General features: G+C 44.9%; 1 protein-coding gene across 7 annotated transcripts; it reads right to left on the bottom strand.

Moving 5' to 3' along the window:
- Positions 1 to 33317: 33317 nt before the first annotated feature.
- On the bottom strand, positions 33318 to 65882 carry KDM5C (lysine demethylase 5C). Of its 7 annotated transcripts, XM_013050348.2 has the most exons (27): positions 65235 to 65881; positions 61149 to 61226; positions 58818 to 58940; positions 58347 to 58517; positions 57684 to 57818; positions 56837 to 56960; positions 56545 to 56726; positions 55355 to 55513; positions 53414 to 53533; positions 53124 to 53282; positions 52328 to 52509; positions 52072 to 52234; positions 45628 to 45747; positions 45324 to 45518; positions 40893 to 41074; positions 40680 to 40804; positions 40404 to 40551; positions 39698 to 39803; positions 38693 to 39051; positions 37944 to 38082; positions 37304 to 37483; positions 37021 to 37158; positions 36236 to 36835; positions 35882 to 35960; positions 35558 to 35757; positions 35328 to 35453; positions 33318 to 34198 (listed from the first exon to the last, which is right to left on the bottom strand). In XM_013050348.2, exons 1-27 carry the CDS (start codon positions 65382 to 65384, stop codon positions 34061 to 34063), a joined length of 4581 nt encoding a protein of 1526 aa, XP_012905802.1. In that variant the 5' UTR covers positions 65385 to 65881; the 3' UTR covers positions 33318 to 34060. The 7 variants fall into 7 exon arrangements, with proteins under 7 accessions (XP_012905802.1, XP_004781269.1, XP_004781268.1 ...); XM_004781212.3 differs by lacking the exon at positions 33318 to 34198 and having other exon boundaries at positions 34229 to 35453; positions 57684 to 57815; positions 65235 to 65882; XM_004781211.3 differs by lacking the exon at positions 33318 to 34198 and having other exon boundaries at positions 34229 to 35453.
- Between the last annotated feature and the right edge of the window lie 433 nt (positions 65883 to 66315).

Here is a 66315-nt window from a genome sequence, read left to right as displayed (position 1 = left end):
ATTGTAGCATTATTTACAATAGTCAAGATACGGAAGCGACCAAAGTGTCCATTAATAGATGAGTGGATAAAGAAGTGGTATATATATACAACAGAATATTACTTACTCATATAAAAGAATAAGATCTTGCCATTTGTAATAACATAGATGGACCTAGAGGGTATAATACTAAGTGAAATAAGTTGGACAGAAATACAAATACTATATGATTTCACTCATATATGGAATTTAAGAAACAAACGACAAAGAAAACAGAAACAATGAAACAGGCTTAAATTCAGAGAACAGGTGGTTATCAGAGGGGAGGTGTGTAAGGGGATGGGTGAAATGGGTGAAGGGGATTAAGAAGTACAGACTTCTACTTACTAAAGAAATAAGTTACAGAGATGATCAAAGTACAGCATAGGGAATAGAGTCAACAAGATTGTGAAGATGTTGTTTGGTGACAGATGATGACTACACTTATCATGGTGAGCACTGAGCAATATAAAGAACCATTGAATCATTATGTTGTACATATGAAACTAACATAACCCTGTATGTTAATTGTATGTAATTTAAAAAGTAGAGAATTCAGGGGAGCCTGGGTGGGTCAGTCAGTTAAGCGTCTGACTCTTGGTTTCAGCTCCAGTCATGATCTCAGTGTCTGGAGATAGAGCCCCACCACCCACGCACATTGGGCTCTGCACTCAGCGGGGGCAAGGGAGGGGTCTGCTTCCCCTCTCCCTCTGCCTGTCCTCTTAGTAGCATACTCCCTCCCCTCTCTCTAACATAAGTAAATTGATCTTGAAAAAAAAGCAGAGAATTCAGAGGGGCCTACTCCCCAACAAACCATATCTTTACCAGACAACTAATTTCTGGTTCACACAACAACCCCCTGGTGCCCTAACTGGTGACTATGGGTCTGTTTCCCCAGACTCACTCATAATCTTACCCACTGACTTTCCCAGAAGTGTATTTTATAAACTTTTGTAAAGCTGAAGACAGACTATGGGCAGGTTATGTATGCCTGGGCATCTTCACCTAATAATAACCTCAGTGACCAGCTAGCTGTGTGCTAGCCACTCACGTTTTCAAAACAAAAGGTGCATTGCTAGGCAACACATACATGGGAAGTAAAATTTTCAAGAAAAGCTAGAGAATGATCATGTAAGGCTCAGGATAATGGTTTCGTCTGGGACAGAGGAAGGAGATACATGAAGGAATGCACAGGAGGCTTCTAAAATACTCTAATGTTCTAGCTCTTAACCTTGTTGGTGGATATATAAGTGGTTTATTAGTTTTCATTAAACTGTAAAAATAAGTTTCAGAAACTTTTCCATATGTTGAATGCAATTAAAATTTTAAAAGAAACACAGTTTTCAAACTTAGTAACACTTAGCCCTGAAGGAACACATAGAATCAAAGAGAATCAATAAATGCGTTAGAATGTCTTCCTAGGAGAGAGTGATTGGAAATGGGAGTGGAGAAGGAAGAAAAAATGGAATGCTTGAATCAAGAAAAAAAGATATGCATTCTACTGATCAAAGATAACAATGTGATACAACCATCGGAGTACAGTTTTCTCTACCTTCTGCACCTCAATATTGAATGTGATCAAAGCTGGGCCTTATTAAATCTGGTCTAGGGGCGCCTGGGTGGCTCAGTTGGTTAAGCGTCTGCCTTCCACCCAGGTCCTGATCCCGGGGCCCTGGGATCGAGTTCTGCATCAGGCTCCCTTCTCAGCTGGCAGTCCGCTTCTCCCTCTGCCTCTCCCCCTACTCATGCTCTCTCTCTCTCTCTCAGATAAATAAATAAAATCTTTTTTAAAAAATATCTGGTCCAAGACCAATAGGTACAACGTCAAATCACATGAATATCCAAAAGATTATTATAACCAAGCAGGTGGTGGCTACAGAAAGGTTTTCAAGACGGAGGATTTTGAAGTCCCCTCTGAGTGGTCATTTCTCCAAAGTTTCATCTGGGAACTACTGCCCAGTGTTCCTGAAGAAATCCAAAAGCAGCCCTTGGCTCATCAGCCTGTTTTACAGTAAAACTCAAAAGCCAGCAGAGAAAGCAGACTCTGAGAAAATAAACTCCTGTCCCTACAAGAGGAAATGACCATATACCCTCATATGTTAGAAGTACAGTCCCATGTTGGACCATGTCTTGGAAATTGCCTCTGTAGTTTATTTTTTTTTAGAGATGTTTGTTTGTTTGTTTGTTTGTTTATAGAGTGCATGCAAGCAGGAGTAGGGGCAGAGGGAGACACAGAGAGATCTCAAGAAGACTCCATGGTGAGTGCAGAGCCCCACATGGGGATTGATCTCATGACCCTGAGATCTCAACTTGAGCCGAAATCAGGAGTCAGTCACTCAACCGACTAAGCCACCCAGGGGCCCCGGAAATTGCCTCTGTAGTTTAAAGACAAGAAACAAAAACCTGGCTTTTGAACAAACGAATGCTGGAGTAAACCTCAGCCATCCTCAGCCTGGAAAAAAATCACCGGTGTTCTGATATGAGGAAGTGGTGATACAACATGGGGGGTTAAGGGGGTAGGAGAAGAATAAATGAAACAAGATGGGATTGGGAGGGAGACAAACGATAAGTGACTCTTAATCTCACAAAACAAACTGAGGGTTGCTGGGGGGAGGGGGTTTGGGAGAAGGTGGTGGGGTTATGGACATTGGGGAGGGTATGTGCTTTGGTGAGTGCTGTGAAGTGTGTAAACCTGGCGATTCACAGACCTGTACCCCAGGGGATAAAAATATATTATATGTTTATAAAAAATTTAAAATTTAAAATTAAAAAAAAAATCACGGGTGTTACCATCACTCTACTCAGATCACCTGTAACCACACTATGCCTCCTTTTGTATCCCAGTCTTAGAGTCCCTGTCTCCTTTGATGGACAAATGAACATTTTCCCCTCTGTATTAAAGTCACATATTTTGTGTTGTCACTCTGCGTTCAGTTTGCCTTGTCAGATCTATTTGCTGCAGTTGAAATCAAGATCAAGGCAAGTATTCCTTATGTGATGAAATGACTCCCTCTTACCATGGGATGCCTCACTGAGGTATGTGCCTTCCTGGCTAACCCCTGTGTGCATGTCTACTAACATATCTGGTAGAACTATTTCTTGCAAATTAAACAGAGTAATGAGCTGTAGGCAAGTCGAATGGTAACCAGACCTCCCCCTGCCATCTGTAACAATTTGATCTGACCCACAATAGCTGACTTTCTGGGTTGGGCACTTGCAGAAGTCCGAGTCAGCTGGTGGACAGCTGGCCTTAACAAGGGATGGCAGCTGCTTAGGACACACCCGTTTAAGTCAAAATTACACAGCACCTGTTGCCACCTCTCTGTCCCAGGGCCCACTTTCAAAACTGACAGAAGAGGGAAGAGATCCTGTTATCAATGTCCTCCTCAAATGGGGCATCTTAATGCCAACTCAGAATCTATGCAATAGCCCTATTCTGGTAAGAAAGTCAGGCGGATGTGCTTTTTTTTTTTTTAATTTTTAAAAACTTTACTTATTTATTCATGAGAGAGAGAGAGGTAGAGGCAGAAGGAGAAGCAGATTTCCTGCAGAGCAGGGAGCCCAATACGGGTCTCCATCTCAGGACTCTGGGATCATGACCTGATCCAAAGGCAGACGCTTAGCTGACTGAGCCAACCAGGACCCCCTGGGCAGATGTATTCCTTTTTTTTAAAGATTTTATTTATTCATTTGACAGAGAGAGATACAGTGAGAGAGGGAACACAAACATGGGCAGAGGGAGAAGAAGAAGCAGGTTCCCCATTGAACAGGGAACCTGATGCAGGGCTCCATCCCAGAATCCTGGGATCATGACCTGAGCTGAAGGCAGACGCCCAATGACTGAGCCACCTAGGAGCCTTAGCAGATGTGTTTCTAAGAGTAGACAGGTCTGCTACCATGATCAGGACCCATACCGTATCAGTGAGTATGTCACCCCTTTATGCTGGAGTTCTAAAGCCGCTGTCATCCTCTCCATGAATCCAGTTCAGGCTTCTTTGAGGTTGATCTGACCAACACTTTGTTTTTCTGTCTCAGGACACTCCAATTCCCCCAAATTCTGCCTTCACCCACCATCAGCAACAGGCAGCTTGGACTGTCCCTTTCTAGGCCCCACTAACTTGACAGTGTTATGTTGGTCCTCAGTATGCCTCAGCATCACCTGAGAGCAGTAAGTCTCCACACATAAGACTCCAGGTACATTTTACTATCCTGAAATGGAATTCAGTAGTAATGAAACCCACCTCCACACCTACTTCTTAAAAATAAAGCTAAGGCACTCACTTCAACATAAAAAAGGAATATCTCAAAGGCTTGCTCTGCATCAGTTGAGCATGACTTTTATCCTTTAGACCATTTATATGGTGACTTTTAATGTTGAGCCATAACATCTTTATATTTCTGAGGTAAACTCTATCTGGTCATCAGCTTTTGAATATACTGTTAATATCTGTGGGCTAACATTTTATTTGGGATTTTTGTTTCATAAATGTAATAACCTAGGATTTTCTTTTCTTGGGTTCTCCTTATCTGGTTTTACAATCTAGGTTACAGTAGGCTCAAAAAGTGAAATGGATAGGTTTCACTCTTTTGTCATGCATACAATCAGAAACCCACAAGTCTGCTACAGCTCACCTACAAAACCAACTAGGCTTTTGAAGAAGGAGAGTTCTTTGACTACCATTTCTATTTCTCGAATACTCATTGGACTGCTAAAGACCTCTCTTTTTTTGTGCCAATTTTAACATGTTCTGGTTTTCTAAGAATGTATCCTTTTCATCTAGGTTTTCAAATTCACTGGCATATCATTCATGCTTCTTTTTGGAAAAATCTATTTTGTCATAGTTACTGCCCCCTTTTTATTCTGCATCTGAGTTTTTAATTTTCTCATTTTTTTCTTGATCACTCTTGTCAGAGATGTGTTCTCCTTTTTTTTTAAGACTTTTTAAAATTTATTTGACAGAGAGAGAAAGAGAAACAAGCAGGGGGAGCGGGAGAAGGAGAAGCAGGCTCCCCGCTGAGCAGGGAGCCAGACCCGAGGATCCTAGGATCATGACCTGAGCCAAAGGCAGGCACTTAACCCACCAAACCACCCAGGTGTCCCTGTTCTCCTTTGTTAGTCTTTTCAGAGACCAGATTTGGTTGGGCCAATTTTTACTATTGTCTTTTGTTCTCAATTTCATTTATTTCTGCCTTATCATAATGATTTTTTTTCTTGCTTCTTTGAATTTAATAATATACACTGTGTAGCTTTGGCACAAAAACAGAAAAGTAGACCAATAGAACAACATAGACGGAGACCTGTGTGTATAAAGAAACCTAGCATATGAGAAATCAATGGAGAAAGGACAATTATTTAGTTGATGGTTTTGAAAACTCTGGCTCGTGAGTGACATGGAGAAAAATAAAACCATATCCCCACCTCCAACCACATACAAAACTGCACTCTGGATAGAGGACCTAAATGTGGAAGATAAAACTCTAATGTTAATAGAAGAAATTGTAGGAGGATATCTTTGTGACCAAAAGGCTTGGAATAATTTCTGAGATGAAACTTCAAGACTGTAACTTATATAGTAAAGAGTTGATTAATTTGATTGCATCAAGGTTAAGGATTCATGCTTGATGAGAGACATTATGGACAATGGCAAGACATCTATAAATTGGAAGAGGATATTTGTAATGTCAAAACCAACAAAGGGGGACACCTAGGTGGCTCAGCCTGTTGAGCATCTGCCTTCAGCTCAGGTCATGATGCCAGGGTCCTGGGATCGAGATCCTCATCAGGCTCCCTGCTCAGTGGAGAGCCTGCTTCTTCTTCTCCCTCTGCTGTTCCCACTGCTTGTGCTCTCTGTCTCTCTGTCAAATGAATAAATAAAAATATTTTTTTAAAAAAGAAACCAACAAGGGATTTAATACCCAGTATACATTAACACCTTGCATCAATCAACAAGAACACCACCACCAATATAAAATTGAACAAAGTGTAGAATAAGCAGTTTGAAGATGAAAAATTTCAAAAGCCAACAGCATAAGATGAGGTATTCAAGATCACTGAAAATCTGGGATGTTAATATAACAGTGAGATATGACTTCGTATCTATGAGATTGACAAAATTAGAAAGCAGGATGATGAAAAGTGATGGTGGGGATGTGAGGACCTAAAAACGCACCTGTGTGGCTGGGGGGTGGGGAGTTGGGCAGCCATTCTGAAGGGCTGCCTGACAGTATATTGTCAAGTGAAATATGCATGTTGTGTATAACCCAGCAGTTCTGCTCATGGGGATAGTAAGTCCCAGGGAAATACACAGAGACATAAGGGGACATATGTGAGGGTGTTCATCACAACATTAAACCCAAAAAGAAAAGGCAAAACACTAAGCCTCCAAGGGCAAAAATACAAGCCCTCAGTCATTAAAGTGAAGTTTTCCAACCCATGTGCTCAGGTATCTTACAGTGCTGCAAAGCGTTTCTGGAGTAGGGAGTAGTTATTGATAGCTGTAATTTTTAAAATAATGCTAATTTTTAAAAAATATCTCTAACAAACATTTACAACTTTTTTTTAACCTGTTTTGAATTAGTTGGAAACTGGGGCACCTGGGTGGCTCAGTGGGTTAAGCCTCTGCCTTCCCCTTGGGTCATGATCCCAGGATCCTGGGATGGAGCCCCACATCGGGCTCCCTGCTCCTCAGGGAGCCTGCTTCTCCCTCTCCTTCTGCCCTGCTACTGCGCGCGCGCGCTCGCTCTCTCTCAAATAAATAAAATCTGTAAGAAAAAGAAGTAAAATAAATAAATAAAATCTGTAAGAGAATAAGTAAACTAGTTAGAAACCATGTTTGAACAGTACAGTATTTGGTGGTTCCCTCTGTGAACTTTTTTTATTTTTTTAAGATTTTATTTATTTATTTGACAGACAGAGATGACAAGTAGGCAGAGAGGCAGGCAGAGAGAGAGGAGGAAACAGGTTACCTGCGGAGCAGAAGAGCCTGATGTGGGGCTCGATTCCAAGATCCTGAGATCATGACCTGAGCTGAAGGCAGAGGCTTTAACACACTGAGCCACCCAGGTGCCCCCACTCTGTGAACTTCTTTAGATCCAGTGGTTATTACTCTGATACGAAAGGCTTAAATTTCGGAGAGAAGCTCTGTGCAGGCTGCACCATGTAGGACTCCTCTGACCTCTGGGAATTGTTTCACTTGATCTGATTTTCATTTTGCTTCTGTCTTGTGTGCGTATGTATGGCATTTAAAATTGTGGGGCGCCTGAGTGCCTCAGTCGTTAAGTGTCTGCCCTCGGCTCAGGTCATGATCCCAGGGTCCTGGGATAGAGCCCCATGTTGGGTTCCCTGCTTTGGCAGAAAGCCTGCTTTCCCTCTCCCACTTGCCCTGCTTGTGTTCCTGCTCTCACTGTCTCTCTCTCTCTGTCCAATAAATAAATAAAATCTTTTTAAAAATAAATAAAATAAAATTGCGGGGCGCCTGGGTAGCTCGGTCTTTAAGCGTCTGCCTTGGGCTCAGGTCATGATCCCCAAATCCTGGGATCAAGCCCCGTGGGGGTCTCCCTGCTCAATAGGAAGCCTGCCTCTCCCTCTCCCACACCCCCTGCTTGTCCCCCCACACACACCCCTGTCAAATAAATAAATAAAATCTTTAAAAAAAATTTTTTTAAATATTGTTAGATTCACTCTGTTCTTTTTACCATTTTTTATTTCATGTAACACAGAAGTTATGTAAGTTACATCTTTGTTATCAGAGTCATGAGCATCTACTGTTCAGTGCTACTAAAAGGAGCACAGGTGATTTTGCTTATTTTCTCAGTTGTTATTTCCCCCATTTTTTTTCTGCTTCCTCCCTCCCACCCTCCATTTCTCCTTCTCTCCCTCCCTTCTTGCCTGCCAGCCTCCCTGCCTTCCTTCCTTCAGAATCTTTTTTCTTCTCTCTCTACTTTCTCTTTGTAATTCTCTCTCCCCAATTTCTCTTTCTTCCCCGTCTTTCTGTATTACTGGATTTTGATGTTAGCAACTAGCCACATGCTGATTTTTGATAGAAATTCATTCTGAATTATTTCCTCTAAAAATATGAAAAGATAATATTGGAATTATTTAATTAGGTCAATTCATTAGAGTGTGCTGGCTATAACCCTTTGCAGCTTCAAAAAAAATCTGTTACTGAAAATATATTCATACATGAGTATAAGTAACCTTTATTTTGATATTTAGAATTTTTCGAGTTTTCAATTAGGAAATTAATCAACAATTAATATTTCATTTACCACATGTGGAGTTTTTAAATTTTCAATGAAATTTATTTTAAAACATTCTAAATGCATCCTGATATTAAAAATCATTTTTGAGAATCTAACATTGGCGCAGGCAAATCAGGTAGGCTGAGAACCCCCAGATCTGTGGAGTAAGCCAGCAAGAAGAACCAGGAGAACTGATGGTGTATTTCCAGCCCAAAGGCTGGCAGGCTCAAGACCCACAAAGAACTGCTACTTCATTTTGAATCCGGAAAGGATTCAAAAGGCAGGAATAAGGTGATGTCCCAGTTCAAAGGCAGTCAGGCAGAAAGAATCTTCCTTTACCCTGGGGAAGGTCTGTCTTTTTGTTCTATACAGGCCTTCAGTGGATTTGGATGAGTCCAACCCACATTAGGGAGAGCAACCAGCTTTACTCAGACTACTAATATAAATGTCAGTACCATCCCTAAGCACCCTAATGGAAACACTCAGAATAATGTTTGGCCAAATAACCAACAGTCTGTGGCCCAGTAAAGTTGACACATTGAATTAACCATTACAAGTTTACCCCCATTAACTTGACACTTATATACATCTCCTTAAACCAGATTTTAATCACCAAATGAAGACAATAATGAGGTCAAGCTTCCACCTAATATGATACAGTTATCTGGCATACAACCAAAAATGCACTATCCACTTCCCCAGAATGGAAGATAAAATCCGTGAGAGATGTTAACTTTTCTTTTTGATATTTCATAACTTAAATCCTCTGGGGTAACCATACTGAAATACCTTGATACAAAACCAATGCATCTTATGTTACATGATAAGGGGATAAAAGAGGGCAAAAGCAAAGATATAGATAGATAATAGATAGATGATAGATAGACGATAGATAGATAGATAGAGGCTATGGGATAAACAGTACACACCCACATATATTCATACAAAATAAGGAGAAAATAGTCACGACAATTATAGTCCTCCTTTCTGTAAATAGTAACATGGTCATAGTTATATTTATAGCCCCCTTTTTCCACTATCCACTCTATATTTCCTTTGCCTTTAACAAGCATCTCAGCTGGTTGTACTCCTTTACTGGTGGGGTAACTCAGACCTTCATTCCTGAAGGGTCTGGGCCATTAATAGTCCTGCCTGGATCAAATTGCTGTTTTCCACTGACCTTAATCCCAGGGCACAGTAACGCTAAGAGATGCCAGAAAGGGTCATCCATACGCGGACAGACTATTCCCTACTACCAATGTGGAGGAGCAGTCCAATTTCCCCTGGGTAGTCAGGATCGATCACACAGCCAGCACAGTAACTGTCTTCTTTGCCTGTTCAATCAGAGGCTTGGGCAGCCCAGAGTGTCGAAGTGGCAGACTCAGCTTCGGGTTCAATGGACTCATTGTTGTGTCTCCTGGTGGAAGCCTTCCTGCCTTTGGAACTAATGCCTCTAGGCCAGCGGAGAATAAGGTTGTTGGAATAGGAAGCAAACACTTTTGTGAATGGGTCACTGGGTGTCATAGTGAGAGGTGCCACTTTATTTCCAGCCCTTGATTCTTGGACCCATGGATTTTGGCCATGGGAGAAATAGTACCATGGGTTGATGCTGATTCAGAGCACATACAGCCTTCTGGAGAACCTTCCTCCAGCCCTGCAACTAGTCCCACTTACCTGGCCCCATAACTGAGCCTTCAAAAGGCCATTCCATTGTTCCATGAAGCCAGCTGCTTTCTGATGGTAGGGAATTCCGTGAGCATGGGCCCATTGTGGCATTTTTTTGAGTTCTTTGACGGACCCTATGCTGCGTAAAATAGTTTGATAGTGGGTAAGGCATGCTGTAAGTCCACAGATGGTGGTTTTGGCAGAAGAATTAACTACAGGGAAGGCAATACTGTATCCAGAGTAAGTGTCTTTTCCAGTAACAACAGAATCTTGCCCCTTTCATAATGGAAGGGAACCAATGTAATCAACCCTCCGCCAGGTTGCTGGCTGATCATGCTGGGGAATGGTGCCACACACGGGGGACTCAGTGTTGGTGTCTACTGCTTGCAGGTTGGGCACTCAGCAGTGGCCAGAGCCAGGTTGGCCTTGAGGAGGAGAAATTCATGCTGTGCACAACCTCCATCCTTGCTACAATGGCCATTTTGTTCCTGAGCCAATTGGGTGACAAGGTGAAGGAGTCGGAGAGCCATGGAACAGGTCATCTTATCCACTTGGCTATTAAAACTCCTCTGTCGAGGTCACCCTTTAGTGACCACTCACATGAAACACAAATATCTTCTACATGGTTTGCCCATTCAGAGAGGTCTGTTCACATATGTCTTCCCAAAATGTCCTTGTCACCAGTTCTCCAATCATGTTTCTTCTAAGTCTCTTGTCCATCCAGCCAAATGATGGGCCACAGTCTATGAACTGACAGATAAGCACACAGCTGGACGTTTCTCCTTCCCATCGAAGTGAATGATGAGGTGCACTACCTTAACTTCTCCCCACGGGGAAGATATCTTTTCACCACTGCCTTCAGGGATGTCCCAAGCTCTCGTGCGTGCTGCTGCCTGTTGTGGAGAACCATCTGTAAACCAGGACTGAGTCTTCTCTCCCTCTGTCAGCTGATCATAAGGAATCCCGCATGAGGCTCTAAGGGTGGGCTGGGAGAGCGAAGGCAGCGTAGCAGGAGTGAGGAGCACGGACACTGGGGCTACTTCTTCATGTAACTTACTTGTGCCCTCAGGGCTTGTCTGGGCCCCATCACACATACGTAAACACTGTTTCCATGGAATGTCGGAATGATGCTGTGTGCTGCCAACTTTATGGCATAGTGGGTCAGATAACACCCGGTCCATGATAGCCAGCTCACATCACATTGTGACTTGGTGGCCCATGGTTTTTTCGGTCTCTGCTGAGGTCCAGTAGCAGGCCAAGAGCTGTTTCTCCAAAGGAGAGTAGTTGCCCCCAGAGGATGGTGGGACTTTGTTCCAAAATCCTAAAGGCTCACACCGCACTTCATCTCTGGGAGCCTGCTGAAAGCTCCAGACGGCATCCTTGTCTGCCTCTGACACCCCAAGTCCCATTAGATCTGTAGGGTCATTTGGCCCAAGAGGCAGAGCAGATTGCATGGAAGCCTACATCAGTTGCAGAACCTTCTCTTGTTCTGAGCCCCACTCCAAACTAGCAACTTTTTTAAGGACGCTAGGGGAAGGAGGCAGGGTAACACACTGAAATAAGGAATATGCTGCCTCCAAAAGCGAAAGAGGCCCATGAAGCATTGTGCCCCATTTTTAGTTCTCTAAGAGGGGCCAGCTGCAACAACTTATCCTTCCCCTCGGAAGGGATATCTTAAGACACCCCCATACCACCAGATCCCCCCAAATTTCACTGAGGTAGAAAGTCCCTGAATTTTTGTTGGATTTATTACCCACTTTCTGATACCAGATGTCTTACCAATACATCTAGAGAAGGCTTGCTACTTCTCGCTCACTAGATCCAGTCAGCAAAACGTCATCAATGTAATGAAGCAGTGGGAGACCTCATGGAAGGGAAAGGTGACAAAGATACATGTGAACAAATTAGGACATTGGGCTGGAGAGATGATATACCCTTAAGGTTGGAAAGCGAAGATGTGTTGCTGGCTTTGTGAGCTGAAAGCAAACCACTTTGGGTGGCCCTTATTATCAGGTATGGGAGGGGGAAGAAGTTTGTTGATCAACAGTTGCATACCAGGTACCAGGGGAAACCAGGGGATGTGTTAATTTGCTCAAGCAATGAGTCTGCATCTGGTACAGCAGCTGCAACTGGAGTCACCATCTGGTTAAGCTTACTATAATCCACAGTCATTCTCCAAGACCCATCTGTCTTCTGTATAAGCCAAATAAAAGAATTGAGTGGGGATGTGGTGGGAAATCACCACCCTTGCATCTTTCCAGTCCTCGATGGTGGCATTAATCTCTGCCATCTTCTAGGGAGGCAGTACGGCTTTAGATTTACTATTTACTCTATTCTTCAGTAGGTGCAGCTCTAGTGGCATCCATTTGGCCTTTCCCACCATAACAGCCCTCACTGCACAGGTTAGGGCAACAATCTGAGTATGTGCATTCCAATTATGTCCTTAGTGGCTGAGTATATAGATTGCAATTATGAATTCCAGGCTAAGGAAATAACCACAAGATGGATTTGGGGACCCATCAGGGACATTGTGAGATGGAACTGAGCTAGAACTCCATGGATCACCTGACTTCCAGAAGACCCTGCTCAGACTGGAGGTCGACAGTGAGGTTCAGGTGATCGTGGTATGTGACCTGCCAGGTAAATATCACAGTGACATTTTGGATCTCCTGGAGTCAGGGTCAGTTCAGAGCTAGAGTCCAGGAGTTTCCCCAAAGATCTGATCATTTCCTTTTACCCAATGCAGTTATCCTGGGGAAAGGCTGGAGGTCCCTTTGGGGGAAGGTTAAGAGAAAGATTAGCATTGTAAATCTGTGTGTTCCTCAAGGAGACCTGGCCTCACCATTCCAACTCTCAGGATCATATTCCTTCCCCCATCAATGTTTTCACTTTAACGGTAGGCACCCTGTGAGTGGCGAGTTCAACTTGTGTTATAATTCAGCCAGCTGTAGAGTGAGATTCTGTGTTTGATTTTCAGCCATCTCGGCCATGTGGCTACAGAAGATAAGGGTCTCTAGGGCAGACATAGAAGCTTTTAAGTCATTTATATGGCTTTTGCACTGGGAATTCAAATCCTTGGGCTCATCTTCCGGTCCCTGCCCCCAGCTCCATCCCTGGCTAACTTTGTCCAGTAACATTAGGAGCAATCAGCCAATCTCTTTACGTTTGTTAATTTGTTCAAAAGTAAATATAAGATCACCCAGATCCTTTCTTCTTATAAGTGGTTGATTAGGAGTATTACGTGGTGGTATTTTTTGTATCTCCTTAAGTCCCTGCCATGGACTATCAGTTCTCTCTTTATTCTTGGAATAGAGTCATTAGTGTTTTTAAATGTAATCAGATTAGAGATCCAGTTCCAGAAATCCCAGAACCAATTCAGAAAATTAATCCTTAAAATTCTGTTCCTCTAGAACCACTTTCAACACCCAAATCTGTATTGGTCAGGGTTCTCCAGGGAAAGACAATCGATAGGATGCAAAAATAGAGATAATGAGATTTATTATAAAGAATTGGTTTATACGATTATAGAGGTGGACAAGCCCGAAGACCTGCAGGCTGACTTGGAAAGTGGGAGACCCAGGAGAATTGACGGTGTAGTTCTAGTACAAAGGCCATCATAACCAGGAAGAGTCGTTGTTTCATTTGAGTCTGAAGCCAGGAAAATGCTGATATCTCAGTTCAAAGAGAGTCAGGCAGAAAGAATTCTACTTTATTCTGGGTAAAGTCAGCTTTTTTCTTCTATTCAGGCCTTCAACTGACTGGCTGAGGCCCACGCACGTTCGGATCAATCTGCTTTCCCCGATCTACTGGTTTAAATGTTCATTTCAGCAAAGTGACCCCAAGAATAATATTTGACCAAATATCTGGGCAACCCATGGTCCAGCAAAGTTGACACATAAAATTAACCATCACAGTATCATAATGGACAACTTTTAGAGTAAAGCTGCAATGTCATCATATTTTCAAGACCAACTCCAGGTCCATGAATGATGAATCATGGGGATCATCACAAGTTTGGATTTGGGTGCCTAACAAGCCCTTATTTCTTAGCTTAAATGTCTGATTTTCATGGAGAATTATTGAAAGAAGCAACAATGCCAAGCAAATGATTCCAAGTTAAAATATCCAAGCAAATATTTCATGAATTATCTTTTTTTTAGATTTTATTTATTTATTTGACAGAGACAGAGACAGCAAGAGAGGGAACACAAGCAGGGGGAGTGGGAGAGGGAGAAGCAGCCTTTATGCTTCTGATCAGGCAGCCCAACACCGGACTCGATCCATCTGAGCCAAAAGCAGACACTTAATGACTGAGCCACCCAGGCGCCCCATGATTATCTTTTATTTTGGAACAGCACAAAGTTAAAGAGAAGTTGCAAGAACAGTATAGAGAACTTCTTTTCCTGAAACACTTGAAAGCAAGTTGCAGACCCATCTCTTCTGAATATTTTAGTGGGCTTTTCTACAAATAAGGACATTCTCTTACATAATCATGATACAACCATCAATGTTAATATATCACTACAAGATAATCCTCATATTTCATTCAAATTTCACCAATTTTCCTGATAATGTCCTATAATTTATAGCCAATGGACCCAATCCAAGATCATGCATTGCATTTTTATGAATATTTTGAAACAAAGAAATTTGCGTAGACACAGTGCTAAGAAGATATAAAGGCTTTGCATCTAGAGTTTGTTATGAAAATTCCGAGATTCTGGTAATACATTGCTTTATTTATTTTTTTATACAGACAAACCCTTATCTGTTGTAAGAGTTTGACTTTTGATCTAATTTCCATGGGAAATTTTGTACTGATGGTATGATGACTCTAATTAAAATATAAGGCACTAAGGTCCCACCTGTTTTCATCTTTGTTTTAAGACAAAAGATCAGAACATCCCTCTTTGCTGTTTCATAAGTGTGTAAGCTGATCCAAAGGAAGAGTATTTTTTGAAGTTTGTAAGCAAAAGCCAAATTGAGTTTTTTGCCATGAACCATTCTCACCTGGTAGATTTGTTGAAAAAAGATTAGCTGACTTCTTTGGGTCCTTGAATATATTTTATAGAAATTTGGAAGGACCATGTGAAAATAGATTAATGTGCACTGACAAAGATTAGAGGGTTCAAAGCAAAAATTCAACTTTGGAAAAGTGAGCTTTAAAAAAAATCATACCTTGGTAGTATAGCTATTATAATTCAAATCAAAAAGAAAAAAAATTAAAAGAAGTAGGGTAACATTCGTGGATAACTTGAAGAAAGGAACCATTATTTAAAAACTATTAAAAGGTTCAACTGGATTGAAATGATTTCAAGAATGAAATAGATGGGTGCCTGGTGGCTCAGTGGGTTAAGACTCTGCCTTCGGCTCAGGTCATGATCCCGGGGTCCTGGGATCAAGTTCCGCATTGGGCTCTCTGCTCAGCAGGGGACATGCTTCCCTCTCTCTCTCTCTGTTTGCCTCTCTGCTTACTTGTGATCTCTCTCTATGTCAAATAAATAAATAAATAAAATCTTTAAAAAAAATAAATAAAAACAGGCATCAATGTCTTTTTAAAAAAAAAAAAAGAATGAAATAGCAATTCTGGCTAATAGAGAAAGGCTGCTTTTCCATTTCCAAGTACCTGCACCTACTTGAGAGAAAAAAAAAAAAAAGCTTTTCTCATTAATAGCAACAATCAAGATTTAAAGGTCATTAGCAAAAAGCCTGATCAGGAATTGTGTACATATTAGAGCATAAAACCTTGTGTAAAATGCATATTCACAGAAGAGGCTAGATTATATCATTAAGAATCTGAAAATACGGGGCGCCTGGGTAGCTCAGTGGGTTAAGCCTCGGCCTTCGGCTCAGGTCATATAGTCTCAGGGTCCTGGGATCCAGCCCGGAGTCTGGCTCTCTCTGCTCAGTGGGGAGCCTGCTTCCCCCTCTCTCTCTTCCTGCCTCTCTGCCTACTCGTGATCTCTTTCTCTCTGTCAAATAAATAAATAAAATATTTTTAAAAAAAGAATGAAAATACTTAGATATTTGTATAAATTAAAGATTTACTATCTTCTCTAATACTGTGTATTTTCTTTTTTGTCATACGATATATATGTTTACTCATTTAAAGATTTATTTGTTCCTCTTTTTTAAAACTTACTTTATTTTAATTCAGTTAGTTAATATATAGTGTATGATCGGTTTCAGAGGTAGAGATCAGGGCCACCTGAGTGGCTTAGTCGGTTAAACATCTGCCTTCGGCTCAGGTCATGATCTCAGGTTCCTGGGATCGAGTCCCGCATTGGGCTCCCAGCTCAGCTTGGAGCTTGCTTCCCCCTCTGCCTGCTCCTCCCTCTGCCTGCTGCTCCCCGACTTATGTTCTATCTCTCTGACAAATAAGTAAATAAATATATTTTTTTAAAAAGTGTAGAGTTCAGTTATTCATGGTTGCATATAACACCCAGTGCTCATTCCAACAAGTGTCCTTCTTAATGCCCATCCCCCAGTTACCCCATCCCCCCACCAGTTACTCCATCCTCCCACCTCCAGCAACCCTTAGTTTGTTTCTTATAGTTAAGAGTTTCTTACTGTTTGTCTCCCTCTCTAATTTAATCTTATTTCATTTTTCCTTTTTCTTCCCTATGATCTTGTTTTGTTTCTTAAATTCTACATGTGAGCAAAACCATATGATAATTGTCTTTCTCTGACTGACTTATTTTGCTCAGCATAATACCCTCCAGTTTCATTCACATCGATGATGTAAATGGTAAGATTTTATTCTTTTTGCTGACTGAGTAACATTCCATTTGATATACATATATAAAAATTCTACTTTATCCATTCATCTGTCGATGAACATCCAGGCTCTTTCCATAGTTTGGCTATGGTGGACATTGCTGCTATGAACACTGGGGTGCAGGTGCCCCTTTGAATCATTATATTTATCTTTGGGGTAAATACCTAGTAGTATAATTGCTAGGTCATAGGCTAGCTCTATTTTTAACTTCTTGAGGAACCCCCATACTGTTTTCCAGAGTTGCAGCACCAGCTTGCCTTCTCACCAACAATGTAAAAGGGTTCCTCTTTCTCCACATCTCACCAACATCTGTCATTTCCTGACTGGTTAATTTTAGCCATTCTGACTGGTGTGAGGTGGTATCTCACTGTGGTTTTGATTTGTATTTCCCTGATGCAGAGTGATGTTGAGCACTTTTTCATGGGTCTGTTGGCCATTTAGATATCTTCTTTGGAGAAATATCTATTCATGTTTTCTACCCTTTTTGTTTGTTTGTTTGTGTTTTGGGGGGTGTTGAGTTTGATAGGTCCTTTATAGATTTTGGATACTAGCCCTATATATAATAAGACATTTGCAAATATCTTCTCCCATTCTGTAGGTTGCCTTTTGGTTTTGTTGACTGTTTCCTTTCCTGCACAAAAGCTTTTTATCTTGATGAAGTCCCAATAGCTCATTGTTGCTTTTCCTTCCCTTTCCTTTGGAGACGTATCTAGCAGGAAGTTGCTGTGGCTGTGGTCAAAGAGGTTGCTGCTTGTGTTCTCCTCTAGGATTTTGATGGATTCCTGTCTCACATTTAGGTCTTTCATCCATTTTGAGTTTATCTTTGTGTATGGTGTAAGAAAATGGTCCAGTTTCATACTTCTGCATGTGGTTGTCTAATTTTCCCAAGACCGTTTGTTGAAGAGACTATCTTTTTTCCATTGGACATTCTTCACTGCTTTGTTGAAGATTAGTTGACTATGAAGTTGAGGGTTCAATTCCAGGTTCTCTATTCTATTCCATTGATCTGTGTGTCTATTTTTGTGCTAGTACCATACAGTCTTGAGACAGAAGAAAGAGAAATTAAGGAACCAATCCCACTTACAATTGCACCAAAACCAATAAGATACCTAGGAATAAACATAACCAAAGAGGGAAGCTTTGAAACTCTGAAAACTATAGAACACTTATGAAAGAAATTGAGGAAGACACACACAAAAAATGGAAAAACATTCCATGCTCATGGATTCAAAGAACAAATACCGTTAAAATGTCTGTACTACCCAAAGCAATCTACACGTTGAAGGCAATCCCTATCAAAATACTAATAACTTTTTTTTTTACAGAAATGGAACAAATAACCCTAAAATTTATATGGAACAAGAAAAGACCCTAAAAGGCCAGAGGAATGTTGAAAAAGAAAACCGAAGCTGGTGGCATAATAATCCCTGACTTCAAGCTCTATTACAAAGCTGTAGTCATTTATTTATTTGAGAGAAAGAGAGCATGCGGCAGGGAGGGGTAGAAGGAGAGGAGAGAGAAACTTTAGCAGACTCAGAGCTGAATGACCCTGAGATCATGAACTGAGCCAATACCAAGAATCAGATGTTTAACCAACTGCGCCACCCAGGTGCCCCTTGTCACAACTATATAAAATAAATACAAAGGAGTACATGTTTTCATCAAGCCCACTCCCCATCCCTTTCTTAGTACCCCCTACCTCCTCTGAAGTAGAGCCATAGCCACAGCCAGGGTGATGTCTCGCTGCAGCTATGAGAGCCCAAGGACCAGGACTGTGGAAGAACATCAGATAATAATAATGACAGCTAACATTTACTGGGGACTTGATTTATGCCAGACACTAAATACATAGTCTCATTTCCTTCTCACAATAACCTTCTGTGATAGGTACTATTATTCTACTATTCCTCTTCATATAAATGTGGGAACTGAGACCATACGAGATTAAGCCATTTGCCAAGAAAATCACATAACCAGTAATCGATGGAGGCAAAATTTGCAGTCAGGCAGTTCAGCAGCTCCTGAGGGTGGGGTGGGGGAGGTGGTATGTGTGGCCCCTCCTCTGAGTACTCCATTATATGCCTGCTCTTCTGGGCCCCTTTATGCCCCCTTTGAGCCTCAACTTTTCATCTGCATGCTTGGTGGTGAGTGGAGCCTATATTGGGACTGTCCCAGGCCAAGCTACAGGTTGAACAGATGACCACATAAGCCACACAGCAGGGCAGGCTGAGCTGGGCACTCTGAGGTCTATAGTTAGGGGAAGCAAGGAGTAATGAAGCACCAGCCCCTAGTCCAACTGATCCTAATCCCTGGTCTAGAGGAAAGGTCTGGCCTTTTACGTATTCCCCTGTCTGGACCTGATCAAAGGACAGCAAAATGGATAACATTACCAGGGCGGGGCAGGGGGAAGTGCAGGCAGGAAGGTGCTAGAAGGGAGGTTCTTGGAAGAGAATGAGCCCTGAATACCAGGTAAAAGACAGGAAAGAGTTCAGTCCCAGCAGCACCTCAGGGCACTAGCTGAGGAGTTGACAGCACCATAGAGGACACCAGCCCAGAAGTCATCTTTGGAGCTTGAGCCCCTCTAGCCAGCTTTAGCTCCCAATCCCTCTAAACCTGGTCCTTCCTCTCAGAACAATGCAGACTCTTGGCCCCACCCAAGCCCCATCTAGCTCCGTTTCCCACATATTGCCACTACCGTGACCTCAGACCACCCCTTAACTCTCCCAGGTCTCTACATAATTCCTGCGAGATCTGGATCTAATCCTATAGTTAGATAGGAAACCTTCTAGTGTATAAATTAAATTTCATCTCTTGATAAACTGAATGAATGATTCCCCCTTTTCCCATTCACCATTCTCAGGGAGTCAAGCTAATATTTCAATGTAAAACCCTTTTTTAAAGATTTTATTTAGTTATTTGACAGACAGAGATCACAAGTAGGCAGAGAGACAGGCAGAGACAGGAAGGGAAGCAGGCTCCCGGCTAAGCAGAAAGGCCGATGTGGGGCTCGATCGCAGGACCGTGGGATCATGACCTGAGCCGAAGGCAGAGGCTTTAACCCACTGAGCCACCCAGGCGCCCCTCAATGTAAAACCTTTTGTTTGTGTGTGTCCTGGTAAAGTATACTGTTCTATTTGCATGTATTTGTAATGTATTGTGAAAATTAATGAAGGGAAGCCTCACTAAAGTGGAATTGGAAAGCTAGAAGGGGGAGCCATTCTATTCAACATCATTCATAAGAAGAACTGTCAATTACGGACCCCAACAGAAGAATTGTTAACAGAAAAGAAACATCAGTTATAGGCTCCAATGGAAAAGATGTACATTGCATGTCCTGCAAGAAACTGACTACCCCTACAGCCCAGCCAATGAGAAACTGTCAGCACCTTGAACTCTTGTTTTTCTCCAGTGGCCTACCATTGAAAATGGCCCCTTCCACTGGAATGAAAAAAACAAGAACAAACATACAAACAAAAACAACGCCTTCTGACTTCTTCCTTCTTCTCCATAAAATAACTCCTCTATTGGACTTGCCTATGGTTTTCTGTAGCTTGCATGTCCCAAACGGCAATTCTGTTATTCCTGAATAAACCCATCTTGCAGGTAAAATAACTGGCTGTTTTCAGTAAACAGTCTCTAATGCTCTTATGTCATATATTTTATTCTGTTTCCTACTTGTTTACATAGTGATATGTGTCTTTTAATTTTTTAACTTTTTCTTTTGTAATAATTTCTGACATAAAAAGTTACAAACCTGGGGGCGCCTGGGTGGCTCAGTCGGTTAAGAGTCTAACTCGATTGTGGCTCAGGTCATGCGTGATCTCCGGGTTGTAAAATTGAGCCCCGTGTTGGGCTCCGTACTGGGCATGGAGACTGCTTAAGTTTCTTTCTCTCCCTTGTCCTCTGACCCCACTTTTTCTCTAAAAAAAATTTATTAAACTAGTGCAAAGAGTTCTCATATATCTTTTACCCAGCTTCCACAAATGTTACCATTTTACAGGATCACGGTAGAATTATTGAAACCAGGAAATTAACATTGATACAATACGATCAAATTAATCTCTTCAAATTTCACTTTTGGAGTTTATCAGTTTTCCCTCAATTGTCTTTTTTTCTATTCTAGGATTCCTCCCTTACAATTAGTTATCATGTCTCCTTAGTCTCCTCCTGTCTGTGACAGTTCCTCAGTCTTTCCTTATCTTTCATGACCTTAACACTTTTGAAGAGTATTGGTCAGTTGTTTTGAAGCTATCCCTCAATTGGGTTTTTCTGATGTTCTTTCATGATTAGATAGAGGTTATGATTTTTTTTTTCTTGAGAACACTTTTGGTAGGAATGCAAACTGGTGCAGCCACTCTGGAAAACAGTATGGAGGTTCCTCAAAAATTAAAAGTTGAACTATCCTATAAGCCAGCAACTGCACTACTAGGTATTTACCCAAAGGATACAAAAATACTAATTTGAAGGGGTACATGCACCCCAATGTTTATAGCAGCATTGTCAACAATAGCCAAACTATGGAGAGAGCCCAAGTGTCCATCGACTGATGAATGGACAAAAAAAGATACGGTGTGTGGTGTGGTGTGTGTGTGTGTGTGTGTGTATTAGTCTGTCATCAAAAAGAATGAAATCTTGCCATTTGCAACAACATGAAGTTAGAGAGTATTATGCTAAGCAAAGTAAGTCAAAGAAAGACACACACCATATGATTTCACTCATTTGTGGAATTCATGAAACAAAACAAATGAACATGGGGGGAAAAAGAAAGGAAAACCAAGAAACAGACTGTTAACTATAGAGAACAAACTGATGGTTCCCAGAGGGGGAGGTGGGGACGGGACGGGCCAAGTGGGTCATAGGGATTGAGGAATACACTTGTTGTGATGAGCACCAGGTGTTGTATGTGGTGTTGAATCACTAAATTCTACACCTGAAACTAATATTACACTGTATCTTAACTAACTGGAATTTAAATAAGAACTTGGGGGAAAAAATGAATACCACAAAAGGGATTCACCCTTAGTCCATCAGAACAGGAGGTATATAACATCTATATGTCTTATTTTTGGTGATGTTAAACTTTAACACTTGGTTAAGGTGGTGTTCACCACTGTGAAGTAGTAATTAGTAACTAACAGGTGAGAAGAAACTCAAATTATTTATGTAAATATCCTGTTTTTCATCAAGCTTTCACCCACTAATTTTAGTATCCACTGATGATCTGTGCCTGACACAATTGTTACTGTGGCATTTACCAGATAGGGAGTTTCTATTTCAATCATTCCTTCTACATTTATTAAGACTTTATGAGACTTCTACTGTGGTGAAGATGTTGGCTTCTCCCCTCTTTAATTATTTATTTATTTTTAATTTTTAATTTTTTATAAACATATATTTTTATCCCCAGGGGTACAGGTCTGTGAATCGCCAGGTTTACACACTTCACAGCACTCACCAAAGCACATACCCTCCCCAATGTCCATAACCCCACCCCCCTTCTCCCAACCCCCCTCCCCTCAGCAACCCTCAGTTTGTTTTGTGAGATTAAGAGTCACTTATGGTTTGTCTCCCTCCCAATCCCATCTTGTGTCATTTATTCTTCTCCTACCCACTTAAGCACCCATGTTTCATCACCACTTCCTCATATCAGGGAGATCATATGATAGTTGTCTTTCTCCACTTGACTTATTTCGCTAAGCATGATACGCTCTAGTTCCATCCATGTTGTCACAAATGGCAAGATTTCATTTCTTTTGATGGCTGCATAGTATTCCATTGTGTGTATATATACCACATCTTCTTTATCCATTCATCTGTTGATGGACATCTAGGTTCTTTCCATAGTTTGGCTATTGTGGACATTGCTGCTATAAACATTCGGGTGCACGTGCCCCTTCGGATCACTACGTTTGTATCTTTAGGGTAAATACCCAGTAGTGCAATTGCTGGGTCATAGGGCAGTTATATTTTCAACATTTTGAGGAACCTCCATGCTGTTTTCCAGAGTGGCTGCACCAGCTTGCATTCCCACCAACAGTGTAGGAGGGTTCCCCGTTCTCCGCATGCTCGCCAGCATCTGTCATTTCCTGACTTGTTGATTTTAGCCATTCTGACTGGTGTGAGGTGATATCTCATTGTGGTTTTGATTTGTATTTCCCTGATGCCGAGTGATATGGAGCACTTTTTCATGTGTCTGTTGGCCATCTGGATGTCTTCTTTGCAGAAATGTCTGTTCATGTCCTCTGCCCATTTCTTGATTGGATTATTTGTTTTTTGGGTTGAGTTTGCCATTCATTCATTTATTTGGTCATTTGTTTCTCCCATTTTTAGGGAGGAAAAGGGGGGAGGGGAAGAGGGAGAGAATCGTAAGCACGCTCCGCCCCCAGCATGGAGAGAGCCTGACATGGAGCTCGATCTCACAACCTTGAGATTATGGCAAGAGTCAGATGCTCAACCAACTGAGCCACGCAGGCACCCCTATGTGTTTATTTTCATACAGACTCATGAAGTTTTATTTTATGGATTGTAATTCATCCATCCATTATTTATTTTGTTGCTCATATTGTCCCTGATTTGGACAATTAGGAGATCCTTTAAGTTGGCTTCTTTGTGCTTCTGATGTTTCTTTCATTTTTTTTAAACCCTTCTTTGTTCTCTAGTCCCAGCCCTGGAATCAACCATTTCTCCCAAGGGGCAATAATATGTTTAGATAGATAGATAGATGATATAGATATTTTATGTATTAGAAATATGTTTATATATGTATCACCTTTATTGGGATATAATTACCTCTAAAATGTACATGGTACATATAAAACCTTTACTGAAGTGTAATGCATACATCATTCAATTCACCCACTTAAAGTGTACGATTCAGTGTCTTTTAGCATATTCACAGCATTGTTTGACCATCCTCGCAATGTAAGTATAAAATATTTTCATCACCTCAGGAAGAGGTGTACCCATTAGTAGTCATTCCCTATTTCCCTCCAACCTCCACCCACTGCCTCCCAAGGCAACCACTAATCTCTTTTATATTTCTATAGATTTTCCTATTCTGGACATTTCATAAAGATGCAATATGTATCTTTTGTGCCTGGCTTCTCTCATTTAGCAAGATGTCTTCCAGGCTCATCCCATTATAGAGCATGGGTCAGTACTTCACACATTTTTATTGCCAAATAATATTCTATTGTATGGATAGACCCCATTTTATTTGTATATTCATCAGTTATGGACATTTGGGTTTTTTCCATTTTTTTTGCCTCTGATGAAAAATGTCGACAATATATTGGAAGATTTATTCGATAAGCTGTGTGTAGATTTTCTATCAACCTCAACTACCTCCTATGCCTGATTTTTCCTGTCTACTTGCCAGGGATGGACACCCAGATTGCTTCTACTTCTTTTCCATTATACAAGTCTTGTTGGGATCTGCGTTAATTTATAGAATTGTTGAATCATTATATTGTATGCCAAAAGCTAATGTAACACTATATGTTAGTTATATTTCAATTTAAAAAAAGAAAACAACTCAGCCATTTGACTTTGTTCTTCTTTTTCAAGATTGTTTTGGCTCTTCAGGACCCCTTGAATTCCATATTGATTTTATTAAAATTTTATTTAAAATTTAAAATTTTTATTAAAATTATTAAAATTTGGGGGCACCTGGGTGGCTCAGTGGGTTAAAGCCTCTGCCTTCAGCTCATGTCATGATCCCAGGGTCCTGGGATGGAGCCTCACATCGGGCTCCCTGCTTGGCAGGGAGCCTGCTTCTCCCTCTCTCTTTCTGCCTGCCACTCTGCCTACTTGTGATCTCTGTCAAATAAATAAATAAAAACTTTTAAAAAATATTAAATTTTTATTTTAAATTTTATTTTATTTTTATTAATTTATTAAAATAATAAAATTTATTAAAATTGTATTAAAATTCCATATGAATTTTAAGATTGGCATTTCCACGTTTCTGCAAAAAGGCTGTTGGACTTTTGATAGCAATTGTGTTGAATCTGCACATTACTCTGGGTAGTACTGACATCTTAACAATATACAGCCTCCTAATCCATGAGCATAGAATGTCTCACTTAAGTTCTTTCAACAATGTTTTCCAGTATACAAGTCTTTGTATACAAGTCTTATACAAGTGTTCCATATGTAAGTCTTTGGCCTCCTTGGTTACATTTATTTTTAGGTATTTCTTTTAGATGCTATTGTAAGTGGAATTGCTTTCTTAATTTCATTTTTGTATTGTTCATTGCTAATGTATAAAAGCACAACTGATTTTTATGTGTTGATCTTGTGCAGTGCAACTTTGCTGAATTTATTAGCCTTTTATGCATCAGTTGAGATGATCGTGTAGGCTTTCCCCTTTGTTCTATTATTGTAATGTATAACATTAATCAGTTTTCTTTTCTTTCTTTTTTTTTTTTAAGATATTTATTTATTTATTTATTTGACAGAGAGAAATCACAAGTAGGCAGAGAGGCAGGCAGAGAGAGAGAGAGGAGGAAGCAGGCTCCCCGCTGAGCAGAGAGCCTGATGCGGGACTCGATCCCAGGACCCTGAGATCATGACCTGAGCCGAAGGCAGTGGCTTAACCACTGAGCCACCCAGGCGCCCCAAGTTTTCTGATTTTGAATCAGTCTTGCATTCCTGGGATAAATCCCACTGATCATAGTGTATAATCTTTTTAATACACTGTTGGGTTGGTTTTGCCAGTATTTTGTAGAGGATTTTAGTGTCTATATTCATAAGGGAAATTGGCCTATAATTGTCTTTTCTCGTGATTGTCTTTTTTTTTTAAGAGTTTAATTATTTGACATACAGAGATCACAAGTAGGCAGAGAGGCAGGCGGCGTGGGGGGGGGAGGCAGGCTTCCCGCTGAGCAGAGAGCCTGATGTGAGGCTCGATCCCAGGACCCTGAGATCATGACTTGAGCCGAAGGCAGAGGCTTTAACCCACTGAGCCACCCAGGCGCCCCTCTCATGATGTCTTTATCTAATTTTGGTAGGGTCGAACTTTTCTTTTTTTTCCATTCCCCCACCCACTTCCCTTCTGGTAACCATCAGTCTGTTTCTGTAGTTAAGAGTGTGTTTCATGGTTTGCCTCTCTCTCTTTCTCCCCTTTATCCCCTTTTGCTTGTTTGTTTTGTTAAATTCCACGTATGAGTGAAACCATATGGTATTTGTCTTTTTCTGACTGACTTATTTCACTTAGCATTATACTCCCTAGCTCTATCCATGTTGTTGAAAATGGCAAGATTTCATTCCTTTTTATGGCTGAATAATGTTCCTGTGTGTGTGTGTGTGTGTGTTTCTCACTTCTCCATCTATTCGTCTATTGGTGGACACCACTTGGGCTGCTTCCATATCTTGGCTATTGTAAATAATGCTGCTATAAACATAGGGGTGCCTGTACCCCTTTGAGTTAATGTTTTTGTATTTTGGGGGTAAATATCCAGTACTGCGATTACTGGATCATAGGGTAGTTCTACTTTTAAATGTTGAAGAACCTCCATACTATTCTCCACAGAAGCTGCATCAGTTTGCATCCCCACTGACAGTGCAAGAGAATTCCTTTTTCTTGATATCCTTGCCAACACTTCTTTCTTGTGTGTGGTTTTTTTTTTTTTTTAAATTTTAGCCCTTTCAATAGGTTTTGTGGTTTTGATTTGCATTTTCTTGATGATAAGTGATGATGAACATCTTTTCATGTGTCTGTTGGCCACCTATATGTCTTCTTTGGAGAAATGTCTGCTCATGTCTTCAGCCCATTTTTTAATTGGAATATTCCAGAGCGGGGGGTTGGTATTGAATTGTGAAAGTTCTTTATCTATTTTTGGATACTAACCCTTTATCCAGTATGTCATTTGCAAATATCATCTCCCATTCAGCACATTGGCTTTCAGTTTTTTCCATTGTTTCCTTTGCTGTGCAGAAGAATTTTATTTTGATATAGTCTCAATAGCTTGGTTTTGCTTTTTTTTTTTTTTTAAAGATTTTATTTATTTATTTGACAGACAGAGACCACAAGTAAGCAGAGAGGCAGGCAGGGAGAGAGGAGGAAGCAGGCTCCCTGCTGAGCAGAGAGCCCGATGTGGGGATCCCAGGACGCTGGGATCATGACCCAAGCTGAAGGCAGAGGCTTTAACCCACTGAGCCACCCAGGCGCCCTGCTTGGTTTTGCTTTTATTTCCCTTACCCTAGAAGACGTATCTAGAAAAATGGTGCTCCTACTGATATTACAGAAATTACTCCCTGTGCTGTCTTCTAGGATTTTATGGTTTCCTTTCTCACATTTAGGTCTTTAATCCATTTTGAGTTTATTATTGTGTATGGTTTAAGAAAGTGATTTCACTTTCTCATAGATAACCGTCTAATTTTCCCAACACCATTTTTTTAAAAGATTTTATTTATTTATTTATTTGACAGAGAGAGAGATCACAAGTAGGCAGAGAGGGAGGCAGAGAAAGAGGGGGAAGCAGGCTCCCTGCTGAGCAGAGAGCCCGAGGCGGGTCTCGATCCCAGGACCCTGAAATCATGACCTGAGCCGAAGGCAGAGGCTTAACCCACTGAGCCACCCAGGCGCCCCCAACACCATTTGTTGAAGACAGTTTTCCCCCACTGGATAGCCATTCCTCCTTTGTCACAGATGAATTATCCATATGATCATGGTTTATTTGTGGGTTTCCTCTCCTATTCCATTGATCTATGTGTCTATTTTTATGCTAGTATCATACTGTTTTAGTAACTACTGCTTTGTAATATAACTTGAACCCTGAAATTGTGATGCCTCCAGTTTGGTTTTTCTTTTTCAAGATTGTTTTGCCTATTTGAGGTCTTTTGTGGTTCCATACAAATTTTAAGATTGTTTGAGTTCTGTGAAAAATGCTGTCGGTATTTTGATAGGGATCACATTAAATCTGCAAGATTGCTTTAGGTAGTGTAGACATTTTAACAATATTTGTTTTTCCAACCCATGAGCACAGAATGTTTTTCCATTTCTTCGCATTGTCCTGAATTTCTTTCATCACTGTTTTATACTTTTCAGAGCACAGGTCTTTCACCTCTTCAGTTAAGTTTATTCCTAGGTATTTTATTGTTTTGGTGCAATTATACATGGGATTTTCTTAATTTCAATTTTTGCTGCTTCATTATTAGTGCATGTAAATGCAACAGATTTCTGGACATCGATTTTGCATTCCACGACTTTAGTGAATTCAGTAGTTACTTGGTGGAGTCTTTTACGGTTTTCTCTATAAAGTATCATGTCATCTGCAAATAGTGAAAGTTTTACTTATTCCTTAGCAATTTGGCTGCCTTTTATTTTTTTATGTTGTTTAATGGCTGTGGCTCGGACTTCCAGTACTATGTTGAATAAAGGTGGTGAGAGTGGACATCCTTGTCTTGTTCCTGATCTTAGGGGAAAAACACTTAGGTTTTCATCATTGAGTATGACGTTGGCTATGGATTTTTCATATAAAGCCTTTACTATGTTGAGATATGTTCCCTTTAGACCACCTTTGCAGAGGGTTTTCTTCATGAGTGGCTGCTGTACTTTGTCAAATGCTTTTTCTGCATCTATTGAAATGATCATACGGTTCTTATCCTTTCTTTTAATAATGTGGTTGTATCATGTTAATTGATTTGTGAATATTGAAACACCATTGCCTTCTGGGAATAAATCCCATTTGATCTTGGTGAATGATTTTTTTAATGTATATTTGGATTGGGTTTACTAATATTTTGTTGAGGATTTTTGCAACTATACTCATGAGAGATATTGGCCTGTGGTTCTCTTCTTTTGTGGTGTCCTTATCCAGTTTTGGTAACAGGATGATACTGGCCTCAGAGAATGAATTTAGAAGCTTTCTTTCCTCTTCTATTTTTGGGAACAATTTGAGAAGAATAGGTGTTAATTCTTCTTTTGTAGAATTTGCCTGTGAAACCCTCTGGCCCTGGACTTTTACTTTTGGGGAGCTTTTTTGATTGGTAGAGTCAAACTTTTCAATATAGATGTACTTATCAGCAATCCTGGATGTACCGTGTTAGTGGAAGCAGCTAGGAGCATTTGTAAGGTTTGTTCTATTGATCGACTGAAACCTGTACTCAATAGCAGTCTGTGTTAAATGAGGTTAAGATGCCAGATATACAATGTCGAGGGAGGAATCACTAAATGCCAGGTGTAATCCATTTAACTCACCCTCTGGCCACGTGGACAGTCCTTTCACAAGGGCTTTGAGAAATACATTATGAGGTGTGGCAGAGACTAGCTAGGTGGTCGTTAAGCCTGTTTCCTCTTCCTTTTCGGGACAAATTCAGACTACATTTTCCAATGTTCCTGGCAGTTGTGTATGACCTAATCAAGGAACTTCCATTTGCCCAGCTGGATTTCAGACTTGCTATAGACCAGAGACTCCTTTGTGTCTCCCACTTTCCCCCTTTTCGAACTGGAATGTCTGTAGTGGTTATCCTGCGCCTGTTCCACCTTTGCATGGTGGGTGTGTTGGGGACAGGTGACTTGTAAGTTTGACAGATCTACAGGCCGAGAAAAATAGTACTTAAGGAGCCATACTTCAGGAATACACCCAAGGGGCCACGTTCACACCTGGTCCTGATTTAGATGAGATTGTGGACTTGGAGGTGATGCCTAAATGGAGTGGGAATGGGTAAATGTATTCTGCAAGTGGAAGGGATATAAATCATTAATTAACTAGTCAGTTGCCAAGATGGCACCAATGATCTTCACCTCCTGGTATTTACGCCCTTTTGTTATCCCCTTCCCTCGAGTGTGACCTGAACCTTGTGACTTACTCCTACTGAGGAGAATATTGCGAAAGTGGTGGGATGTCACTTCAGAGATTGGGTCAAGAAGACTGACTTCCATCTTGCACTCATTCAATTCTCTCTCTCTCTCTCTCGGTCTCATCTCACTTGACTGGTCTGGTGAAGCAAGTGGCCATGTTATGAGCTGCCCTGTGGAGAAGCCCACATGACAAGGAACTTAGGACAACCAACAGCCAGTGAGGAACTGAGGCCCTAGGCCAACAACCCTCAAGGAATTGAATTCTGCCCACACTCGTGTGAGTGAGCTTGGAAGCAGATCCTTCCCCAGTTATGTGTTGAGATGACTGTAGCCTTACCTAACACCTTGACTGCAGCCTGTGAGACCCCAAAGTTGAAACCCAGCCAAGTCGTGCCCAGATTCCTGACCTACAGGACTTAGGAGATAAATATGTTTTTAAGCCCCTAAGTTTTTGGAGTAATTAATTACTCAACAATAATGAATACAGGCATGTATAGGTTATGCACAAGTTCTGCAATATAGACTTCTACCCACCAAGGCCAATCTGGTTGTAGCATTGCTGAGTTCCCACCTGCCAGTGGCAGAGATCATTAATGAGCCCCCGCTATGAAATATTCTCTGGGTGAAGGCTAATTACTTCGGTCCCCTTCCATCATGCCTTACAGAGCTGTAGGTTCAGACTTGGTGCAAATCCCAGCTCTGCCAAGCTGATATGCCTAGACCAGGCCTATTTTTTGAGAGGTCTGCTTCCCACATGTCCAACAGGAACTTTGTGAAATGTCTCCCATAATCTCTGTCTGTCAAATGAAATGAATAAAAAAAAAAAAAAAAAAAAAAAGAACTGCTCCCTTCCCTTTCCTAAGAGTGCCCCAGGGGCAGAGGACCTATCTGCCTTGATATCCCTGTTCTCCCATCACCACAATTTCAGGACTTCTGAGAAGCATGATCAGTGTCTGCTTCTTCAGACCCCCCCCTGGTGACCATGGACCTGGGCCCCAGACCTCGCTTTCATAGGTTAACACCTTTACCAATGAGATTTATGTAGTGCAAAGGGAATAGAGTTCATATGCAGTGGGGCTCCAAATGCTGCTCCTGTCCTCCCTCCTTCTGAGCCCTGACTATGCAGGACCCTGACTAGAAGTAGGGACAGAGGATTTGGGTCTGGGCCTTGCCTTCCCTCCAGGAGCTCCCAGAATGGTGGGAGAAACAGACCCATTAATCCTAGAGTGTTTCAGACACCATGCAATGCACCGTGGAAACACTAGCAGGAGGGAAGCTGTCAGTTGGGCTCCAGAGAACGAGTTGGGGGTGGGACCTCGGTGGAGGTGCTCTCTTCCCATCCTTGCCACCTGCAGACTCAGGAGCCATCCTGAGCGACGTGGTAACCTCTGGGAGGATGCAGCTGCAGCAGCAAGGAGGTGTCTCTATAGAAAACGACTTCTAGGTGAAGATCGCCTTTTTTTTTTTTTTTTAAATTATGCTGTGTTAGTCACCATACAGTGCTTCATTAGTTTTTTTTTTTTTTTTTAAGATTTTATTTATTTGACAGAGTACAAGTAGGCAGAGCAGCAGGCAGAGAGAGAGGGAGAAGCAGGCTCTCCACCGAGCAGGGAGCCCAGTGCGGGTCTCGATCCCAGTACCCTGGGATCATGACCCGAGCCGAAGGCAGATGCTTAACTGACTGAGCCACCCAGGCGCCCCTAGTTATTGATGTGCTGTTACATGAGTAATTGTAACACCCAGTGCTCCATGCAATCTGTGCCCTCCTTAATACCCATCACCGGGCTCACTCCTCCCTTCAGCCCTCTCCCCTCTAAAACTCTGTTTCTCGGAGTCCACAGTCTCTCACGGTTCATCTCCCCCACTGATTTCCCCCCTTCATTTTTCCCTTCCTTCTCCTTATGTCCTCCATGCTATTCCTTATGTTCCTCAAATTAGTGAAACCATATGATAATTGACTTTCCTCTGCTTGACTTATTTCACTCAGTATAATTTCCTCCTGTCCTGTCCATGTTGATGCAAAAGGGGTATTCATCCTTTCTGATGGCTGAGTGATTTTCCATTGTATATATGGACCACATCTTTATTCATTCGTCTGTTGAAGTGCAATCCTGCTCCTTCCACAGTCTGGCTCTTGTGGACATGGTTGCAATTAACATTGGAGTGCATGTGCCCCTTCTTTTCACTTCTGTATCTTTGGGGTATATACCCAGTAGTGCAATTGCTGGGTCATAGGGTAGCCCAATTTTACCTTTTTAAGGAACCCCCCCACACACACACACACTTTTTTCCAAAGTGGCTGTACCACCTTGCATTCCCACCAACAGGGTGGGTAAGAGCGTTCCCCTTTCTCCACAATCTCTCCGGTTGTTTCTTGCTTTGTCAATTTTTGGCATTCTAACTGGTATAAGGTGGTATCCCAATGTGGTTTTTATGTTTATTTCCCTAATGGCTAATGATGTTGGACATTTTCTCATGTGTCTTTTAGTCATTTGTATGTCTTCTTTGGAGAAGTGTCTGTTCAGGTCTTCTGCCCACTTTCTGACTTACTTTTTTGGGTGTTGAGTTTGCGTTCTTTATAGATCTTGGGTATCAGCCCTTTCTCTCTTCTTTAGGGTTCCTCTTTCTCCCCATCCCCCACTCATCTGCTCTCCCTGCCACCCCCCCCCCACCCTGCCCCACTCACTGCCAGTCACTCCTCCTTTTCTAGGTGAGTACCTGGGAAGGGGGACATTTGTGCCACCAGAGCAAACTCTCTGAAAGAGGCCATGTTTGACCAGTCTTACAGGATCAGAGCTAGGGCCTCTCTTGCAGAACTCACAGGACGCACATCCACTGTGAGGAATGGGGCAGGACTGTGCCAAGATGGAAAAGGTTGTCTGCAAACTGCTGAGGGCTGGGCCATAGCCTGGAGGACCCCAGCCTAGGCCCAGCAGTTTGCTGGCCTGGGAGCTGCTGGAGGTCACAGGTGCCCCTTTTCCTCTCCTGTTGGTCTGCTTCCAAGGGGCAGACTGCCTTGAGTGGGAATGGTAGTGAAGTGCTGAGCCTAAGCCCCCTCCCGTCTGTCATAGCTCGCAAGCCCGTCTCTTCTAAGATGTCTCTTCCAACCCTCCTTTCATGATCAATTCTGAATAGGTGCACAGACATAAGGCCAGCCTTTTCCCCTCGATGGAGGGCTGGGGTTGAACTGGGTCCAACAGCTGGGTGTCCACTGGCTTCTGCTTCCCCTTAACTTGTATAGCCCAGGCCTTCTGACCAGAAGACTAGAGGCAGGGCTAAGCCAGTCCCTCCCACCAATCAAAGCTACCAGAAGAGGGTGGGCTTTCTCACTCGTCACTAGGTTCTTATCAACTGGAAATCTCGTAAGGGGGAGAAATGGAACCAAATGAACCCACTGAGAGATCACCCACGATGAGAAAGGGTGGACTAGTGACAGTCCCTGATCTCATCCAACACCCTCATTTTCATGACTCTGGGGGTGCTGGGTGGCTCAGTTGGTTGAGCATCCAACTCTTGGTTTCAGATCAGGTCACGCTCAGGGTCGTTAGATCAGGCCCCAGGTTGAGTTCTGCACTCAGTAAGGAGTCGGCTTGAGACTCTCTCCCTCTGCCCCTTTCTCCCGCTCACACACACACTCATTCTCTCTCTAAATAAATGAAATCTGAAAAGCAAAACAAAATTCTGGGGCCCAGAAAGGGGTGGGGGGGACTCTGTCCAATATAAAGGAACCATTCATATCTACATTTAAAAGCAAACTCAGCTTGAAACCATCACGCTAAGTGAAAGAACACAGTCACAAAGGATCACAAATTGTATGATTCCATTTATATAAAATGTCCAAAATAGGCAAATCCATATAGATTAGTAGTAGCCTGGGGTTGAAGGGCCAGGGGGGTGGGGGTTGGGGGCTGGGGGGACAGGGGTAATGCCTAAGGAGTGTGGTTTCATTTTGGAATGATGAAAAAACATTCTAAAATATTTTGCAGTGACAGTTGCACAACTAGAATATACTAAAAGCCACTGAATTGTATACTTTAAGTGGGTAAACTGTACGATATATAAATTATATCACAATAAAGCTGTAAAAGTGAACTTGGGCTGCAAATGACCACACATCTGAGCTTTAGTCTCCATTCACAGGGACAGAAGAAACCCTTTAGGGTAAAGAAAAGTCAGGGAAGCATCCCTGAACATGGCATATGGGTTGGACAGGAAAGCATTCCAGAAAGAATGAGATTATAAATATAACCTTGATCTTAAGGGCAATAAAGCATCATGGATGGTTTTAAGCAGTAACAGTGACATGATCAGATCTGTACTTTAGAAACATTGCTCTAAATCACTGGATTTTACATTTAAAACAGGTAAACTTTACGATGTATAAATTATATCTCAATAAAGCCAAAACCAAAAATGCCTCTGGGGGGCTTGAGGAAGATGGACTGGAGGGTGTAAGGTTGGAGGGGACTGTGGCAGAAGTTTAGGTGAGAGGTGTCAGGCCCACCTGTTGGGAGATGGGGAAAACTGGTCTGGGGATGGGGTAGGAGGGAGACTCAGGATGTCTTGCCCACAGGTAAGGAGAACCCGGTAGAACTTGTTTTCAGAACCCAGAGCTCCCAGACTTCAGCCCTAGTGCTCCCGCCAGCACTGCAGCTGCTCCGCTGACAGGTGATGGAGGCACTGTTCTCCCCCTTCAAAGAGAAATGCACTTCAGAAACATATTTCAAAAAAATGTTGCTAAGGGTTTTATTTCTAACAAGAGGAAAATAATAAAATAAAATTAAAATAGGCTTCAGTTGGAACCAAGTTTCTTGTTTTGCTTTTTTTTTTTTTTTTTGAACAAATTAATTACACACCAACAATCTTCTTTTATTACAACATGAACCCAGGAGGAGGAAAGGAGACAGGGTAGGACAGGGAGAGAAGGTCAAGGTGATTGTGAGGACAAGCACCAAAAGCTTTCTTCAGATAACAGGGAGCCAGCTCAGCTCCCAACCAAATTCATTTAAAATAAAAACTGTGAGCACAGCTATGTGAAGTTTCCTCCTCCTGGGTAGAACAGTCAGGGGAAGCGGGGAGGGAAGGAGAGGAGAGGGAAGGGGAGAGAAAGTGGGTGGGGTGGGGAGGCAGGAAAGGGGAAGGAGGAGAAAGAGTGAGAGGGAGAGGGAGGTGAGGTTAGTGTAGCATGGCCTGGCCAGGGCCAGAACTGGGGAGTGAAGGGAGAGGAGTTTCCCCCAGTTTGCATACGCACTGGCCTTGTCTCTGGAATGGTACTGGCCCAGCCCCAGCCACCCCCCTGCCCACCTGCCCATCCATCTATCTGCCTCAGGTGTCTGGGAATGCTGGTTAGAGGCTACCAGGGAGGGGGACTCCAGGGGCCGGCCCCCAGGAGCTGAGGTCTGAACAATACCTTGGAGTCAGAATATAAAAGTCAAGGGACTCAGGGGTGGGCTTGGGGGGGGGGGGTGGCCATCCCCCCTTCTTGCCCACCTCCCAAGAAGCAGACTTGATGGTCAGAAAGAGGATCCTTGAGGCCAAGGGGGGGTCTTTGTTGGGGGTCTGTGCTAGGCTCAGCCACTGTCACAACTGTTGCTGAGGTGGCTGCTGTGGGCAGGGCACATGCAGCCGAGGAGTCAGAGTAGAGAAAGGGGCCGAGGGGCCTGAAGTGGCCCCTAGCGCCGGCTCCAAGCCATTCTGGTTCTCCTGGGTGCTGGGGCTGCCAGTGGTGGGCAGGGGTTGGGGGGGGCCCTCACCCCCAGTCTCCTCCTCCAGCTCCTCCTCCTCCTGGGCCTCCTCGGCCTCTGGCCCTGAGCTCCGTACCCTCTTTGGCTCTAGCTCCTCTCGGGCTGGGTCATCGCCCTCCCCACCCCGATCCACCTTCCGCCGTCGCCGCCTCTCCAATGCCCGGCCCCGTGCCCGGCTCCCATGGCGCTCTGCCTTCTCCAGCTGTGTATCAGACAGGCAGAAAGAGGCGCGGGCCAGTGGTCAGGCCGGGGATCTCTGCCTCCTTGGCCTGACCTCCTGGCCCTGTCCACGATCCCTGTCCTCACCTCCAGAAGCGTGCGGATCCGCTCTACATCTGGAGGCTGCCCAGCCCGCAGTAGCTGCCAGATGCTGTGGTTTTCATCCAGGGTCACCTCAAGCAGGTCCCCTTCTAACATGAGCTCCTCTAGAGGGGCCCGGGTTGCTTCAGGCAGCTCTAATGCGGGGCCAGTCAACTGTGGCAACAGTGAGGACAGCAGCTCCAGGTCTGGTGGGTTGCAGGGACAGGCTGGGTTAGAGGCTGCTCCTGGTTGTATCCCCACCACCACCACCACAGAGCTGAGGGTCACTGGGGATATGCAAAAAAACAGCCTACCCACACCTAGACCTACCTCTCTTACCTGAGCCCTCCCCAGGGGCTACCTTCTCAGGACTGGTCACATTGTCTCCGTTCTCCAGCAAGCCCGGGACCTGCCAAGGAGAGCAAGGATGGATGGTGGTAATTGGAGAACGAGGTCCTATTCCCCACCGAACCCAGATTTGGGAAGCTGCGCCTCCTGGAGGAGGAGAGCAGACAAAGACTGCGGCAGGGAGCAGTCTGGGGATCTGGACAGAATGTAGAATGGGGCAGGGAGGCCAGGCCAAGAGAGATCAAAGTCAGAGAACAGAGACAGGGCTGGAGCCTACACGGGGGCAGGGGCTAGGAGATAGGAATGTGAGGGCAAGAGCTGGGTCGGGCAGCTCACCTTGGGCATATCCTTGCCACTGCCTTCTCTGAGAGGGTCAGAGGCAGGGGCTGAAGGGTAGGTAGGGGGCTCCTCAGGCTTGGGTTCAGCCTGCAGCCGCTGGCGAAGCTCAGCCAGCCGTCCCAACAGAGCAGTCACATCCTCAGAGGCCAAAGCCTGCCTGGCGCGGCCTTGCCAGTTGATGGCCCTCTCTGTGAGACACTGCAGGGCCTCGCCCTCAGGCAGCCGCACAGGCAGTCTCTGCAGGGCCACCAGCAGTGCCAGGATGGTCTCCAGGCGCGGGCGCCGTGAGCGCATGCACAGCGGACACAAGAATTTGGTGTCCCACTCCCACCAGGCCAGCAGTGGGGAGGTGGTGAGACTGGGCCTTGGGGAGCTGAGGAGGCGGGGTACCGACACACATCGCCCATGGAACCAGTCCTGGCACAGGTCACACTGCAGAGCTCCCACCCCAGCTGGCACCTGCCCACACACACAGACAGAGGTTGCAGAGGAAGCCGTGGCCGATGACGCCAGTGGACTGGGCTTGGCGGAGTTGGTGCGACGCAGCTGCAGGATACCCTCCTTCTCCTTCTGTTCTCCCTCCTTGAAGGCCACGATCTGGCATGCCCAGGACAGCAGGAGAAGAGATCAGCAGCCTATCCCCCCTGCTCTGACACCATTAACATCCTACTCCCAAACTAGGAGAAGCAAGGCCCAGGGAGCAAGCAGTCTGCCCAGAGTTGCTCCCCTCAGACACTTATCACTGCCAGGCTCTCCTCTCACTGTGGGCCCCAGCTCCTTACCACAGAGCCTGGGTCCCTGAGGTCCTGTGCAGACAGTCCCAGCAGCTCTGTGTCAGATTTGTACAAGCCCAGCTCCTTCTCCATCCATCGGCTGCGCTTGGTGCTGTCGGAGCCGGCGTCTGCACACGGGCAGAGCACCTAAGGCAGGCAGACAGGGTGCAGATGAGTAGGCTTCCCCTACCTCCCACTCCCAGTACCTCCCGACCCAACATCCTCCTCTGAGCCATCTCACAACAGCAGGACTGGAGGCAGGAGAGGCTGGGGATCAGGGTCCAGGCCTCACCTCCAGCAGTGTGTAGCAAGAATTCTTCTTGAGGAAGGTCTTGGAGGCCTTCTCCCTCCAGGAGTGCGCTGTCAGTACCTGCAGCTCTAGCTGTCTCAGCTCCTCCAACCCCACGGGTAGGTCCCGGCCCACAGCCACCAGGCCCTCTAAGTCATCCAAGCAGGGGTAGTGGTCACCATTCTGGGACAGGGACAAAAGAAAGTTCAAGTCAACTTGCTATCATCTACCGAAGTTTCTCTGTGCCCGGTCCTGAGCTGGGAAGAGGCACTAGACTTGCAGTCTTCGGGCAGAACAGAAGAGGGATCATGCTAAGGGAAGCACCCCTACAACTCCCGCACCCACTGGGTCAGCCTGCAGATAATCCAGTGAGTCCCCATGACCATCAGACTCATCACTGTTGTGGTCTGCTCCTTACACCCTCCCCTGCCTCTACCATTCTGACCCTTTCTGCAACTTCTCCACCCTCAGGCTGGCCTTGTGAGCCCGCATCACATGGCTTACCACCAACCATTTTCCCTCCTCTCAATGTACTGTGCCTGCTTCTCAAGGCAACCCAACCCAGCACAACCCAACATATGCCAGCTCTCCTGGCTGGACTGAAGCTCTAGGGTGGAGGGCCAGGGGGCAACAAGGTCCTTACCTGGATCTCGTCCACATCGGCAATCCAGGCCCGGGCCTTAGCGAGAGCCTCCTTGAGAGCCTGGATGTTGGGCAGGTGAACAGGGATGTTTTCTGCTTCGTGGATTATGGCCTCAAGCGTGGCTGGTGGATGCTTCTGCCTAAAGACAGGGGGAAATAGAGGCCTCAGTCTCGAGTGACCTGCCTAACAAGCAGCCTGGCCTGACCACCGGATGTATCAGCAGGGGCCCCCGGAACTGCCACTTAGGCCTGCTTGCTAGCTAGTACTCTGCCTACAGGGGTCTGCCAGTCCTGCCCGTTCCAGACCGCACGCACCCACCCAACTTCCACCATAGCCTCTGCTTGTCTGCCAGTCTGCCAGCCTGTTCGCACTGCGTACACGACTGGTGATATTCATCTGGTGTTGTAGTCTGTCAGGTTGCCCCGTGTGTGGCTTTTCCTGACATCTGTCCATCTGCCTGTTAGTTCTTTTGCTCCTGTGCGTGTGCCCACATTAGCCTGTGGAGCTAGTCCTCTATGCATCTCTGTATCTGTCCATCTCTGCTTCCTCATAAGCCTATTTCTGCCTTTAGGTATACATGGAGATTTAAAAAAAAAAAAAAAAAAAAAAAAGCTAGGGAACAAAAAAAGGGAAGAAAGTCAATACACCAACACCAGAGTCTGGTACTCAAGGCCACCTATGGGAATCACTGTTGGCTTTTCCACTAAACTGTGAAGGTTGGGGCATAGGTGGAAGGGTGGTTAACCTACCTGGCCTCCAGGCAGAGGTGGGCTTTCTCCTCCCAGCGTTCAGCAATGGTCAGCAGCTCCTGCAGCTCAGCCCGGGCCTTATCGACAGCAGGGCTAGGGGCCACGCTAGCACCCGCGACCAACAGTCCACGCATGACAGCCAGGGTGCCCCTTCGGGCTGAAGGGGCCAATGTGCGTTTCACCTCATCCAGCCATCGCGCCTGTTCCACCTGCCGCTGGAGCTGCTGGGCCTCAGGAACCTCCACCCCCAGCTGCTGCCCCCTCTCCAACAGGGACTGCAGGAGCCCTGGACTGGAGGGCAATGAGGCCAGGGCCTCACGGACCTCAGCCTGGTAGGCCTCCACCTGTTCCAGAATACCCTACCAGGATACAGAGGAAGAACAAACTCCTCAGCTGGGCCCATCAGAGGTCCCACCACCAAATACCTTGCCCCACCTACCTACTTACCCTCCAGTATTTGGGAAGAGAGCCTAACATGGACTGTGCTCTCCTCTGCCATGCCCTAAGGTTCCCTTCCCGTTAGAATACCGTGGGGGAACTTGTTAAAACACAGATTCCTGGGCCCCACCTCTAGAGAGTCTTAATAGAGTTTGGTCAGAAGTCTATGCTTTAAATTCCCAGAGCATTCTGATGTATACACCAGGAGACCCTCTGCCCTAAAGACACTCTGCTATGCGTGGCCTCCTCACAAACCCCTACGCTCACACTGGTGTCTACTGCCCTTTGTCCCACCTCTCCTCTCCCTTCCTCAACTTGACTCAGCTTTCCAGGCCCACAAACAACCTTGTTCCTTTCTCCTCTTACATCTCTACCTCTTGATTCCACATCCCATACTTACATCACCTGCCCCTTATGCCTTCCTTGTCTCCCAGCTCCCGTTACTCTCACAGGGGCATCCTGTCTTGCCCTAACATTTAACATTTAAGGAAGACAAGAGTGGCCTGCTGCTCAGGTCTCCCAATCCCCCTGAACCCTCATCAGCACTCTGAGTGCACTCCTCCTCACCTTGACATCCCCAATCTGGTGCATGGCACAAGGCAGGTTGTTCATCTGGTCCAGAAAGGCCCGGAGCTCAGCCAGGGTCATCTGTAGACCAGCCGCCCTGTGGGGCCTATGGAGTTTCACATGTGGGGTTTCAGGTCCAAACCCAGTCCCCTCCCTCCATCTCTGTGCTCAGACTCAATGCTTTTCCTCATACCTGCCCACCTTGATCTTTCCTACTCCACAGTGCCCATCAATTGTCCAGATTGGGGGGGGGGGTGTAAGAAACCAACACATTCATATGATGAAAGCAAAGAATGAGAAGAGGGGAATACAGGATATATTGGGTGGGGGGTAGCTTAGAAATTAAATGACGGTAACAGAAGCTGGACTTTTCAACTCATTCTCTACTCTGAACTCTCTGATCAGGCTGATGCTTCTCTTCTTGTCCCTAAGCTTTCCACAACTCCTCTTTGCCCACAAAATCCCTAAGCCTGCTGGAAATCTCCAGGTACTGATAAAAAGAACCTTTTCTAGCTTTTTTAGCACTCTTCTCTATTCTAGTTGCCTGATCTCCTTGCCCTCCCAATACCTCTTAGGCCACCTTGCGCCACTGTACTTGTCAGCTTCCTGCTGACGTCATCTGCCTAGTGGCACTCAGAGTCCACTTCCCCTAGATGCTGGCTCCTCAGCAGGCAGAATCTGAGCCTGCCACTTCCCACTGCCATACCCAGCTTCTTGGCCGCTGACGAGTCCCAGAGCCTGGGACACGCAAGCTTCTGCCTCGCTCAAGCAGTTCTTCAGTCGCTGCAATAGCTCACTGTTCGGGAACCTCCGTTCACGGGCCTCGGACTCTAGCGCCCTCAGCTCTTCAAGGCCTGGAGAGAGAATGAAAGCAGCAAGGAGTAGGCAGTATTGAGTAATGGCCAAGGAAGGGGGTGGGGGAGTACAGAAGAAAAGGGAAGAGAACTTGCCTGTGGAGTCCCTCCGTCCCCCCATCACTCACTGCGCTTCCGCCCATCCTCCACCTCCAGGGCCACTCGAACTTTGTTGGCCCAGGTGTCAAAGGACTCAGCCCGAACCTTCAGCTTATGCAGCATGGCAGGGAGCTCATCCAAGGTGTATCGATACCTGGAAGAAGATGGCAGGGAAGCACACGTCTGGCCCAGCTCCGCAGCCCCCTGCTCAGACCACTTCCCTCAGTAGGTCCCCTGCTCACCGCAGGTACTGCCGGCTACTGGAGCACTTGCAGAGGTCATTGATGTGGGAAAGGCAGACAAGGCCGTCTGGGCAGTCATAGCAGGCCAGGGCTGATAGGAAGCAGGTGGTCTTGCACTTGATGCACTGGCGCTCATCATCTGGGAGCAGCTCAAAAGCCTCTCGCTCAGCTTCCGTGATGCCCTGGGGGCATTCAACCCATGCGCATTATATTGAACCAGAACAGGGCTGCAGATAGGCCCTATCTCTACCACGATGGAGCCCCACTTTAGTCAGACTCCAATCTGTGCTGAGAGTTCTGGAGAGCAAACTCCACAGAATATACTGCCTCTGTGAAGTTCAAGCTCTTGAAACGGGGAAATCAGATGAACCAGGGCAAGATCAGTGTGGGCTGAGAGGAAAAAAAAAAATCAGGCACGATTCAGATCAACAGAAAAGGCCTGTAGGGTGAGAGAAGATGTGGAAAGTGGTGGGCCAAGGCACCAGAGAGGTGGCACTGTGTGGGAGTGGCCAAGGGAAAGGCTGTGAACAAGGCTGTGCTGGCTTGTAGTCACTCAGCACCCACTGTGTTCCAGGCACCGCGGTGGCAGCTTGGCAGGCAGGACACACTGCAAAGCACATATAGAACGCACAGAAATAAAATTCTGTGCTTGTGTCCAGTGTTTAAAGATACTATTTTTTTTTTTTCAACAACACGGCTTCCAAACCTATGCCAATGACTTCATCTGTTACTCAGATGAAGAAAAAGAATCCTATTCCAAAAATGGAGGAAAAGACAACTATGCTGAAGTAACTGAAAGACAATATGAAGGTGGGTCAAAAACCACCAAGGAAAGCGATGCTCTGGCACAGGCATGATTTGCCTGGGATCTCTCTCCAGGCCTTGAAGAGCTGATATTTAGTGCTCATATTTAGGGATTTTTAAAGGGAAATTCTTGACTAACAGTTTTTGTTTTATACTGACTATAACACCTAACCTCTGCATTAGATAGGAGTCTGTTGTACATTACAAATCCCACTCTGCCACTTACTAGCTGTGTGACATGGAGTAAATTAAATTTATACCTCTCTAGGTTTCTATTTCCCCATCTTATAAAATGGGAGATAATGGCACCATCTTCATTGTGTTGTCATGAAGATTAACAAAGGTACAGCAACTAAGGACTTAGAAAAGTATCGTAACATTTAGAATAAGTGGAATCACCAAAGACCCATAACAGCCAAAACAATCTTGAGAAAGAAGAATAAAGCTGGAGGTATCATGCTTTCTGATTTCAAACTACACTACAAAGCTGTAAAAATTAAAATAGTATGGGACTTGCATAAAAAATGACACAGACCAGTGGAACAGAATTAAGCCCCAGAAATAAACCCTTGCATATACAGTCAGCTAACACTTGGTAAGAGAGCCAAAAATACTCAACAAGGAAAGGATAGTCTTTTCAATAAGTGGCACTGAGAAAACTGAGTAACAATGAGCAGAAGAACAAATGTGGGTCCTTATACCACTCACGAAAATGAACTTGAAATTGATTAAAGATTTAAACATGATACCTAAAACTGCAAAGCTCCTAAAAGAAAACATAGTGGTAAAGTTCCTTGACATTGGTTGGCAATGACTTCTTGGATAGGATATCTAAAGCACAAGCAACAAAAGCAGAAATAAGTGGGACTACATTAAGCTATAAAGCATCTGCACAGCAAAAGAAATCATCAACAAAATGAAAAGGAAACCTATGGAATGGGAGAACTATTTGTAAACCATCTTTTTGATAAAGAGATATATAAGGAACTCATCCAACGTCAATAGCAAAAAACGCCCACAAACAATCTGATCAAAAATAGGCAGAGAACGTCAACAGACATTTTCCGAAGAGATACAAATGGCCAAGAAGTACATGAAAAGATGCTCAATATGACAATCATCATCATCAGGGAAATGCAAATCAAAGTATCACCTTACACTTGTCAGAAGGGCTATTACTAAAAAGACAAGAGATAATAACTGTTAGCAAGGGATATGAAGCAAAAGGAACCCTCATGCACTGTTGGTGGGAATGTAAATTGATAACACTACCTGGAAAACATGATGGAGGTTCCTCAAAAAAATTCGAAACAGAACTACCCTATAATCTAGCAATCTTACTTCTGGATATATATCCAAAGGAAATGAAATCAGAATCTCAAAAGAGGTACTTGCACTCCCATGGTCACTGCAGCATTTTTCACAACAGCCAAGATACAGAAACAACCTAAGAGTCCATCAGTGGATGAACAGATCAAGAAGACACAGTATAGACATACAACGGACTATTATCCAGCCATGAGAAAGGAGGAAATACTACCAATTTTAACAACGTGGATGGACCCTGAGAGCATTATACTAAGTAAGTCAGACACAGAAAGACAAAAGACTATAAAATGTCACTTATATGTGGAATCTAAAAAAGCCAAACTCACAGAAACAAGAGTAGCATGGTAGTTTTCAAGGGCTGGGGAGTGTGGGAAATGAAGAGATGTTGGTCAAGGCCATATTCCAGTTAGAAGTTCGGGGAAACCAAATATTTACTATTATTAGCTCTAATTTTCATATTAAGGATACCTATTTCATAGGCCTATCCCATTTTACTAAGGAGGAAACTAAGTCTCAGAGAGAGGGTCTGTAACCTGCTCAAAATAAGAATCTGACTACAGTGTATTTTGACTTTAAAGCCAGAGAATGCTCTAAGTTCAGATGCAGCCTCTAGGCATTTTTGGATCAGATTCCTCTGAGAACTGGATGTGAGCTAGGAGCACTCTCCCTATAAAATTATTCAAATACACACACACACACACACACACACACAACCCTCTTTTACAGATTTTTAAGACTGTGAGGGGTGGGTCCAGAACCCTTCTCTAAAGTAAGAGCCAAGTATAAATACTTCTCAATGTCAGGATGAGAATACCTAGTCTTCCCACCTTGCTTTGACTCCCTTCTTATAGTCTGGAACAACCCCAGGGTCATTTAATAACAGTATTGAAGAGAGAGAGAAAATGATGCCTGGGAAAGCCCAGGGGGTTACCAACTAACAACATAAACTTCCAACATTACCACAGTTGAAGTTCTCCTTATAGCCCATACTCACGGGAAAGTTATAAAAGAGCTTTAAAATAAGAAAGTGTTACCCTAAATGGGCATCAAGGGGTCCCTCAGGACCAGCATTCCTTTGTAATACTAAAGAGGACTCTTACCAAGTTACTTCCTAATTGGGCAACTGTGCGGCTTTAGGAAGGCAGCTGAACTATACGAGTAGCAGTCCCACTCAACTATAAACACAACTGACCACACGCTTATGAGAGAATAAAGGAGGACTACCTTAAAAAAATAAAATACGGGCGCCTGGGTGGCTCAGTGAGTTAAAGCCTCTGCCTTCGGGTCAGGTCATGATCCCAGGGTCCTGGGACTGAGCCCCGCATCAGGCTCTCTGCTTGGCAGGGAGCCTGCTTCCTCCTCTCTCTCTGCCTGCTTCTCTGCCTACCTGTGATCTCTTGTCAAATAAATAAATAAATAAAGTAAAGGAGGACTGCCTTGTATTTGGAAGTATCACCCCAGTATGAACTACTAAATCATCTGAATGTAATATAACGGGCACTTCCTAAGAAATGTTCCATATTTCAATCATTTTCTTCATGTATTAATATTACCAATAATAGCAGCTATTAAAATGCAAGGCCAATTAGTAAATGCATTGACATAAATCACCTTCCTCAAGCTTTATAATTCCCTTGCAAGTTAGGTATTTATTCTCATTTTACAGAGTGGGAAAGTGAGACTATCAGAGGTTAAATAACCTGAAATTAAGCCACCCAGCTAAATCAGCAGTTATAGTTTCATATGCCAGCCTGTCCTGTTGGGTTAATTAAACAATGACAAACAGCAGTGACAACAGCACTTGCTATGTGTCAATTACTTAATAAACATAATCTTTAATCTATCAACTATCCCAAAAGACAAACATCATAATCCCCATTTTTCAGAGGTGGATACTGACAGTGAAGTAAATTAACTTGCTCATAGCTGTTGATAAATGACAGAGCAGAGAATGGAATGTGATTTTTTTTTTTTTTAAAGATTTTACTTATTTGAGAGAGAGAGCGTGAGCCAGAAAGAGCACAAGCAGGGGGAGGAACAGAGGGAAAGAGACGAGCACACTCCCTGCTGAGCAGGGAATGCAACGTGGGACTTGATCCCAGCCTGGGATCATGACCTGGGCTCAAGTCAGACCCTTAACCAGCTGAGCCACCCAGGAGCCCTGGAATGTGATTTCCAATCCAGATGGATCCAGTTCTTTTTACTATACCCCAAGAATAGAAGCTACGTCTACTTTTTCCTTCCCCCACTTTTACCAGGATAGCATGCCTAATTCAGGGCCCTCTTCTTCCACCCTACCTTCTCAAGCAGGGCCTTTCGTAGACGCCGTTCCTCCTGCACCATGATGAACATTTCCTTATGCACAGCTGCTGCCAGGTTCAGGTCCAGCTTCTCTGGGCAGGCGGCCATCTTACAGATGAGCTCCTCATGGGAGAAGACGCAGTATCTTCGGAGCCGGCGATAGTGCTCAATGCACTGGCGCCCAGCTGGCAACTGTGGACAGATTCAAGGCTGAGTGTGGCCAAGTCTGAAGGCTGTGGTGCCTCAGCTTCTCCACAAGCCTCCTGCTTTTCCCTGCCAGCCCACCACACCCCCGACTCACCCAGTCAGCAGTGCAAAAGTTGACAGCCTCTGCAAAGTTGTAGCCTTGGTTGAAGCCACTGTGGTAAGCACGAGGGAAGGTAATGACGAATTCTCCTGCACACTGGTTTGTGCGGACAACCTGAGGAAGAAGAAGGCCAAGGTCTCTGAGATAGGTTTTCCAGAGTCAGGAGAAACTTGATTTAAGAGCAGGATCCTTAAGGAAACAAAGGAGAGAGGAGAGCCTGAAGGAACAGTGTGACAACAGATTCTCAGTTCCTCCAAAAAGAAAGGACCACTGGCCTCGGCTCTCAAAGTTGAGATTTATGTTGCCAGCAACAGGAAGATTTGAGTCAAAAGTAGGAAATGTACATACCAAAACATCTCAACTTTTCTACTTTTATATAAAGTTTAAAATACCACTTTTCATTAAGCTGGCAATGGCTTTTTCATTAATAATTACTTTTATCAGTCACATAGGCAGTTCTAAGAGCCAAATGGTCCCTGCCATTCTCCACTCCCCAGAGCCAATCACTTTCACCTCTTCTGATTATTCTGGCATTTACCTTAACAGCCCAAATAACCTGCCTCTAGACTTTAAAGATAACCTTCTATAATTTCTCAGTTTGCATAGTTTTCTGTACATGTCTTAGCAATTTAATCCCAACCTTTAAGACAAGTGTCCAACCCTGCTCTTGCCTGTCAGTTTTCACCTTTCTGCAGCAGAGCCCTATGATCTGTTCCAACCTGAACCAGCTGTCTTCCCCAGACCGTCCCTCTCCCATGATGATCTCTCCTGCTCCCTAGAACCCAGGTCTTCCTCTTTCTTGGTGTTTACTCTTTGGCTATACTTGAGCACATTCTCCAATAGCTTCCCAGGAAGTGGTATAAAGAACTTTTTTTTTTTTTTCAATTGTCTCTACTCTTGTACTTCATAATTTGACCATGTAGAATTCTAAACTGAAAACCATTTTGAAGGCATGGTGCTAGTCTTCTAGATTCTGGTGCTGCTTTTGAAAAGTCTTAAGCCATTCTGGTTTCTAATGCTTTGAATTAAAAATTCACCAGCTACACCTTGGTGTGCATCTATTTTCATTCATGTACTAGATAGGCCCTTTGACTCTGAAAACTCAGTCTTTTGGTTCAGGGAAATTTTCCTAAATAATTTCATTAATAATTTCTTTGTTTTCATCTATTCTCTTTTCCGAACTCATTATTTGCACATTGAACCTTCTGAGCAAAACCTCCTTTCAACTTTACCATTTTCCCATCTTTATTTTTTATTCTATTTTCTGAGGGATTTCCTTAAATATTTATCTTCTAAACTTTTTTCTTCCCCTTTTACTATCACAGTTTTAATTTCCAAGAGCTCTTTTTTGTTCTCAGAATGTTTTCAAATAGTATCCTGTTCTTTCTTCAGTTGGCACTATATACTATCTCTGAAGAGCTTCATGAGGTTTCTTTCCCTTTTTGAAGTTTATTTCTCTGCCTGCCTAACACCTGTTTATCCAAGTTGCTTTGTTTGATTGTTCTAGTTTCCTCAGCTGTAAATCTGTGACTGTCAACTTTAAGAGTTAGAAATGGAAAAGCTGAATGGAAGTTCCGAGTATACTGGTGAAGTGTGTCAACTGTGAGCTTCACTGTAAGGTAATCTGGAAGTGCCACTGGGTTTTTCTTTTTGGGCCACTCATATTCTCCAGAGAAAACTCTCTCATTTTTGGCCTGAAGGAAGATCTGTCTGCCAGTGTTCTAAGAGCCAAGTGGAAGAAGACAGCTGGAAACCTTGGCATCCACTACATACACAGTGATGAATCCTACTTTTGTCACTATTACCTCCACCCTCAACTGTACCTAGAAGACCTCAGTCCAGAGATCTTTTATTGTAATCTCTTCAAAAGTAAAGTCTTTTTCTTTAGTGTGGGATGGTCACACTTCCAGCTGCCCAGTGTGGAAGGGGACCTCATAGCTTCCTATATAGACATGAACCAATCCTTATTTTCATCTATCTTTCTTCCCAGAATGCCTGGTGTCACTGACTACTGAATCTTTAGAGGATTTCTGAGGTATAAATCAGGTTGGTTGGTTCTCAGATGTCTCAATACTGGCCTAAGACTCAGTTACCTCATTTATTTTCTAGCTTCAAGAATTTTATCACTGTATCCTCTCGTTTTCTCCATTTTATTCATTTTTTAAACCTTAAAATAACAAACAAACGAACAAAAAACCCCAAAAAACCTCGTGCCATTTGAGCAGAGTTTCAGAAAGGAATGGAAGCAGCCACATGCATGTTTAATTTGCAGTCTATAGGAGGAATCCCACAAAGGTTTTTAGGATGAACATTTGGTGCTGATGAATACACAGTGAAATAGGTATACTGCTGGTAATCGTACCAGTAACTTCTACTCTCTGGAAAACCAAATTGTTGATACAGATCAAGAACCTAAAATGTTTATACCCTTCAACCCAACAATTCCTCTGTGAGGATTCTAGATTACTATGGAGAGAATTAACATCCTCACAATACTGAATCTGCCCATTCATGAATACATCTCCACATTTATTCAGGTCATACATCAGTTCCCACCTCCAATACATTTTCTTCTTTGCAAATCTATCCCTACTTAGGGGCAGGCAACACCAGCATTTCTGCTCAGATTATTGAACTGGTTCCCATTACTAAGCACTAGAATGATCTTCCAAAAAATGCAAATCTGACCAGCAAGCCCATGGCTGAGAACCCCTTACTTGAAACCCCATGTCCACATGATGTAGCCAAGGCTCCAAGGCTCCAACAGGCAAACTTTTATCTTCCCTCAAGGATCACCACTTCTACAGATGCTTTCCTGACCCCCTGGTTTCTAATGACCCAGTCTGTTGTCCTTTTGAAGCACCTCTAACATTTACTCACCTTTATTCTCCACTCAACTGCACATACCCAAAGGCAGGGACCAGTTTATTTGTCTTCAAGGTGTTGGCCAGAGGCTTTGTACACAGAGGGGGAGTTGTAGCAATACTTGCTGAACTATCTAGACCCAGTTAATTTTATAGATGCGAAAGCTGAGTCTCAGAGAAGCTTTAAGCAGCAGAGCCAGAAATAGAATTTAAGGCTCCTAACTCTTCCACCCTCACTTTGGCCATGTCCCTTTACTATTTCCTATGCAGTTATCTAAAAAGGCTCTCCTTACATTCTGCAGTCATTAAAAATGACCCAATGTCCATCGAGTGGTGAATGGATAAACAAAATGTGGTACTTCCATAAAATGTAGTATTCAATCATAAATTTAGGAACAAAGTTCTGACACATGCTACAACATGGATGAACCTCGAAAACATATGCGAACTGAAGTAAGTTTGATGCGAAAGACTACATATTATCCTGTGTATGTGAACTGTCTAGAAAAGGAAAATCTCTAGAGACAGAAGGCAGATGAGTGGTTGCCTGGGACTAGGGTTTGGAATGGAGACTGACTACAAAAGGGCACAAAGGATCTTTCTGGGGTGACAAATGTTCTAAAACTGGATTATGGTGATGGTAGCACAACTCTATACGTTCAATGAACTATGTGCACTTAAAATGGGTGAATTTTATGGTATGTAAATTATATTGCAATAAAGTTGCAGTGTTGTTTCTTTTTTTAAAGACGGTTATAGAGTTCACAGTAAGGAAGCAAAAATCATTCTAGACCAGCATGATCCAATAGAAATATAACGCCAGCCATATATATATTTTAAATACTCTAGTAACCACATTAAAAAAGTAGAAACAGGTGAAACTAACTTCAATGTATTTTAATATATCTACAATATTACCATTTCAATGTGTAAATGGTATATAAAAGTACTAATAGATATTTTCATACTAAGCCTTGACATCCAACATGTGTTTTATACTTTCAGCACACTTCAGACGAGATTAGCCATGTTTCAAGTGCTCAGCAGCCACATGTGGCTAGTGGCTACCAAATTGGACAGTGCTGTTCTAGATCATTTAGACTTAAAAAGAAATGACAAGGGCGCCTGGGTGGCTCAGTGGGTTAAGCCGCTGCCTTCGGCTCAGGTCATGATCTCAGGGTCCTGGGATCGAGTCCCGCATCGGGCTTTCTGCTCAGCAGGGAGTCTGCTTCCCTCTCTCTCTCTCTGCCTGCCTCTCAGTCTACTTGTGATTTCTCTCTGTCAAATAAATAAATAAAATCTTTAAAAAAAAAAAAAAAAAAAAAAAAAAAAGAAATGACAATATCCATACACTGATTATTGTTATGTCAAAATTCATGTAGAAAAATAACAGAAACATAATGAAGTATGGAGGAAATAGGGATGACCACTCTAAATTTCCATTTTCTGGAAAGGGAACAGATTTCTTTTATAATGAAAATAATACTTACTCTATATAGCTATAAAAAGAAATGGCTGCCTTCCACCCTAGGGGAAGGGGGGAGGGAGTGGACTAAAGATAGCTCCTTGGGGAGCTTCAGCTGGCCCAACTACAGCCTGCCAGCATGAGAATATGAAAATCTAATGCCTTGGATTGAAGGGATACTGCCAAGTCCAGAGAGCCTGGAGCTGGTGGGAACCACCTACAGGAGGGGCAAGGCCGGGGGTGGGGGTGGGGGGTGAAGCAGCAGCTGGCCAGAAAAGCTGGTGAGCCATGAGCAGGACAAATGCTGTGGAGGTGGAAGCAAAGAGCACATGTTTAAAAAATCTGTATTAAAGTTTTCTTAAAAAGAGGAAGAATTAAACAGCTATATATCTGAGTGCCTAAATCCTTAAGGATCCTCTTCCACTCTTGTAATTTTTCTTGACACTGTAGGCAAGGACTAAGGCTGTGCTGTGGGTCAGGAAGAAAGGAATGTGAGGAAAACTCAGACCCAACACCTACTTATGAAGAGCATAAGTGGAAGGGCCCTTGATCACCTCTACGTCTCGAGTCCAGTCGTTCTTAAATGGAGTGAGGCAGTGAGGGAAAAGGATACCCTAGCCCCCACTGCCTCCAGTAGAGGAAGGCTGCCTGAACTGCTGTGGGATACACTTCCTCTAATTCCCTAGATCCCTCAATGATGGGTTAAGTATCACTAAAGTATACAATAAAAAATACTGTAGGGTATGTAGTATATCAAAACAAGTTGAAGACAAGAAGAAGTGTGGTTGAGAACTACTGACCTAGTCCAAAGCTCTACTGTACAGATGACTGGGGATCTCAAGGAGATATTAATTCAGTATGTAGTGACTGCCTGCCATATTGTGTCCATTAGACTAAATGACAGGGCAGCCAAGGTGGTAGCGGCGGGGGGACACGTGGGGAGGGGAGTTGAAGGAAGTGGGGAGGAGGAGCAGCACACAATAAGACTCAAAACACAGGTGGAGGATGTACTAACTACTGTTCCTAAAGAACTGATCAGGCTGTCTTAAGATCCACACCAGAAAACTGGCTAATCAGCTAATGCCAGAAATTCCCTTATAGGCAAGCCAGACTGTATGGCAACGAAACATTTTATGGAGTGGGAGAGGAGTCCACAGAGGAGGAGAATAGGTTCAGTCTAGGACTCTGGGTTCAACTTTATTTATTTATTTTTATTTATTTAAAGATTTTATTTATTTGACAGAGGGAGACACAGTGAGAGAGGGAATACAAGCATGGGGAGAGGGAGAAGCAGGCTTCCTGCTGAGCTAGGAACCTGATGTGGGGCTTGATCCCAGGGTCCTGGGATTATGACCTGAGCCAAAGGCAGATGCTTAACGACTGCACCACCCAGGCACCCCTCAACTTTTAAAATTTTAAATGTTGATGGATATTAGCACTTTTTAAAAAGAGATTATGTACCTCCTCCAACTTGAAATATGACATACAACTATGTAAGTGTATAACATGTTGACTTGATACACTTACATATTGCAGAAGAATTACTACCATAGAACTTACCATCTGTTACATAAGTAAAAAACCTACCCATCGCTCCCAGAAGGGCTACTATATAGAACAAGTCAGACTGGGCTAATTACCCATTATTCCTTCTCACCCTCTTTCATAACAGTATGAATCTGTAACTGGTACATTACCATCCAGGGTAAGAATCACATTTTCCAGTCTTCTCTGCAGCTGGATGTGGCCTTGTGACTAACAGGAGATGAATGGAAACGATGTAGGTCTTTAAAAATAAGGAGACTTGTCTTGCCCTGTCCTTCTCCCATTTCCCTCTTCCACTGGGTAGAACACAGACATGAAAAGAAGCCATCCTGAGGTGTCACCCTCAAATGCATGGCCTAGTGGGCTCACCATCACATTGCGTATCTAACCACTATTAGAGTCTCTATTACAGTTGTCAAAATAAAATGGAACAGGAATGAGAAAGAGGCAGGAGTAGATTCCACATGATGACCACCATGACAATGACCATGACCACCACAACCACTGGCACAAAGGACATGCTACATCATTCCTACCCTTTGTCCCTATTTCCTGAGCACTCACCGGCACACCATGGGACATGAGGGTGTTGGGATTCATGAGGGTGACAAGTTGGTGCAGGAGGTCAGGCTGGCTATCAAAGAGTTCAGGTGTCAACTTCTTCATCACCTCTTCCAAATGTTCTGCCGCAAGGGAGGGTACCCCATACCAGGTCTTCGGCTCACCCCTGGCCACGGGGAAAGGGGACATACAGAGTGGTCACACATGTGGTCCTGAGGGAGCCTACCCTGCCTCCCTGGCTTCCCAGGGCCCCGCTCACCAATGGAGGTAGTTAATGGAGTAACTCCAGTGATCCTCAATATGCCAGCAAAAGGCTGAGAACACCATGCCCACATACAGCCAGGGCACCTTCATGCCAGAAATATCCGCATTGATATGGCACAGTACAGACTGCTCCAACACTGGCATCACATTCAGGTTCCAACCACTGGTGGCATACTCCTGTCAGGTTGGGTATTTGTGGAAAGGGGATGAAGGTTATGTTAAGAAGCTGAGATCTTTAGCCCAGGGAACCTTAATTTTGAGGTCCCAGACCTTTCACACATCTGAGAAATATTACAGATGTTCTCCACCTCCTACCCACCCCCACCCACCAAATGCATACACACAAAATTCCAATTCCCTTCAATTTTAGGGAGTTTTACAGATATACTCAACTCACCAAAATACCTGCAAGCTATAAGCCCTGCTCTGGACCAAAATGCCCCCTTCTCTGGAGGTAGGCCTGGACCCTCATTTTTTCCTGCACATACAATACTAGTCTACTTCTTATGAATAAACCAGGCTCCCTGGCAAGTATTTCATACACCTACTCATTTAACGCTTAACAACAAATTTGTAAGGTAGATACTAACCCCACCCTACAAAGAAATAGCCAATCTCGTGGCTAGAGATGCCATGCCAGATACCAGACCGTGTTTTTTTTACATATACCATCTTATCTAAATCTCAGAGCAGCTGTGGGAAGAGGGCATAATTACCCCAACCCAATAGAGATACTAAATGACCTGCCAAAGTGCACACAGCTGACATATAGCCACGAATCATCCACTCACCTCCTCCTCGGGGGTTAGGTGCCGCTTACTGTCACTGACAGGGAAACCACTGCCAAATTCTTTAGAATGGATGTCAGCCCCATATTCAACAGTCACATCTTCCTCAATGCTGTTCACCAGCCGCCAGAACTCCTTCTCCACGAGTTCTGTAGGCACCATCTGAGGAACAGGGGTAGCAGATGACCGTGGCCCATCACATCCTGGCTCCAGTGACCCAGAAGAGCTAAGCCCATTAGGCACCAACACCTACGACCCTAGCCCTGATGCTACCCCAGCCCTCCATCACCTACGTGCACGGGCATGTTGAAGTAATCAGCTTTAAAGGAGTCAGCCATCTCGCCAAAGCTCTGCAGAGTGTATTCCCGGGTAGCCTGCTCAAAGCCAAAGGCTTCAGGGGGCCGCTTACACTCCTGAAACCCAAAGGAGAACAAATCACCAAGACAGAGGGCACAGAGGTGGAGAATCCTTAAAAACAAAGCTGGAATATGGGGAAGCGGGGAGGAAGAACAGCCCAAGGTCTGCACTCAAGGCCCTGGAAGCAGGCCTCACTATAGCTCCACCTTTTTCTCCCAGCGCTTCAGCTTAATTAGTCTTTTCATTCCCCACATGCACTGCTGCCATTCTTTTGCTCTTCTCTTCCTTTAGGGACTTTACTATCAAAACCGTGACCTCTGACTTAAATATGCTATGCTATGCTCTTCTGCCACTGTTGTTTCCTCTTGAGCTAAAACAGGGAGTTTAAACTGCCTACGGAATATTTTCTTATGCCCCCAAAAGTTTAAAATGCCTAAGGAAGTTTTCTTATGCCCAGACTGCAACTACAAGCCTGGGGAAATGGCACTGAATATTCTAATAGCTCAGAGAATGGTAGTCAAAGGCATCAGCTTCTACACTGTTAAATCCTACACTATTCCTGTTCTTTAGATGGTCTCGGAAGGCAGAATGTGAGACTACACTGAGGTTCATGGTTTTAGAGGAGAGCTTTATGTATCCCAGAGTTAGACAGACTCACTCATGTCTGAATAAAATCAATGTCGATCTGGTTCACTGGCCCTCAACCACTTACAGAGAGCCAAGTACAGCTGACAGCCTTCACTGTCTATCATACTGTTAGTGTCCACACTCCTCCCTGAAGGGATTTCCACCACTTCCAAGGCCATTATGCACCACCCTGATCTCTTTCCTCAGCCGTGTGTGTGTGTGTGTGTGTGTGTGTGTGCATTCATGTGCACGCAGCTGGTCTCTAGGACCACAGATGAGTCCCTAACATAAGACAAGAGACCATCAACATCTGTTCTCCAGAGAAATGCAAATGAGCACCAGAATTTGGATGAAGGAGGGAAGGAAGCTCATGAATCGGACCTGGCAGACTTACGGAGCCTCTTATCCCTCGCTGTTGTTGCAACTTCAGATGCTCTCCCGACTGCCCCTCTTGCCCTAAGTATGTCCTCCCAAAATACCCCTGCTCCAGCATGCCCCATCCCCAAGGTTATAAGGTCTGCCCACTCTTCTAGTTAAAGCCTGCACCACTGCAAACTTAATCAAATAATCAAAACAAAAGGAAAACAAAGTATTATACTCGTATGATAGTCCCCCCCAAGAAAAACGAATCACTACCCATGAATAAATGCAATGATAGACAAAAATAATTATAAAATAGCAAATGAAAATACACAGTAAAAGCCTAAACTGGTTAAAGATTGTTATATATATGCAACAACAAAAAGATGAGAGGAAAATACACCAGACTATTAACAACAGTTGTCTCTAGGTGATGAAATGATAGGTGATTTGTCTCTTTTCCAAGCTTTCTAAATAAAACAAAGAATAAAAAACTTGGAAATCAAAAGAACGATTTTTCTCCCTATTCCAATCCTCCAAATCTCATTCCTGACACCTTCCCTGATTACTACCCTTAATCATTTTCCTCTCCTCTGAACTTCTATGCCTCAGAATTTCTAACACATAATTTAGCATCTGACTACACGTCGGCATACAATCTGTTCAATAATGACTCTCACCTCCCCAGGTAATCTGGGGTCTCCCAGGGGACATAAATAAAGGCTATGTCTCCTATTCTTTCTCCCTAAACTCTGCCTAGCCTAGCCCCACTCCAGGGACCCAAAACATAAACCAGGGCTGAGCTGGGAAGTTGCTGTCAGTAAGGCCTCATGGAGGCAGGCAAGAATATCCTCTGAGGTAGCCATGAACTAGGGCTGGGAAGGGCTTACCGCCATGACACACTTCGGGCACCGCCAGACACCCTTGGGAATCTCAGGCAAAGGAGGCAGCAGGCAGAAGATGTGGTAGTTATCATCACAGCCATCACACAGCAGAAGCTTGTCATCTTCATCCCCTCGGGAACACATCCGGCACACATATGACTCGATCTGCCAGGAAAAGGAGGCAACAGTTCATCAACTGAAGCTCTGTCCAGCCTTCAAACTGTCCTCCAAGCAGTACCCTAGTCCACAGAGCTTTCTGTCAGAAACCCATCAAGCTTGCTGGCTAGATCATTCACAGCCCCATTATGGGTGAGTTGTGCTTGTTCGGGAGCTTAACTGTATGCATGTACCATCTCTCCAAATAAACTGGTAGAGCTGTGAGAGCAGTCTTTATCATGCAGTCATGAAATCTCCCATTTTTATTCATTCAATAAACACTGAGCACTTATGTGTTCAACGCTATGCTAGACTCTGAAGTACGCATCTGCCTTCAAAAAGCACAAAGTACTCCAGAGATACATATTCATAAAAATTAAAAGGTAACATGGAAACTGCCAATACCAGCTCGCAGAGGGTACTAGGGAGCCTAGAGAAGAGAGCACTCAAATCAGCTGGAGATAAGGAGGGACAGCCTTGAGGAAGAACTTCACTGAAAATTTGACACTTGACAATGACATCTGAAACTGACTGGAATCTGAAGGCCAACTGAGTTTGGCAATGGGGCAGAGCACTGGGAAAAGTCTTCCAGGTGGAAGAAACAGCAGGTGCAAAGGGACTGGGGAAAGAAAGAGCATGGCGCATCTCAGGGGAAAAAATGAACATACCTACAAGTAGTTCAGTGTGGCTATAGCAGAGGAGTGAGGTGGGCAGTGCTGGGGAATGAGGCTAGAGGTCAGCAGGGACTGGATCATGCATGGTAATGAGGAGCTTAGCCTTTATCCTGAAGCAATGGAGGGAGCCTCCTTCTCTGGACCCTTCCAGCACTTCTGTTGACAGCACTTGATCACCCTTTCTTGTCCTTTGTTCCATTTTCCTTGTGAGTTGGCCTTGTTTCCCCAATTAAGTGAGCTACCTGAGGGCAGGGCCCAGCAGGCCCACTTTTCTGCTTAATGCAACCTGGTCCAGAGCCATGCTGGGGAAATGCTCGCTGAAGGGATGAGAAGCAGAGCATTAAGAAGTCAGGGCTGGGTCCTTACAAACTGGGCATTGCTGTGGTTCCTCCGCAGTCTCATGGTCATCTTGGTGCAGGGCTCTGGGCTGTGACTCAGCTCCTCCTTGCTCTCCAGGAAGGTCTTAGGTGAGGTTGACTCCACCTTCACATCCCCGCCTGACTCCTCCTTCACCACTACGGTGGGGGGACACTCAGGCCCTTCCTTATCTGGGAGAGGGAAGAGGGGCTCTAAAGCACAGGTCTAGAACAGTCAGGGCCCCGCCTCCTCTCCCCAGGTGAGGCCATCCTTCACACTGCCCCAGCCTGTCAGGCCTTACCTTTCTTCCGCAGGGTCTTATCCTTGGCCATGAGGCCCAGGCCCATCATCTTGGGGCCTGCCCCATAGATCTGCAGCTTCTTCAGCTCTGGATTCTTTTCAATGTCTTCCTCTGTGGGTTCCGGCTGGGAGGGAAAAAGGAAATGAATCAAATCTGCTATCTGATGCAAACTGCCCCATCTTAAAAGAACAATAGCTTGGACTATATACCACTTGGGCTCATGCCAGGAGGCAGAGGCAGGCCTGGGCAAGAATTCAGAGCTCCTTTTGGAGATTAGGGTTAAGTGAGCTCCCCCATTAGCCCTCTTGGAAAGAAATTAAGGTGGAATTTCAGTTTTCCCAACTGTAACACAAGAATATTAACTCCTACCTTACAAAGTTTACAGAGCATATAACATATAGAAAGAAATCTAATAGTGTGTGGCACTACCAATAAATGGCAGTGACTAATACGATCTACTAAATGACATGCTTTGGTGAGCCCAGGGACAATGTCTATCTTGTTCTCTGTTGCATCCCCAGTGCCTAGAACAATGCCTCGCACATAAGCTTCTACCTGAAGTTAGGATATAGGTATAGGGAGAAAGAGGTCTACCCCAGAAGCAGAGTGAGTCCAGAAAGAACAAGAAAGGCAAAAAAGGGCAGACACACAAAAGATACTGTATGAGCAGATCAAGATCCAACTCAGAAACTCAGCTGAGGGTGAAGGAAAGAGCAAGAGTGAAGCAAGAGGGGGCACACTACTGCTCAGAACTCAGAGAACAGAAGGGAGAGTGAAACAGGGAAAAGAACTTTGGTCAGACCTTCGTGGACTCCCACCCTCAAAGCTCTGAGTTAGAAGTACTCACATCAGGCTGCAGCCTCTTTGCCCGCCGGCCATAGCTATTGAACTTGGAAGGCTGCACGGACTGTCGAAGGGGGATACTGTGGGGTTTGTATTCCTTGTCCTTTTCCTCATTATCAAATGGACGCGTGTTGCACTGCTGGAGACAAGTGAGGAGTAAGGCTCAGGATATGGGGCCACAGCCCCCAACGATGCCATCCCTCTATCCCTAACCAATGGCAAAAAAAGCTGTGGCTGCACTCACCTGACCCACAACAAGAGGCCCTGTTCCACTGGTCATTACCAGGGATACCAGCACACACTTTGAGAATTCTTCTTGCCTTTGCTTATGTCATTCCACCTTCAAACCACCTCCTCCCAAGCATCTTCATAACTAAATCAGACGCCATCTCTTTCCAGACCTCTCTAGCCCAGAATGTCTCTCCCTCCTTGGAATTCCTTTATCAGTTATGACCTTGTCACATACTAGATAGTAGGCTGGCCCTGCAGGTAACTCTAGGACCTCTGACCCTGGGCAGCATGGAAAGAGAATAAGCACTACTAGAAAAGGATAGAGTCTAGCTCCCAGGTCTCCAGCCCACTGAACCAGTTCCATTAAGAGCAAGTATGAGAAATCTGCATCTGGTCTGGGGGAAAGCCTTCTTCCACCCCAGCCTGGCATCCTTACCACCAGGTTGGCTCCAGACTGGTACATCTCATAGGGGTAAACGATGCGTTCATAGTGGGAGCGTAGCAGGGAGCCAATGTTTTTGCCTGGTGGGTAGTTGAGGCGCTGGGCTACCCGGGCCCACCGACGGTCTTTGCAGATGGCTTCATAGCCACCTTCCTCCACCACAATCTGCAGGGACAAGGAGGAAGGGATGTGGATGTGCTGTGTGTATGTACATAAGGGTGAAGGCCCGAGGAAAGGGTGATGAGGACAATTCCAGCCCCTCACTTCACTGGAGGCTATCCCCTCCTCCTACCACCACCACTGCAGTAAGAGATGCCAAGAAGTTCCGATGACATCTCATGTGTTATGAGGCTGTGTGTGCCCCTTCCACTGCAGTGTAGAGCTCTAATATCCAAACCAAGGGAACCCCCAGAGTACAAAACACATTAAGGGGTGGGGAGGGGCTTGAGAAAAGCCTTTTCTTACTTTGCTGAGGCTGTAGAGATCTAAGATCCGTCGTTCTACATTGGGAATCTTTAAGGAGGAGCCCTGGATTTCCCAGAATTTGGCAATCTGGTCCAAGTAGTTCAGCTTCACTCTTGTCTGGGCCTGGAAAAGAAATGGCTCAAAGATGCTGGCCTCCCCCTCCATGTAACCCTTGTCTTCTGGCCTATTCTTAGGAGAGAAGAAAGGGTACAGAGCAGCCCACCATCCAGGGCCTCTCCCAGTGAAACGGGTCCCAAACTCTAGACAGTGCTTAGCCTGCCTACCTCTCATCTCTGCCACCTTCTAGTCAACAGTATAAGCCCAAGGTCCCAACACAGAGAATGTTGGGACCTTACATGCACACCCTCTCAAACTCTCTGACAGGGCTGTATGAGTATCATCATCTCTTTTACAGAGAGCCTCTGCTTTCTTAAGTCACAGAGCAGATACCAAGAGATCTGAATGTCAAATAACTTAAGTTTTGGCTATTTCCTACTACTGATATGCTGTACAGCCTCTGAACCTCCATCTTCTGATTATAAAAGGGAAATGAAATAACTGCTTACTCCAGAAGGGTGAACTTACAAGAGAGACAGTGAAGGTCCTCTGGAACCTCCAAAACTGCATCTAAGCTCTAGGCATGTTTCAGAGATTGAAGGTCCAAAAAAGCACATTTACCTCTTCTTACGCACCACGAAACTTGTCCCATGGTAGCTGAAGGCTGAGTACCTACTAAAGAGCTAAGAGATAAGTGTACCAGAGCAGCACTAGCACCTGGCCAACCCAGGATCCAATGTGGGCCGAGGATCCTGGGAACAAGGCATGTATCATGCTTCCCTGAAACTTCACTGACCCAAGAAAGGCTCTCCAAGGTCCCAAGTCTAGAACCACCTTGCACGGGTCAGAGGGCCTGATTCTAGGAGAACGAGAGGAAGTCATTACCGTTCACTACCTTGCTCAGATCCTATGAGAGGAACAGAAACAATTTTAGATCATAGATTGGGAAAACTAAGGTCTGTATGTAGGAAAAACAACCTATGGCTATTTAGCTGTCAGAACCTGGAAGAGGCCAAGAACCCTACTCCCTCTACTTTAACCCCTTAGCTTTCCAATCTCAGCCTCATCCCTGCTCTTCCCCATCATTAGCCAGCACAGTATCTCTAGAAAACCTGTTCTTGTCCCATGCTAGGTGACATCTTGCACTGGCTGTAACCCCACAGATCTGGTCAGATCCATTTCTTTAAGAAACTTATACCCTCTTCATGAGAAGATTTTTGCTCTGACCAGGGCAGCACATAGACTGACTCTAAAACAGTGGTTCTCAATGAGGGGAACAATTGTGTCCACCCCACCCCACCCCCACGGGGGCATTTAGCAATGCCTGGAGACATTTTTGGTTGCCATTACTGGGAAAAGGTATTACGGGCATCAAATAGGTGGAAGGAAGCCAGGGATACTGATACACATCCTAAAATGCACAGGACAGCCCCTCCATGACAAAGAATTATCTGGGCCAAAATGTCAATAGTATCAAGGCTGAGGAACAGTGGTCTAGAAACAAGTAAGCCTCTAGGTCATGGGTTTCCAGTTTGGCTTAATATGCCCCCTCCCCAGGACATCTGGTAGGGTTCATGGATATGTAACAATAAGGCAGAAAGGTGGAAGCAAACTTCTAAACTACATCTTCTGTAGGAAACTCCAGGATCTTCCCTGGAATTGGCTTCAAAAGACCCACTCTTATGACCCTAGGGCATTCTCAGGCCTTTAGTGGAGAACCTCATTTATCCATGCGAAGGGCCAGGACTTCCTGTACAGAACAGAAGGGAGAGGGAAAAGCCTACCTGCCTGACCCCGGTTCAAATTTATAACCATTTTAGCCTCCATACAGACCAGTTCTTGTGCTGTTCCTGCCCATCCACCTCACATCCCACCTTATCAAGCCGCATAGAAGGAAGGTAGGAAGCACAGGGCTGTGGATGAAATGGATCATGAGGCCACATTCAGCTGGCCAAGAAAGGCCTAGCCAACCTGTTTCCCTTTGTTGACTCAGGTACAGTAGGTTACCTGGCAGGAGAGCTTCAGAAGTAACAAACCTTTAGGGAAACGGACATGCCCAGTCTTTGAGCTATCAAACTGGAGATGCTAAATGCTCCTGCTCTTGGGTTATATTCAGAGCTCTAAAGCTTCCTCTATGACCTCCATGCAACTTCACAGAAGAGAGAATAAAGATCGGTTGGGTAAAGTACCTTAGCCGGAGAAGGAATGGGGAAGTGGGATCAGAGCTCAGGTATCCATTCACCCAACCCCGCCACCAGCTGCTATTCTTCTCACCTCTAGTTCATTCAGCCTCTGGATTCGGGGAGTAAACCTGAAGTTGTCCACTTCTACAGCAAATGGTGGCTGCCAGTCCTGGGAGGTTACAGAGGGGAGGGAGTTGGGTTATTCCAGCACAGTGTAAGACCCGAGGGCACCACAAGCAGCTCAGCATCCCATCAGACCATGAGACCTCTGGTCACCTCAGACCCTTTAACCTGGCAAACACCCAACGCACTACCCACTCCCCAGAACTCACAACAGGGCACTACCCACCCCTCAAGTCCACACTCAATGCCACAAGCACGTGTCCTGGGAAATTTCTCCCAAGTCCCTCCCAACAGTACAGTGCCAGGATTTCAAGAAAGAGAGGTATGGAGCCCAAAACAGTTGGCTCCAAACTCTCCCTACATCCACATTAATTCCTTGTCCCCCAGGCATGTGCTGGAAAGGATCTGGAGTCAGAAGACTTTGGTTTGCGGCGGCTGGGTGGTTCAGTGGGTTAAAGCCTCCGCCTTCGGCTCGGGTCATGATCTCAGGGTCCTGGGATTGAGCCCCACATCGGGCTCTCTGCTCAGCAGGGAGCCTGCCTCCCCCCGTCTCTCTGCCTACTTGTGATTTGTCTGTCAAATAAATAAATAAAACCTTTAAAAAAAAAAAAGAAGACTTTGGTTCATGTTCCAGCTCTGCTACTTATGAGCTATGGGATTTTTACCCTTCTAAGCTTGTTCTCTCATCTGTAAGGTGGGAATATGAACACCTGTTGTAGCTTCCTCATAAGACTGAGATGAAAAATTAAACTCGTTTTCAAATGGAAATGCTATCCAAAGGAGTTGTCCTTAAGACTTGGTATCTTAAGCTGACCCCACACACACTGGGTGGCTCTGATTTCAGCAAGATTTAAAGGCTTGAGCCTTTAATGTCTGTTCTCTCAGTTTAAAGGGCCTGAGATAAACACTGCAGGGAAAAGCAAGAATCTGCATCACTCACCCAGTCTGGAAGGCTTCCTGTGGTTCCTCTCTCAAATACCTGCCCAGTACAGGAAGAGGTGGGGGTGGGTGGGGGTAGGGTTAGTGATGGAACAGCCAACTGTAGTGGCAAAGAATGGGAGAATGTGGGGAGGAGGAAGGAAGTCAGGGAAAAATAATGGAAGTGGGGGGGGGGGTGACTCTGCTCTGCCAGGTTGGCGCTTGTTGTGTCCTACCCAAAGGGTGGCTGTGGGGAGCCCCTCACTGATGCCCTTTCCCCCAGAACCTCCTATGCAGTCCCCTCCTCCTCAGAGCTCCAGCTCCTGCTGGAGTGGTAAAAAGAACCTAGAGTAACCCAGACCAATGCCCTCATTTTACGAATGGGGAAAGTGAGGCCCAAAGAAATGTGATTTCTCTAAAATCACATGCTGATTTAGTGGCACAGCCAAGAACCAATGTCTTCTGACCTCCAGTCCAAAGCTCTTTGCACAACACATACACACACATGCATACATATGGAAGCAGGCAGTAATAAAAGAAAAGAAAAAGCTGTTGGCCTCTTCTGCACACACACTTTTAGAAAAGGGCCAGAGGATTCATACTTGCATGCACACATACTCCCCGCTAACCCCCAGCTGAAGCAGGTTTGCAACAAACACCTGAGGCTCAGTGGAGCACGGGTAAATTAAAAAAAGGAGAGAGAGAGAGAGAGAAAAGACTAAAATGGTATGGCTCAAGCTCAGACAAGCTCCCTGTGCCCTCTTGCCACCCAGGAGTAGCGCACACCCCTTAGTGCAGGTGGAAAGGTACTCAAACCCAAAATTCCAGGCACCCTTCTTTCCTGCTGAATCAAGTTCTAGATAAGTATATCATCAAGCAATGTGACAAGAAACAATAAAACCTAGAGCAGGAGCTGTGGGTGCAACAGATAGCTGGGGAAGGTCCAGCACACCTCCCCAGGACCTGCGAGCTCTCTCATCCTGCCTTCGGTCTCATACACCTGTGTGCCAAATACACCAGTATTATCAGGATGGTGATTTTAAAAAGTTGGCTACCTGATGCCTGAAGCAAGGCCCTTCCAAGATCCCCTGGGTCTCCTCCAGGGTACCAACACTCTCCTCCCACCCATTTTCTCCAAGACTAGCAGTAAACCGTCTAACAACTCAAAACCCAAATCGACCTTCCTCAGGCAAACCTCCAATTTCCAAGCACCCACCCATACACACACTTTCCCATTCTGGGCCCAAGGATCATTTGGGCAAGTGCTTCAAATTCCAGCTAGAAGGCCTGGCTGCCTAAAGGTGGCGTAGGAGCAGCCCTACAGGAGGAAAAAAACAACAAAACCAGAGACCAGCTCTCCTGTATTGGAGGGAAGCACACTATTGAGGTAGAGACAAGAAGCACAACAAAAGATGGCCCCCTGCAGGTCTCTCTCTCTCTCTAACACTAACACACACACACACACACACACTCATGTGCTTGGGACATGTCACTGTTCCCCTTCCTGGTCCCACAAGGAAGGGTAACAACACCTACACAAAGCCTACCCATTAAGTCCAAGACAGAAACATGGAAATACAGGCCTCAGCGACCCCCTATGTCAGATACACTTCTGTTCCAGAGGCCTCCTAGACCACTCCAGGGAGTACCTCCTTGAGGCTACCCAGGACTCCAGCCTCTCCTTTCTGCTAGCCTTCTTGACTTCTCACTACCTAATTTCACTCCTTCATTATGAACAATGTTACCTCAGAAATCTGTGGCCAGGCTCCAACTAGGAAAAAATGAGCTTACCCAACACCTCTGAGGAGATCCATTTGAAACTAGCCTACATCTGTGACTGAACACCGGAAAACACCAAGCTGGATAAGGAGGCCTGCGGTGCCCTCCTCAGGTGGCAGTAAGGCCTCCCATCCCTTTTCAGACAGGAGACACCCACTCAAAAACACCCTGTTTCAAACTCAATTCCTGCCTTTAGAACCCCAAGTGGTGACTGAACAACGCATATCATCATTTCTCCTCCATGCCAGCAAGGTGGCAGCCTATCCTAGCCCTTGGGGGGAGTTCCTGCGGCCTGAAGCCAGGCATAGGAACAAAGATATGCCCTTTGTCATTGACCTCTGGGAATCAAGTGTTCTAAAGGAGACAGACTTCCATAGCTCCATTCTGTTTCTGGGAGTCCAAGAACCCCTATCCTCCAGGACCGGCTACATCCTGGGACAGAACACAGTACAAATCTTCTGAGTAGGACTCATACCCCGCTGACAAGCTGACTGGCTTAAGCCTATCCACAGAAGTCAAGTCTGAGGGGTGATTTGTAGGGAAAGATATTGCCTTCAACTAGGAAAAGAAGGGGACAATTCCCTAAACCTATCTCAGGGGAGCCAGATAGAGCATTCCCTGTGAGCCTGATTTCCTGACTGATCTGCCATGACATTATCATAGGTGGATTGTTCTGGCAGGGTGTGAGTAAATATGAGTCAACCCACAGAGAAGCAAACCAATGACCACATCAAACACCTTCGCAGTCACAATAATTACCACTTACCTAGCGCCTACCACACACAGACTCTACCTAGTTTAATCCAATTCTCAAAATAACCATTCATGGGACTCATTTCACAGGCTCGGAAAGATTAAGTTACTGGTCCAAGGTCACACAAGTGGTAAGCTACACAGTGGAATTTTGAACTCAAGTCTGTCTCCTTTTACAGCTATGATCTTTCCACTACACCACATGGCCTGCCTTAAGGAAAGTGATGACAATAAACGGAAAAATGGCCTTATTCAGTGCAGCCTTGACCTGGGTGGTCCGGGGTAACTAGGAGATGTGCAGGTACCTCTCTAAACTCAACCAGACCCACTAGGCATCCCTGTTTTGAACCTTACCAGGGATGAATCTAAAAGGCGGAATGGAAGTGAAGGTGGGTCTTTGACCCCCAAGTGCCTAGGGGGCCTTACACCACGCGAAGGCCCCTGGCCCCATCATCCTTTCTACGACCCCGCACCACATCCACCGCGGTCCCAGCCACCCCATTTCCCCACACCTCGAGATGCCCTCCGCCCCAGAGCTCTCAGCCAGCTACCCTACTTCTTCATCCCCAGCCTCGCGGGGGAGACCACAAACCCCGGGCCTTACCGCGGGTGGGCGGATCTTGCAAATGCCCGACTTCTCAGCGATGGGTCTGATTTTCGCAATGTAGCCTAGAGGGTCTCGAAACTCGGCCCAGCTAGGCTCGAACACCGGGCACTCCGGCGGCGGCAGGAAGTCGTCTGACCCCGGCTCCATGGTGGGCCCTAGGACTGGAGGGCTCGGACCACCCTTAAGGACTCATGGCGGACGCCACTGTGTGAAGCCGAGGCACTGCTCGGGGACTAGGCCCTAAGCGGGGCGGCCGCCGCCCGCCGAGGGCCTTGGGGGGCGTGTAGCTGTCGCGCTCTGGAAGGCTCAGGCTGGCGCTACTGCTACCGCCTCTTCGTCCTGCTCCGTTTCTTCCAAACTCTGCCGCTGCCTCCCAGCTACCGCAGCCTCCACCACCAGTTACCTCCCAGCTGCCGCGGCCTTCATCGCCGCCGCCGCCATCTTGGTTTGTCAGCGTCTCCCCCCCCTCCCCTCACCACAACAAACCGAATCCCTCCGCGGCGTGTCCCTCCGAGCGTCGTATACCTTGCGAGAGGCCAAGCCCTAGGAAACTTTCATCCCGTAGGGAGAGCTGAATCTGCAAGTGTAGGCTCCCTATTTGAAAGCGGGAACTCAAAAGCACCTCCCAGACTGAGAGCAAATAGTCCGCTTCGGCGGCGGAGGAGCAAAATTGTAATTAAACTGCCGGATCCTCTTTCCGGATGGACCGGCGGCGCACGTTTAAAGGCCAGTGGTGCGCATGCGCGTTATGAAGACAGACCGGAAGAGGAGCTGGCGTTGGTGGGTGGTGGGCCCAAACTGGCTCCCCCCACTATGACCTCAGCTCTGGTGCGGGCCCCGCCCCAACATTTTCTTCTTCAGGGTCTTTCCGGTGTGGGATGCAAAAAATGGCTTTGGATGCCTGATTGCTAGGGACCTCTTATGCTGGCAAGCATGTTGGGAAAGACTTAGGGAGCTCCCAGCTCTAGGTGCTGACACCTCTGGGGCTTTGAAAGGAGGAAAGCAAGATGCTGCCCCACCCCTGGGGATTATGGATTTTTAGAATTCTGGGTCCCAAGGAGAAGAAGGAAATACATAT

This window comes from Mustela putorius, unplaced genomic scaffold, assembly GCF_011764305.1.
Source record: "Mustela putorius furo isolate JIRA1106 unplaced genomic scaffold, ASM1176430v1.1 tig00001566_pilon_pilon_pilon, whole genome shotgun sequence".
In the NCBI taxonomy this organism is placed as follows: domain Eukaryota; kingdom Metazoa; phylum Chordata; class Mammalia; order Carnivora; family Mustelidae; genus Mustela; species Mustela putorius.
This window is presented reverse-complemented; position numbering and strand designations above follow the sequence as displayed.

Excerpts from the sequence above, each read along its gene's own strand:
- KDM5C (XM_004781211.3), bottom strand. The coding sequence starts at position 65,384 with ATGGAGCCGGGGTCAGACGACTTCCTGCCGCCGCCGGAGTGCCCGGTG. Across the intron at positions 53,534-55,354 it reads GCCCGAAGTGTGTCATGGCG|GAGTGTAAGCGGCCCCCTGA; the intron begins GTAAGCCCTTCC and ends TTTGGGTTTCAG. Across the intron at positions 38,083-38,692 it reads CACCTCTGCCTGGAGGCCAG|GCAGAAGCATCCACCAGCCA; the intron begins GTAGGTTAACCA and ends CCCTGTCTTTAG.